At 38.4% G+C, this 71,413-nt stretch overlaps 3 protein-coding genes across 4 annotated transcripts; 2 read left to right on the top strand and 1 right to left on the bottom strand.

Annotated features, from left to right (window-relative positions):
- Nucleotides 1-6,687: 6,687 nt before the first annotated feature.
- Nucleotides 6,688-10,728, bottom strand: TMEM70 (transmembrane protein 70). Its single transcript, XM_042869180.1, has 3 exons — nucleotides 10,540-10,728; nucleotides 9,536-9,647; nucleotides 6,688-8,421 (listed from the first exon to the last, which is right to left on the bottom strand). The coding sequence occupies exons 1-3, from the start codon at nucleotides 10,711-10,713 to the stop codon at nucleotides 7,973-7,975; spliced, it is 735 nt and encodes a 244-aa protein (XP_042725114.1). The 5' UTR covers nucleotides 10,714-10,728; the 3' UTR covers nucleotides 6,688-7,972.
- A 660-nt stretch (nucleotides 10,729-11,388) lies between these two features.
- Nucleotides 11,389-23,118, top strand: ELOC (elongin C). The gene is made up of 4 exons (XM_042869740.1): nucleotides 11,389-11,482; nucleotides 18,715-18,774; nucleotides 20,491-20,634; nucleotides 22,688-23,118. The coding sequence occupies exons 2-4, from the start codon at nucleotides 18,771-18,773 to the stop codon at nucleotides 22,876-22,878; spliced, it is 339 nt and encodes a 112-aa protein (XP_042725674.1). The 5' UTR covers nucleotides 11,389-11,482; nucleotides 18,715-18,770; the 3' UTR covers nucleotides 22,879-23,118.
- Nucleotides 23,119-33,258: 10,140 nt separating this feature from the next.
- On the top strand, nucleotides 33,259-67,199 carry UBE2W (ubiquitin conjugating enzyme E2 W). Of its 2 annotated transcripts, none has more exons than XR_006178510.1 (6): nucleotides 33,259-33,327; nucleotides 49,942-50,033; nucleotides 56,350-56,452; nucleotides 58,800-58,955; nucleotides 60,667-60,761; nucleotides 64,253-67,199. XR_006178510.1 is itself a non-coding variant. In XM_042869676.1 (6 exons), exons 1-6 carry the CDS (start codon nucleotides 33,313-33,315, stop codon nucleotides 64,264-64,266), a joined length of 456 nt encoding a protein of 151 aa, XP_042725610.1. In that variant the 5' UTR covers nucleotides 33,259-33,312; the 3' UTR covers nucleotides 64,267-67,199. The 2 variants fall into 2 exon arrangements, 1 of the variants encoding a protein (XP_042725610.1); XM_042869676.1 differs by having other exon boundaries at nucleotides 60,686-60,761.
- Nucleotides 67,200-71,413: the final 4,214 nt, after the last annotated feature.

Genomic DNA, 71,413 nt, shown 5'->3' with positions numbered 1-71,413 from the left:
ACTGCATGAAATGAGGAAGTGAGAGAAACTAAAAATACGATTACCAGAAGAATATAGAAGGCAAGTGGGGCTGACTCAACAGAAGCAACTGTTGTTAAGGCTTGATTTCACATGCTCACAAAGGTTTCCTGTACATAATAAAGAGAAGTTGCAATCAAACGATGAAAACCTAGTCCACCTTTACTGGTGCATTAGTTAATAGTTCTCATATGTTTTCACAATGAATTTCTCACAAAGCTCATCATACCAGAGGAGAACTCAGATGTTATGGATAGGTCTAATCGGATGATATATTTCCGAAAGTCAGATGGAGATTAATGTGACCAGTTAACACGTTAATGATCAGAACAACTGAAGTTCTACTCAGTGTCAGCTATTACCTTCAAAGCTGCATCTATCACGGTTATACTTCTTAGCGACAACCTTAAAAATCTATAAAATTTCTACGAATGAACTCCATGCCCCTCCCCCTAGCTCTGTGACCTCTTCTCATGCTCTTCACTGCAATCTCTAGCAGAAAAGCTGCACCACGCAATTCATGCTGGAGCAATGAGTCCAAACATTGAACATTTTGTGAGTACAGTGCATGTTAGGGGGGTTGGAACCAGATGAACTATAAGGTCCTTTCCAACCCAACCCATTCTATGATTCTATGACTTCAGCGTTATACAATTTCCCTGACAGAGTACATACACCCCACACAGACTTCAACTGTTGTTTAACAAGACACTATAAAACATGCAAACCATTTGCAACCACAGTTGCAAATAAAAATAAATCAGGATGCTGTAATAGCTAGGATGCTGTAGTAGCTGGAAAAAGAAATAATGAGAATAATGAGACACTGAAGTGTAGCTACCTCATACCTGTGTCAAAAGAAAATATTTGTTTTAAATCACAAAACTCTGGCCATTGATCTGGAGTGAGTCTAATCAGTCAGAGAACAAGCCAGGACTGACAGAAGACTCAACAGATCCAGCAAAAGTCACAGGCCAGTTTTAAGTAGTTGGGAGACTGCACTGACTGTATGGCATTGACATGAGATGACCCCACTGGACGCGTGCCCCTCTGCTGTTAGACTGGTACTTGCTTCACTGCACAGCACGTTGGGTAACTGATGGACTCATTAGAAAGAACTCTGCAGATTTACAAGGTCATATATAAAAGCTCTCACAACTGAAATGAAGACAAACACTTCGTTGAATCCAGTGACTTTCCAGACCGGGTTCAAAGCTACATGTTTTCTCTCACAGTTACTGCCATAAATGAAATAGATGAGGAAGGAGTCCCCCCTGGTGGCATACACAAACACATGGGGAACCCCTGCATCCTCCACTATTCCTTGTTGCATTGTACTGCATGAGAGTATTTCAATACTTTAAAAAATATAGCATAACTATGCTTCGTTTTAAAAAGGATCTGGCTGTCTAATTAGAGAAATGTAACAATAAGTCCTACTGATATCAGGGTTAAAATTTCTCTTGTGACCATGACAATGAAGTCTGTAACCTTTACTATGATGTCTGGTCAAGTTGTACTTAATTCAAACTAACCTGTCCTTTTCAAATCTCCTCTCCAAATTCTGTTTTAGATGTATGAGTACTCTAATGATTGTATCAATGGCATTCACAGAACTGACCTTCTGTGGAACTCAATGGCCAAAGCCCTAAACTAGAACACTGTAGGTGTGCTTTTCTGCTTTCAGTTCAGTATGAAGGGCACTGGAAAGGAAGGATGTGTATATTTCTACATTTATTTTTTACTAGGTAATCTTCCTTTAATATTTTTCATTTATACTCATAACTACATTTCAAGTCTCACGTCCATTTAACAGAAAATAAAATAAATCCAAATATGGAGAATTTAGGAATTTTCATTTTGGCTACATCTGAGATGCTGAGAGTAAAATTTAACTCCAAACCTCCTAGCTGATTTGTGTCTAAAAACTGTAATGTTATAAATGTAATGTAACAAAATGTGTGAGACTTTTAGTGTTTTAGTACTTTTAGTTTTTAGTACTTTTATCTTCTTTCTCAATACACCCAAACAAGTGCCAAGATCTCTTTAAAATAATAACTTTGCATTTAGATTGTTGGCTGCAGATGAGTACTATGACCAGATGAGCATTTATAAGTCACTGAAATCTCCCTCAGGAAAAATTAACAATATACTTTAGCATAATATCCCATCACAAGAAAAAAAATAAAACAGCAAACAGCAACAACAGAACCCAGACCAACAGTATTCCAGGGCAGCAGAGGAAAGCACTCTGTTTCAAAGTGTTTGTCAGACAGAATGAAATATTATGGAATTGTGACATATTATGGAAGTGGGGTCATGACCAGGGATACTAGACAGAGCTGGAGAATTCAGATCCTCTATACACAGCTGACAGAGTGCTGAGAGTGCGCCAAGGCAGATGCATCCCAGAGCAGTGCACCACTGGTGACTTTGTGCCATTTGAGACAAGAGCAAGAGCAAGAGAATAACAGTGGAAATAAAGAAAGAAGTGATGTGTATTATCCAAATGTATTTTCTTTAATGCTATATGCACTTTGGCTTAATGATGTGATTTGGATATATCACGTTAAGCCATCAGAGGCTGTTAAAAGTGAAGTAAATGCAGACTAAGTGTTCTGTGGAAATAATTGTGTTGCAAATAACTTGTTACCAGTAAGCTTCAAGTTAATTCATTCCAAGCCAAGTGTAGGATCAAAGCTTACAGTTATACCCTAAAGTATACATTGAATCATTAAACTTTGCAGGAAGAAGAGAAAGCAGAGGATGAAGGGGAAAGAAAGGGCTGTGCCCTACCTGAAGCTGAACAGTCAGAAAGCATACCAAGCAACACTGCCTACCAGGGTAGTCAAAAAATTAAGAGAGCTGGACAAGTTTTCTGTTTGCTCTTATTCTCTGTTCTTCCCTGCTTTAAATAGCTGCTCATTTGAGCTTATTCTAAGCTACTCACTATGGCCTGTATAACTGTGCAATAATCTTATTACAGTGGATCCAACTCTTAGCCAGCTCACTTGTCCCATTTCTCAGGGGGGCTGCAGCAGGCTACGTGGTACATAGGGTCACGAGGACATTGATGTTATGACCACAGAACTCCACAGCAACCAAATTACAGCAGTTTAACAAGTTTCCACCTATGAAGTTACACTGAACAGCTGGAATAATTCATGTGCTCTAACTTTTCATAGTACAATTTCATTAAATTTCCATCACCTTAATTAGACTCTCACAGTACAGTTGAAAATACTCAGCACTTCCTCATCTTTGCCAATGAAATGACTATGGTGTGTAATAAAGTATGCTCCAGTGAAACTAGCTAATTTTAGGAAGTGTACTTAGGAGTGTGAAGCAACTCAGAGCTTTAAAGATTTCTCTTTGAAATCAAAAGGGGATCATTTTCTGATCAGAATATTTTACATATGCAAGAAAAGACTGAGGGTTGTGGGATAATTTAATTTAAAAAATAACATTAAGGAATGACAAGCATTGTACTTTGTAATTCAGACCAGATAGGTACTGATTAATAATACGGGTAAATAATATTGCAGACAAAGCCAAAGACTTTGAGAAAAAAGGAAAGGAACACTGGCAAGAGACTTCTACATAGCCAGAGACTGAAAAGAAGAATCTGCCTGTATCCTGTTTTCCCATGAAAATGGCAGACATCCACAACCTCCTGTGGAAATTCTTAATTCTTATCTGTAATTTACCTGGACCTGAGCAAGGCCTTTGACATGGTCCCCCACCACATCCTCATCTCCAAATTGGAGGGAAGTGGATTTGATGGGTGGACGACCCGATGGATAAGCAATTGGTTGAAAGGCCGCAGACAGAGGGTGGTGGTCAATGGCTCTATGTCCAGGTGGAGGCCGGTAACAAGTGGTGTCCCCCAAGGGTCTGTCTTGGGACCGGTGCTCTTTAACATCTTTATTAATGACATCGATGAGGGAATTGAGTGCACCCTCAGCAAGTTTGCTGACGACACCAAGCTGAGTGGTGCGGTTGATACGGTGGAAGGAAGGGATGCCATTCAGAGGGACCTCGACAGGCTGGAGGGCTGGGCTCGGGTGAACCTGATGAGGTTCAACACGGCAAAGTGCAAGGTTTTGCATTTGGGCCGGAAGAACCCCAGGCACCTGTACAGGCTGGGAGGAGCGGTCCTTGAGAGCAGCTCGGCAGAGAAGGACCTGGGGGTCCTGATGGACGAGAGACTGAATATGAGCCAGCAGTGCGCTCTGGCAGCTCGAAAGGCAAATGGGATCCTGGGCTCCATCAGGAGAGGGGTGGCCAGCAGGGACAGGGAGGTGATTGTCCCTCTCTACTCGGCTCTTGTGAGGCCCCATCTGGAATACTGTGTCCAGGTGTGGAGCCCTCAGTACAAGAAAGACATTGAGATTTTGGAAAGGGTCCAGAGGAGGGCAACTAAGATGATCAGGGGGCTGGAGCACCTCCCCTATGAGGACAGGCTGAGGGAGTTGGGCTTGTTCAGCCTGGAGAAGAGAAGGCTGCGGGGTGACCTCATTGCAGCCTATCAATACCTGAAGGGAACCTACACCCAGGAGGGGAGTAAACTCTTCAAAAGGGCTGATAACAGCAGGACTAGGGGAAATGGTTTTAAGTTGAAGGAGGGAAGATTTAGGTTGGATGTTAGGGGGAAGTTCTTTACTAGGAGAGTGGTTAGGCCCTGGAACGGGCTGCCCGGGGAGGTTGTGGATGCCCCGTCCTTGGACGTGTTTAAGGCCAGGTTGGACGGGGTCCTGGGCAACCTGATCTGAATGTGTATGTTTGGTGGCCCTGCTAGGCAGGGGGGTTGGAACTACATGATCCTTGGGGTCCCTTCCAACCCGGCTGATTCTGTGATTCTGTGATTCTGTGATTAAGGTCAGAAGGGGATAGGAGGGAAGCATCTAGGAAGGAGATTTGAGTCATTTCATATGTTCCTGTTCTTCACACCGCATTGAGAAAAATCAGTACTACAGTAAGATGCGAAACCCAGCTGCTTATAACAAGAAATGGGTTGGCACTGAAGGGCTGCAGGAGCTCGCAACTCCTACAGAAGGTATAGCCTTGCAAATAAGACAGCTTGTAGATAACATCTTTCAGAAGACTGAGCTTCTATATCTGTATTTCCTTCAGAATCTCTACTCACATGTATGTACACATTCATGTCTTACAATTTTTTTCCATGATGCAGGCAAGTCTGAACTGAAAAAAAAAACTGCCAAGAATGAAAACATTGGATTGTAGGAAACCCTCTGCAATTACACATACTTTTCACCAAAGGTGAAAAAACTGAAGAAAAATCAACAAGAAAATGGTAGTTCACAAAATTAAGGAACAGTGAATAAATTTAATAAATGAACAGGGAAGGATGTGGAGCTGATACAAATATATATATATATATATATATATATATATATATCATAGCATTAAGTCAGTTCTCCAACAGAATGTGTTAGTAACAGAAGGGGCTGTTTTGCTTTATGCACACTTTCAAGCTTAGAAGGACATCAATCATTTCATACTTTCTGACTCGAAAATGCACTCACTACACTATGGAATGCATCTGAACTTCAGTATCTGGAGAACTGGGTTGTGTGGTATGATAAAAGGATGCGTTCTGCAAGTGGGGTGTAATGACACAGTAAACTATCTGTATTGAGTCAGACCACTCTGGATGCAAAGTAAAACAGAAATGCATACAGAAGTCTTTTTGTATTTTTTTTTTTTTAATATATATATATATATATATATAAATATAAAAATAATTTTAACCTAAAGAATAAAATATCATTGCTTGAGTACTAAGTTCTGGTCTCAACAAGTTCCAAGGATCTAAACCAGACACCAATGTTCAAAAGAAACCAGATCTGAGAATCCTGGAATTACAAACAAGGACAGTCAAGTCCTAACAGTAATTGGGTCAAATGCATTCTTATTTGGTGACCATAACAATGTCTATGAAGATACACAGCTTCTTTCCTGAATTTAGAGTTTGCCAATTTAGGAGAAAATAAATTGTTGACTCAGTGGAAGACTGTACATCTCTAGTAAATTTGATCTTCCCCAACACTGGAAGGCAAAAACTGTTTTCACATTTTAATAAGATTGGACTTCTGTATTAAAGTACTGCTCAAATAAAGTAAAGTGATTACCATGATTTTCAAGGTACATGTTGGAAATATGAAATGCTTTTCTGAGATCACATCATGGCCACAATTATCAGCCTACTTCTGGCAAAAACCTGTTTTGTTTTTTTTGTTGTTGTCATTTTGTTTTTTAATTATCCATGTGTCAGAAAACCATTACTAACTTACCTTGTGTTTCACAGTCAGGAGATAAATTTTAAGTACCAGAGATAATTTTTCCTTGTCTGTTTTCTTTGGCTTTTGTTTTGTTTTGTGAAACATAACCACTTGGATGAAAATCTCTTATTATTGCTGCTTAAATTCTTATCCAGCAAAATTCCAAATTTCAACAGTAAAAATTCTTTGCATTCAGAAGAAAAGGTTGAAGATTTCTGAAGAAGCACATAAACAAAAGTTGGGGCCTTTCTTTTATTGACTCTTCCAACTACTTCCTGTTCTCTATGAATAGAATTTTGATGTCTCAAATAGACATTCAATGATGAAGTTAACTTTACGCACGAGCACAAAAGAGAATTAACACATCTGACATGAAAACAATGGACAAATGTTTAATTTGGTGTAAAACATGACTTCAACAAGTACCATAACCATGTGATTAGAGTTGCTTACTACTGGCCTCTTGCCTTCAGTATAATGCATTAAACATATAAAAATGTATCACTGTTTACTTACCCAGCGATACTGGCTTAGCAGAGATAGATCAGGCTGTTCAACATAAAGCTGCTAATATGAAAGAATCAAAATGATTTCTGCACCTATTCTTTTTTAATTCAGTAATTTTTTAAGCCTTAAAATATTCAGACCCTTCATTACTTGTATACAAGTATCTGTCAGTTTATGTGACAAACTTCCGCTTGGTTTAAAAACATTTTAATCCAATTTCCACATATTCAGAGTGCAGAACTAATTCAAACAACCTACTCATGAGATGATCTTATACTCAATACTCAAACTAAATGTGACTTTCTTTGTGGAGTTAAAAATCAAGAGGTATATTTTTAAAGGCACAAGCTCTGAACAGTACTCTGTAAGAGATTCCCTTTCGTTTCCCTGGCTTTCATAAATACCAAAAGAATCCATTTAAACCACTAGATGCTGGTATTTTAAATTGGTACAAATATTTGTCTTAGCAAGATTTTCACAGCACAGATCTTCCTTCTTTTCCATCTCTGGGAAAAGAGCTGCTTGGGAGTGTGATTCTATCTCAGAAAACTATTGAAGTAGCTGTGAATAGTTAGAGACTGCTGCAACCCAGCCATCCTTTCCATCTTTTCCAGAAACCCACAGACCTCTAAAAGAAGGCTACAAGGTGTCAGCTGTAATATCTGCCCCTGTCTTTTGAAGTGAAGGCCAACCCTACTCTCACGGGATGAAGAGTAGTATCCATTAAAAACAGCCCGACCTTTCTGTGTTAAGCACAGTTTCTCTCTAATCTTAAGAACTTAACAATGTGCTTGACAGGTAATGAACATTCCAGATCTTTTTTTTATATGAAAAGTTCCTTTTAAAGCAGTGACGATGAGTTTGCAGCACAGTCCATGCATGGTTCTCCTGGTTAGTTAAAAATAAAAAAAAAAAAAACAAGAACAAGCACAAGAAAAACAGAAGTATTTTAGTGTATTTTGTGTTGTTAACTCTGACGAAGCCCTACATATTATTTATAGGTTTAAGAAAAAAAATTCAGTACATTCCAAAATTTGAGAAATTCTACTGTTACCTGATACTTTTGAAACCGTAATATAGTTTAACATTCTTTCACATTTATAGCAGTGCACAATGAACAGTAAGTGACATTCCTTATCTCCACATTATTTACTTTCACCACCTTTCTCTTCTTCCTCAAAATCCAAACAAAAGGCTTTGTCATAGCCCATGAGACGGTTATAATCCTGAGGATCCGGGAAAAGCGTTGGATTAACAAGCATTGATTTAGTTTTAGCATAAAATGTTGTAAACATCTTGGTGATGTCTGGAATCTTTACATCTTTCTGATGGAAGACAGTTGCTTTTTCTGCCAAGATTGCATTGTACGTAATAGCTGTGTATGTGTCCATTTCCTCTTTATAGTAGAGTCGAATCACATAGCCCTTTGTAAGGATATGCAAAGTAACTGGAGTAACAAACGTAAAAAATCCTATCAACCCATAAAATGCAGCTTGTAGAAGCAAGCTGTCAAATCCAATGCCAGTTTTCAGCACGAGGTAGGGCATCATGAACAGGTTAAATATGCTGGTGGAGTAGGAGAAAAATCTCACACCTATATACAACAAAACAAAAAAACAAGATTAATACCTGTAAGTAAAACTGTCTCTGTAATTACCTATGTACCTTGTGCTACAAATTTTTGTCATTACTTCAACACCTAAAATTACTGAAAAGCCTTTTTTAAAACACTCTCCAATAAAATAAGCCGTTAACAAGTACCAGGAGGTACATTCCTTTCTTCCTGCCACTCTCAAGGTTTGTTTTATACTGGTTTTATACTTTATACTGTTTTATACTTTGTTTTATATATATATGCTGGGTTTAATCAAAGCTAGTAGCTGGTTTTATTTCTATGATGAACTCTGCTATCATGCAATTATGCAGATATACGTATTTTTCACTTCACAGACAGGAATAACAATTAAAGATATGGCTGGGCACTTCTCTCTTCATCAACAACCACATTAGACATTCAGTGTGCATTAAAGAAACAAGTTTGCTTGGTCCCCCACTGTGTATAATTTGAAAAATGTAGGTTATTGTACATTCACAAGCATTCTGCAGCCATCTTTGCACACAGCTTGAAAATCAGCAGCTGCTGCTATCAATCACCCACCATCCTTGAGACACAATGAGAACCAGTAGTCTAAAGATGCTGTGAAAACTGAATGTATCAGGGCATACTTCCCCCTTCAATTCAAGAATGTCCATCAGAAAACATCAGTGAACTACTTTTTGCTAAGCAAAAACATTAACTGGTCAAAGAGAGATTAACCAAAGTCTCATCACAGACAGCACTTCTGCCATTTTAGTGACATTCAAAAGCAAACAGAATGCAAATATTAGTTATAGTTGGTCAATGGTGGATAATCACTCGAAAGGCTGCAAGAGAAACAGAAGCAGGCTGAGGGATTACAGTTGCACTGTGTTTTCAGAACTCCCTGCAGACCTAAAATTAACTGAAACAGAAATTCTGTTAATATTAATCATTATACACCACAGAAGTATAAAATCAAGCATCACAGCAAGATATATATTCGTGTTCTGTACAGAGATTTGGGGTTTTAGCACAGTTGGAAAGAACATTTGCTTTCTTAATGTTGCATTTAAATATTTTAAATATTAAGGAAAAAAAAAATCAATAAAGATCCTTTCAAGTTACACACCTAACACTGCTTTTGCTAAGTTTCCTTTATAAACCAATCTTCCATGTTCTGGGTGGTCAGAAGGAGCAGATGTGCTGAGGCTGCGAACTGCTACCCCTTGAAAAGATGCAACCTGAAAGATGACAGCAAAATCAGTATCAGCACTTCAGAGAAACACAGAACAGAATAGTTAAGGCTGGAAAAGACCTCTAAGATCACCTAGTCCAACCACCAACCCGCCCTTCAACCATACCCACTAACCATGTCCCTCCGTGCCACATCTAAGCATTTCTTGAACACCTCCAAGGAATGATTTCACCACCTCCCTGGGCAGCTTATTCCAATATCTCACCACTCTTTTTGAGAAGCTTTTCCTAATATCCAGACTGAATCTCCTTTGGAACAACTTGAGGCCACTACGTGCACAGAAGATTCTCTGTGTCCTGAACCTATTCCCAGCAACCTGAAGTAGCCATTAAGATTGGGTTATTTGCTACAGGATCATTTAGACTGGAAAAGTCCTCTAAAGGTCATCACGCCTAATTGTTAACCTCACACTGCTACTAAAGCACTACATCTACTCCTTAAACACCTCCAGGGACAGTGACTGCTTCCCTACGCAGCCTGTTCCAATGCTTCACAACCCCTTCCGTGAAGAGTTCTTTCCCAGTGTCCAACCCAAGCCTCCCTGCACAACTGGATTATGCCGGCTATGTAATTTCCAATATGGGCTAGGATGCTGCTGGTTCTTCTTAGCCACCTGAGCACACTGCTGGCACAGTACAGCCCAGCTCACTGTATGACACACTGCTATAACCTGCAATACTTTCTGCACACAGCTTTGCAAGGAGGCAGTCACGACCTTTACCTCTTAGAACCCCAGTCAAAGACCACCATCCCGCAGCAAACTTCGCGCCCAGCGAAGCTGAGAAACCAAATATGCCTACCCAGCCTCTCTCCGTTACGTTCGTACTTCTCGAAAAGCAAAGCGCAGCCAACCCGAACCCCTTCCCCTCCCAGCGCACCTCGGGAAGCGCCCCGCAGCTGCTCCGCAGCCGCTGTCTCCCCGCGGGCAGAGGCTGGGGGAATCCCAGACGGCGACTGGCAAGCGGAAGCCCGCGGTGAGCCGCGCCCCGCAGCCAAACGGGGCCGGGCCGGGAGACGGCGGCACGCCAGCAGCCGGCGGCGCGGAACAGCATGGCAGCCACGGTCCCTCCAGCAGCAGCCGGCAGCGAGACGCGTGGGGAACGGAACGGAAACGGCGCGGTCCACTAGCGCAGCATCCGCCGCCGCCGCCGCGCATCCCCGACCTTTGGTTCCGCCGCAATTAGGCCCCCCCGGCTCTCACCCAGCGGTGTGACGGAGCCCGGGGCTGCCTCTGCGGTTATATCATGGGAATGTCCGGGCACCTGCGGGCTGAGGTGCCGGGAATGGCAAAATAGCGTAAAACAGGCTGAAAGCGCTGTGCTACGCCGGAACCCTTCACCGTAAAATGGCCGGGCTGTGCTTTACGGGGCTCCGCTCTGACCTAACGGACTGGCGGTGTTTTGAGGCCGAGAAGCAGATAAACGTGGCGCCACTGCCACGGCCGAGCGGCCGGAGTACGGAGTACAGGCTTCGTGGCTGAGGGCCGTTCTTCGGCCTGTGAGTGCCAGGGCGGCCTCACCGGCAGCTATCGGGCATGCTCAAGCCTCAGCCGTTCCAGCCGGCCGCGCGGCAAACCTTGCCCTCGCTCGTCGCCCACCTTAGGGACAACATGGCGGACAACACCTCCCCCTACATAAACTACAGCTCCCGGCATGCCCCGCTTCCACGGGGCAGCACGCCGGGAGCTGAGTGCTCGCACGCCTTCCAAGGGCAGTGTGCGGGGGGCCGGAAGTGCGCCGTGACCCAACGGAAGTGCTTGGAAGGCAGCTGGCCCGATACGGCGGGGGCCCTGCGAGCGGGGCGGAGGAGCGGCACCGACGGGTGAGTGGCTGGAGTAGGCCTCGCCACAGCCGCTTGGGAGGTGTCCACGGGGTCTGCCGCTGGGAGAGCGGCGAGCCTCGCTGCCGGGGGCGGGAGGCCCGGAGCGCCGAGCGGAGAGGCCTGGAAGAGCCGGGGGCGTGTGGGGAGGAGGCGGGGGTGCGTGCGTGCATAGTGCGGGAAGCTCGCTGCTAGGGGTTCACTGCTAGGCTGGGGTTCCCCTGCCGGGTGTGAGCTGGTAGCGTTTCTCCTCTCTGTAAAAGTCTCCCTGGATTCCACACGCCGCCGGGAAAGGGGCTTTCCAGAACGCTGCTGTAATTAAATATCGCTCTTAAACTTTTTCCGCTACGAATTATGTCTACCCTCTTCCCACGCCATGTCTTAAAGAAAGGGCAGTAACTAAGGCCAAAAGAATTTAGGATGTGTTCTCTGGCGTTGTTGTGCCAAGGTGCGAAGTGCTGGTTGAAGTGCTTTGGCTGTAATGGTCAGTGAATGTAAGCAAAAAAAGACTGATGAGGAAGAGCGATTGACTGCTCGTGCTACTTAAAGACAGGCTTTGTTCTTCTGTAGGTGACCACGAGCTTTGATAAGGTAATAATGGCTTTAGGTACATATGTGAAAAGTGTGACATTAGCAGGTAGCTCTGAGGGCCAGTGGTACCTATAAAGTGTGGTACAGTTTGAAAGAGCCTTAAAGATTAATATTGTAGATCGCAATGCGAGCATTGCGCTATAGGGAGATGTAGTTGTCGGTTTGCTGTTTACTTGGTTTTGCTCTGGTTTTGCTGTTTCAGAGCTTCAGTTTGAAATGTAGATATAAGCATCTCGGAGAACTTCGGGATAAAAAGAGCTTTGTACCTGTATTTATTCCCTTCTGTACTCAAGTTTCCTCTTTTTGCTATGCTAAGAACAAAAATATAATTGGGAGTGAAATATAATTTATTAATTGAAAGGGTCCTTACAAAGATATGTGTTTTTCTGTAATACATCTTGAGATCAGCTATCTAGTGTGTAAATACTTTTTTTTTTTTTTCACTAAGATTTACCTTCAGCACTGAGAAATTTAAGATAAGTGATCTTGAGAAGCTTTCATCACTTCTGGCATCTCTTTGTAATAGAGAAAAGTCATGTGAGATTTTTTTTCTTTTTAGTACTGAAATGGTGATGAAATAATGTACAAAATTTCTTGTATTCTTAATGTGAGGAGTTAATACTGGTTCACTGAGGAGATCCAGTTTTGTAAGGTACTGTCTTCTGTCTCTCACTTTTGTAAATTTTTCCTGATCCATTTGCCCCTTATGCTTTCTATATGGGAATAAATTAATATCTTTTGAAAGCTTGCTTAACTTCACCTGTTTTTGCTGTTTTTTGTTTTTTTTTTTTTTTGTTGTTGTTGGTTGTTTTTTTTTTTTCTTGGAATTCTCAGTGTATGCCCTACATTTTGTCCTAGAAATATTTTTTGAATCAGAGTAAAATTTTTTTATAGGATTTTTACAAGTTTTCTTGCATCTGAAAAGGCTCAGAATGTAGTTACCATTGTTGTGGGGTAGTTTGCATAATTGCGGTTTTTGATGAATGCTTTAATGAGAGAACAGAAATTGATACTGTATTAAAAATTTGGAATGTGCAAGCAGCTTTATTTCCTCTAACAGCTGGAGATATAAAGTAACCAGGGCTTTCCTTCTATATTAGAGAGAAAACTGTAACACTTGCTTTTTTTATTTTTCTCTTGGGAATTATTGGAAAATAAAGTTCCCTAAGAAAAAAGAGTACCTTAAATAAAGTGAGGCCTTTGATACTCCATGCGTGGCATCCTAACTCACCTGTTTGTCTGAACTAGCATTCACCTTTAGTGTACCTTCCTAGTAAACTGGCTGATCTGGCAATCTTGCTGTACCAGTTTTCACTCATGATTTTTCTAAATATGTTTCAATCCATATTTACATTATTTTTTTGTGTGCCCTAAACAGCGAATACTGAACTGAAGAGTGGTATTTTTAAACAAGCTACTATTTAGGATCTAGAGTAGGACTATAGTTTAGGATTAAACAGTAAGACACTGTTGATTTTGCATACAGTGGCCTTTCTTTGCTGAAGAACTCTTCCTGATTTACAAATGACACTCAGAAAATTCCACATTTGACTTCTCAACAAACCCAGGAATTGTGAAGGCATTTTTGTTATTTGCCCCACATTTTCCAAAAAGTTGATCTCACAGAATACAAAAATGTCACCAACTGAAGCGTACAAAAGACGTGTGTGTGCTTGTATTGCACAGCTAATGATTTGGAAGCCTTTCGAGTTACCCTGCACCAGAATCTGAGTTTCAAATATTTTTCTGTGGGAACAAAGAATCTGAATGCTTGCAAATGTTTGCATAGATTTAATTTTCTTGCGCTAACTGGACTAGAAGGATGACGTTCCTGCTGTGTACAGCAGTTGTGTGTGTTCAGTTAAATTAACGTCTGCCCATCAATTATATTTTAGTCTCCCAGGCTTAGAAGGTGTAGAAGGAAGTAATGTTCTGAAAATTCTGGGTGTGTTGGTTGACAAGCATGCAGTTTTGGGCGTAAGTTAGGAAAGTGGTCATGTGTTTTGGTTTTGTTTTTTTTCCTTACATTTAATGCTCAAGAGAAACAAAAAGAAAAAACTAAACTCACTATACCATATCTTTTCTTCTTGGGGTTGTGAGGAGATAAATGTATTCCAGCACGGAAACAGGAACACTTGAATTGTGTTGACAATTATGGTGGTTTATGATTCTTAGTTATATTCTACCTCAACATGTAAATCTGTTACTGCTTCCACTAACTCTTGTGTAAGCTTATGAACCAGGAAGGGAGTTGACTGAAGAAAACAGGCTGTGGCTCGTGCAGGATCATGTTAATAACATCTCAGATAACTTGGGTGTAGTTGTTGGAAAGAAGATGCTTTTCACAAAACAATCACGTAGAACTGAAATATGTTCAGATCTTCATAATGTATCATGACACACGTGCACTTCTTGAAGAGGAACCAGTACTTGCAAACAGTTTCTTAGTTTTGGTATAGCTTTTCCAAGTTTCCTATTTTCCTTTGCTTATTGCTTCTATTGTTGCATTGACCCTGTGATCCTTTTTTGCTCTTCACCGTCTGTATTTTGTCAGAAGAAAATCTATACTACCACTCTTAGTCATAATTATCACTTTTCATATTTTTTTGAAATTATATATTGTTATGTCAGAACAAATGGAGTGAAGTGGAACCAAGTTCTGTCCCATGCTTCCAAGGTGAATACAGTGGGATGTATGATGTTACTTGCTTAAAATTAGGTAGGTTTCCTGAGCCTTCTGCTTTTAGCAGTGGTATGTTGCTTTTGTTCTGTAGAATCATAGAATCACAAGGTTAGAAAGGACCTACAAGATCATGTATCCAACCATCCTCCCATTACCATTGCCACACAAGCACTAAACCACATCTCGCAGCTCCTCATCCAGACGCCTCTTGAACACTGCCAGGGACGGTGACTCCACCACCTCCCTGGGCAGCCATTCCAGTGCCTGACCACTCTCAGAGAAAAAGCTATTCTATAATTTCTATGTTATTCTTTTTTTTATTAGAAGTACAAATTTTATTATTTGTTAATCCTATTATGTTGTTTAGTTGGACTTAAAATAAGGCATGATCTTGGCATGCTTTTTCTTCTTTGCTTATCCATTTGATGAATTGTATTTGTCTTCATTTTGCTAAGCCAAACAAGCAAGGCTTTCTGATTTTTTCATTACATTGCAGGCTTTTTGGTCATGTCGGTAACTCCTTTCTGTAGTGTTTCCAATTTGAACTACTTCTGCCCAGGGAGCCAAGAAGATCAATGGCATCCTGGCTTGTATAAGAAAGTGCATAGCCAGCAGGAGCAGGGAGGTGATCATCCCACTGTACTCAGCTCTGGTGAGGCCACACTTCAACTACCATGTTGAGATTTGGTCCCCTCACTACAAGAAAGACATTGAGGCCCTGGAGAGTGCCCAGAGAAGGGCAGCAAAGCTGTGAGGGATCTGGAGCCCCATCCAGCCTGGCCTTGAATGCTTCTATGGAGGGGGTAACCACAACCTCACAGGGCAACCTGTTCCAGTGTGTCACCCCTCTCACAGTAAGGAATTTCTTCCTAGTCTAAATCTACCCTCTTCAAATTTTAAACCATTTCTCCTTGTCCTGTCACTACATGTCCTTATAAAAAGTCTCTCCCCAGCTTTCCTGTAGGCCCCTTCTGTTACTGGAAGGCCACTGTAAGGTCCCCCTGGAGCCTTCTCTTTGAAGAAGATAATGAAGTTTCATACAACTTCATTTCATGTGCTGTTTTTCAAGACCAGTGAATCACTTCTTTGTGTGATGCTCTGTTCCTCTTTTGTTGCAGTGCCTTCTACTTGTCTCATCTAAATCTGCCTGCTTTTTTTTTTTTTCCCCCAGCATTGTTAGAATAAACATGCTTAATGTCATTTTTGGAGGACCTAGTAGTCCTTTTCAGTCTAAGTGTTGCACATTTGCATCATCTTACTTTATTCTATTACACAATTTTTCTCATATGATTATCCTCTTCTCACATTTGTTTAACACCAGATGATTTGCCTTGTCCAGGTTCCATCTAGTTTCCTTTCCTTTCCTGTTATCGAGGAAATAACAGATTCACTTCTTAATGTTAGGTTACTTCAGCATGCTAATCCTTACCGTGTTTGTATCCTGTTTTCCTTTATATTTCATTCTGTTGGCTGCCTCTTCTGACCATGGTTTTTTTTTTTTTTCACACTCGCCGTGCTAATAGCTTATTTTTTTCCTCTTTCATCGTATGATAACACGTTTCATTTGACCTTATTAAAATGTTCACTGTGGGGTTTTTTTTGCAACAGCTCTAATATTTTGATGTAGACATTATTTCAGTTCCCCAGCTTTAACGTGTTAGCTCCCTTAGCTTATACAAGGTAGCCTTTTTGTTCCTGAGTAATCGATGCTCTCCAACAGGACAATTTCCATTTCCAAACTTGTTGGAACAGATGAAAGATGCTATCAGTTTTGTGCTGTTACTATTTCAGCGCATAAGTGTAATTTCCATGGAGGAGTTACAGGAATTATTGAATGGTTAAAGTTTGATATTATGGTATGGCAGTCTATACAAATTAAGATCATTATTGAACATGCCTAATGTTCAAGAAGTTTATACATGGAAGAAGATTTGAAGTACACCATTGAGAAAGGAAAAAAAACTAAGATATTTCTGTGAGGTTGGAATAATTTTCAAATGCAACAGCAAAGTAGGCAGGAGATGCTTTTTGCTCACTGTTCTGCAGACACTTCAAAACTAGTCATGAATGGCTAATTATACTGAAAGTGACTCCTTGTGAGAGCTTGAGAAACTATTGGTTTTATTTCATACTTCCTTGCCTGAAATGGTTATGAAGAAGGGGAGACAGAAGAAATCAACGCCGAGCACTGAAGTACTTTTGAGAAGTGAAGCTATCTGCAATAGCAAGGAGCTGCAGCTTCCAAAGATCTGAGTCTCTTGACTTTGGTTAGGAATCTCTGTAAAACTTCCTCCAAGTCCTTCAGCTCTCTCCTCAACTTGCTTACTATTTTATTTTAATTTTTTTTTTTTGGCCCCAGCTTTTACCACAAATAGAAGAGGGAGGAAATGTGGGGAGCAGTTTCTTCTGCTTTTTCACACCTTCTTGGGATCCTTCTCAGCAGTGAGTAATAGCAGTTCGTGCGTCTGCTTTTGCTCATTGCTTTTTGTAGCAATCTAATGAATTATCAGAATTCTTAGCAGATTTTTTGCTGCCCCAACCCCGGGTTTCTACTGAATAACTACCCAGAATCCCTGGTCGTGTTTTGCTGAACCTTTGAGTATGCAGCAGTACGTCATTGATTTGTACTGGGTTAATGTTTGTAGAGTAGCAGTAGACATGAAAGGAATTTTAGGACAGCAGGTGGGTGAAATTTCTCTTTCATAAGTTTTCTTTGCCACAGCAGAGATGCAGCTCAATACAGAGAAATACAAGTTGAATCTGAAAATACTGGATTTGTTATGCAAATAAGTGCTTTCATTTCTGTATTCTTTGGAATCATTTTCATGACAAATAACATTTGCAGCAAGCTGAGTGTCAGCTTGTAAGCTCTGGAATTCCTGGTTAACTTACCATGTGAATAACTACATTAAATATCTGGAGTAGATTATCTAAATGACATTGGTGTATGTGTCAGGAACTCTCAATCTTCTAGGAAGGACGGCTTGGAGGGCCAGGTATTTAATGCACACTGATCAGATTGTTTTGTTGAGCCTTCTCTTCTGCAGCCTGAATTCCCCAGCTCTGTCAGTCTTTCTGTGACTGACAGATGCTCCAATCTAGGATGCATTTCAGTGTATTTTGTACTGAGGAGCCCAGACCAGTACTCTATATATTCCACCAGGGCTAAGTAGAATGAAAGGATGCCTTTGCTCAGTGTGCTGGGCTGCTCTCCTCCTCGATCAGCCAGGCTTGGTCTTGCTCTTCCTTGCTGCAAGGGCACATTGCTGGTGTGTGTTCTTGCCATCCCACAGTTTGTCTACCAGCACCCTTTGACCGAGACACTGGTCAGACAAGTCAGTACTGGTGTAATTCTTCCAAAGGTGCATTTGCCATTGAACTTTGTAGAATTCCTGTTTGCCCTTCTCCAATTTGTTGAGGTGTCCAGGGAATACCAGGACACCCATGTGATGCAAGAGCCCCTCCTGTATTCACAGTGTACTGAACTGTTGCCTGACTTTTCTTCTGTAGACACACTGTTTATTCTCTTCAGTGCCTTCTGTGCTGTGGCAGAACTTGCTCTCTTTATCTCCCCACTACATGCATGGGTGCTGCATGGGTGGTGTCTGTAGTAGTAGAAGTGTAACAGGCTCCTGAGGTAACCGTGGCTTGATGATCAAGGGCTTTTAAAAACCTTAAAGAAATATTTTCTTTGCAAAGCAATGATTTGGAGATTCTAGAATATAGTAAGCTGGTGGGGATATATTTAGCAAAAAAAAAACCCCAAGTCAACAAACCAATAGCAACAAAAACCAACCCAAACCAGGAAACACCAGTTTCAAAACAGCGTTTAGTGTTCATGACATTGCAAGCTTTGTGTCATCATATTCTTTTTAATAGCCTTTTTAATAATGCAAATGTAACTAGTGCTGACTTAAGAAATTGCAATAGTGACTAAAAAAATTGCCTCGTGTATTTTCAGACGCTCCTATTGCAAAAGCTGCTGTTGAAAAGAAATAATTTTTTTATAAGAAGAGAATGGGTAAGTGTTGTTCTTAGATTTTTGTTGCTGTTTCTCATGTGAAACGTTTTAGCTCTTGTTAAGAGGGGTTGGACTATAAGACTCTAAATGTTGACCTTATAGCTTTTTTATGTGTGTTTTTTTTTTTTAACTGTAGCCTGAAAACTTTGTGGAACTTCCAGCTAATGTAGTTTTTAGAGGATTTTTTTGTGTGAATGTTGCTTATTGAGATGAGTATCTGTCTAACAGTAAAATATAATTAATATGCCAAATGATGAAAATGTACGTGCTAAAATAGGATGCCTTTAGGTTTTATAGCACAAAACTTTTAGATAGGGGACAAGAAAATTTCCCTGCTGAAATTCCGCATTATATTGTTTGCTAAGGTCAATCTGTTTAATTCGGGCTAAGAGGTCATAATAGGGACTGACTGTTAAATTACTGTATGTGTGTGAAACATGGCTAATTGAACTTTTCATATCTCTCTCACTACAAATGATGGTTAATGAAACAAGATTGGAAAGATTCTGGTGCTAGCAATACTTTTTCTGAAAGTATTTTAGCATCTTTGGCACCGATGGCAAGTTATTAAAATTGTCAGTAACTATATAGAGGATTACTTTTCTAGAAGGATATAAGTATTATCTGATTTTCCAAGCTGTCAGAACTTTAAAGACTTCCAGTTTTACCTTACTGCCAAAATTAATACTGTCCTGAATATTTAATCTTATATGCAGTATCAAACTCAAGTATTAATTTCTAATAGAAATGAAGCAGTACTTGGTGTAATGGGTCTGTACTCCTTTAGAAAATACAGTATTTGAAATACAACATTAACTTTCCAATTTGAATATGATAGAAATTGTGTATTTTTTGGGCCTTTCTTTGCACTTTAAACCTTCCTTCCCCTTCCTTCTCCTTTTGTTTAAAGTTATGATGATCTTTATTACAGTTTACAGGTGTGCATGAAGACCATCTCCAAAGTCATCTTGGTGCTGAGCATGATGTGGGTACAGAGTAGTCAGTGGTTCCTACCCCAAAGAGCATGTTGTCAAAGCAGATACATAGTAAGACAAAAGAGAGGAGAGAGACAGGAAAAGCATAGTCAAAACTTATGGGGAGACTTCACAAACTCATTGGGGTTTTTTTTGCTTTCTCACCAAAGTCACAACATGAGTATGCACTAATTTTCTTAGTCCAACTGGCAATGAGCAAGGAATTAACTCAATTTCAATTTTCCAGCACAAAAATACGTGCTTTGACTGCTTTCATTCCTACTGTGCTTCAAAAAGCATTTTTCTCTTACAGTCTGTATTTTGAAATATTGGATATGTGTTTAGATGACTTGTAAGTTATAAGTACCACTGTCCCAGACGTGACAATCATTTTGTGAATGGAACAAGTAGCATGTTCTTAAAATGAGTAAATTATTTTCACTTGAGAATTCATCTGGAGGAAATTTTTTTTCCTACACAGATTGCTGAAATCATGTCAGAATTTGGTGATGGAGAGAAGGGAGATGTTAATCAAAATAGTTGCATTTTTCTAAAAATTCCTCTTTTGAAATAGGTTACCACACTTTTCAGAAAAGTCTTGAAATATGCAAATATTTACCTTATTTTTGGTGGTCTTCAGTGGTTCTTCTGTCTGCAAACACAGTCACAGGAAAGACTGAAGCTTGCATTCTTGTAATTGGAATCAGTCATTGTCTACTGAAACTGTTGTTTTCCTTCACAGATGGAGAAGAGAAAACATATGGTGGGTGTGAGGGCCCAGATGCAATGTATGTGAAGTTAATATCTTCTGATGGCCATGAGTTCATTGTAAAAAGAGAGCATGCATTAACATCAGGAACAATAAAAGCTATGTTGAGTGGACCAGGTATGTATAACAGATGTAATACCCTCATGTCCTTCTCGTTCTCTGTTGGATTATTTGAATTTCTATCATATAGTGGGCAAAAGCTGGAGCAAATAATAACTTGTTCAGACCATTACTAATTCCATTTCCATTGGAACTGTCCACCTCTGTGGAGTATTGTATACCATATAATTGAACTCCATAAGTTTCTGGATGGCTAGTAATTTTATGATGTTATTACTACCGTTTTCCTCTGTTAAATGTAACTGAGGTCATTATATGAAGCTTGCAGCTGTCAAATTCAAGACAGGTGATTCCGTTGCTCCTCCATGGTAGAATTTGAAGTATTCACAAAGTCTTTATGGCAGGAGTACTTGAGCTTAATGGCACAAGTTAGTGTAAGTTTGAAGAAGAGATAAATTGACTGAAGGAAAACCCTTCACGTGTTACTAGGTATGTGAGACTACTTCTGTTTTAAGAAGTGTTTGAACTAATTGTTGAACCATGAAAGGGTGGAGAGGAGAATGAGAAATTGACTTGCATGTTTTCCTTCTTCTCTGCCCTTGTCCCATACAATTACTTTTGGCCAGTCGAGTAGCAGTAGGCTGTATCGACCTCTGATCAAATATGGTCAATTCTTTTTGATTCTGATGAATGGAATTGCTGGCAACATCTATTTGCTGAATATACTTTCAAATTATTCAATAATAGTTGGGCAAATTAATTAATTAAAATTCTCAGATAAAATATGAACATGAAAATACATTGCAGATCCGTTGTCTAATTCACTCTGTATCTGCCTCTGAGGTGTGCAAGAAGAGTAGTTACAAAACGGGATTGTTCCAAATTTGTCCTGCGATCTGTAACAATATGAAGAAATAAAAGGCAAAGAGGGCTAAAAAAGAGACTCTGTAAAGGAGTCAGCACTTAAGCATGTTTTACATAAACATTTGTAAGATAAACAAGTTTGGAAGTAAAATTATTCTTACTGTCTACAGGCCGTAGTTTCACTGATGTGTAAGCGTTCTCTATTTCAGTATTGTGACGTTGTCAATATGCTAACAGTTGTGTTGCTTCCTACTGTTTCCATTATAGCTTTAAGGCAGATTGGCTTCAGTATGTGTGTTCAGATATTTCTACATAAATACATGGAGACATTAGTAAATAGCTCTGCTTTGTGGTTATTATGAAAGGGATCCCTACAGAGATATCCCTATAGAGATAACTACATAACTGCTACGTCACCTATAAATATGGAGTATATGTTAGTGGGCTTTGTATTGTCTTTCAGCTTAATAAGCTTAAAGTTGAGAGATAAAAACAGTGACAAATCTAACATTAGAGGAAGGCTGTGGGACTAACGACAGGATTTCGTATCCTCTGTTTCATGCTTAGAGGGCACAGAAAAAAGGTTCAAATATACTTGTGTTTTGAGATTTGAGCTTTGGATAAAATGTTCAAATCTAACAGGGATAAACTCTCACAGCATGCAACGTTTCCTGCAGTACAACTAGGGTTTTCCTCTTGCTCCTGCATGCCTTTTTTTTTTCCACAGCTTATCAAGTTAGTGTATCTTTAAGGCTTTAACCCTCTGTCAAATCTGCCAGAATCCATCCAAGAAATTCAGTGATAGTGGGAGGAGACAGAACTGATGAGTGTGCATATGCAAATATGGAACATATGTAAAACATTTTCTTTTCTTGAGAAAGCTAGCTAAAAATTTGGATGTATACCTCTTTTTCTAAATGGTAGTGTGAGCTTTTAGTGCTGAGCACGCTACAGTTTTAGAGAACCTCTTGAAAGCAAACATCAGAATTACACCTATATTTCTGGTGCAGTGGTTCAGAATATTAACATGTTGCAGCCTAAATGAACAAACATTTTCTAATGCAAGGGATCCTCTTATTTGTGAGGATTATGAATGTGAAACATGCTGCTTTGCACTGAAGAATGTAGCAGCTAGGAATATGGAACCTAGCAAGTCTGTTTGGAAAATACTGTATTATTGTAGTAAAGTGTTTCATTTTGTGGTGAATTGAGATTCTGATTTTTTTGTTTGTTTGTTTTCCCACAGGACAGTTTGCAGAAAATGAAACAAACGAGGTGAATTTTAGAGAGATCCCATCCCATGTCCTATCCAAAGTATGCATGTATTTCACCTACAAGGTCCGCTATACTAACAGCTCTACGGAGATTCCTGAATTCCCAATTGCACCTGAAATTGCACTGGAACTTCTGATGGCTGCAAACTTCTTAGATTGTTAAATAAAATAAATTATAATAAAAATGTAAAACTTTTTTCAGTATTTAATACATGTAGTTAAGTTAGTAACTTTTTTCAGATAGCATGTTGCGTGTGTGCTGTTTTGGAACTGTTAAGTTCACTGCAGAGGCAATTGTCTTCAGTCCTTTTGCATATAGCAATCATTCAGTTGAGATTTGTTTTGCTGCTTACACAATAAGGACCTTTTCACAACTGAGACAAATAAACAAATATGCCAATTAGTAGATGGCTATGCCTTATCCTTTAGGTGTGGTAGAATTTTCTTTTAAGACAATGACTGTGTAAAATACTGGAGTTTAGCCTAATGCTCTCTACAAGGTAATTATAGTTAAATATAAGTAGCTGTTTAGGGTTTCTAACTTTCTCTTGTTGTTAAAGTTTCTAAACATCTGAACTTAATCTCCTTTATAAGGTGGCTGTTCTTTAGAATACTTATACTAACTAGATTAGAAGTGACCTCTCTATAAGGTTTGTATACTGACAGCAATATTCCATTTAAGTTGGAAGCAGAGTGTAGGAAAATGTTTAAGGCTTTTAATTTAATCATCATTTAGACAAGTGAAGAAGTGTACTTGATGCATTTTTCCTTTCTAACCTGAATTTTCTCCTTCAGTAATTACAACTATTCAAGTCACTAGTCGGTACAGTAACACTGTGATCGTACTGACAGTGGCTTTTAATCTCTGTATATTCTGTGTAACATATAAAGTTGTTCTTAATGTTCTGTCACTTGACCTGATATGGATTCTATATAGTTTCAGTTATGCTTTATTTCCATTGTTGTGGTGGATTACGTACTGTATTTAATCTTTAGATTAGCAGTCATTCCAGTTTTCTAAAATAGCAACTGAAATGATAGCAGTTATCCTATTCTTTACCTCTTCCCTGACCTCTCCCTTAAATCCACAGAAAAAAAACCCTAAATGTGGAGGCCTTGTATTGGATGGAAAGGGCATTAAGGAGATGTTTAAGGAGCTTTTTTAAATAAATGTAATATAGTTACTTCCAATGTTTTTACAAATATTTTAGAGGAAAAGGATTGGCAAGCCACTCACAAACTAGAGTGAAGCACATTAGCTCTTATTAATTCCTGCTTCTAATTGCCTATACAGATTATTCTTAGTTTTAAACAAATTTCCATGAAGCAAAAAAGGAGAAAAAAAAATGAAAAATTAAACTGAGATGAAGTTGCTTCTTGTTCAGTCACGGCCTGAAGAACCCTTCTGCCAAAGTAAAATGTAAATGAGCATGTGTCATGAAGAGCAATGCAAGAACAATGTAGTTAGCATTTCCATCAGCTGTGTCTGATTCACACTTTTGATTAAGAAATGATTGTGGTCTTTTATGGAAAAGTCCCACTAACAGATGCCGGGATCTCTTCTTTAATATGTTAACTAAGGGTGAAACTCTTGTCTAAGCCTGATTGCCAACATAAATACAACCTTTGAGGTTTTCCAGACAAAAAATGGTAACTTGCATAGACTATGCAATCTGCCTATGGAGGAGTTCAGTTCTAATACATCAACTTACTCTGGACTTGAGCAATGCTTGATAGACAAGCTGACATACGTCAGCATGTTGATAGATGAGCTGGCGTTAATTCACATCACATACTTCAGCACAATTTATCGTGTTTAGTGTGGGGATGTTTATGATTAGATTGGTTTTGCATGATAAAGCTGAAGTGTGTTGCAAGGTGATTGTCTGAAATCCTATGTCTGAGCACTATGGTCAGTGCTATTAGTAACTCATTTGCAAGAGCACTAAAAAGAACACAAAACAGAAACATCTTGTTATGCTGTTTTTGTTAGCACCGGTAGGAATATACCCTAGAAGCTGAAGAAGTACTGACATAGATGTTTAAATTCCAACTACATTGTAGGCTGAGAATCTTAAGTTCTTCAGCCATTTTTAATAGTCCTGAAGTCAGTAACTTGAAGCTCAGACTGTTTAGTTCAAAGTGGAAGTAAAAATAATGTCATTAAAAAATAATAATAATTTGTTTTAAGCATTCCAAAACGACCTCCTCTTGAAAATACATTGCATTTTATGATTCCATGCTTCAGCAGCAAGATAAAATACCTGTTTTATTTTTGAATTATAATTTCATTGTTTTTCCTTCAGCTTGACGTATCATACAGTAGCTTTGAACACTCAGGAAATGCAGTAGTGTCCTAGAACACACTATTTGCAAAACCACTGGCTGTTAAGAAAACTAACCTGCAGATTTCTAATGGGGAGGGGGGGCAGAGGGAATTAGTGCAATTTATTTGGTAGCAACATGGGTATGCTATTAACAGACATTGGAAAATTACCACACTTAACCCCTGAGTTCTAAATAAATTTCAAAATTGAAAATTTTTAAAACTGTGTTTTTGTGGATTTGTGACTTACGTAGAATTATAATTTTCATGAATGTGTGATGAATAAGTTGTTAGTATTCGTGCTAGCATTTGAGTTACAGGTTTTGAAACGTATAATAATAATAATTTTTTTCTCCTAGTTCTGAAGAGTTTTGTTGATTTAGTCAGTGTTTAGATACCTTCGTGCTCCTAACTGCAACAACTCACAGTTCTTAAAAGAAAAGGCCTAATGCTGAGAGAGGATGGCATTTGTTATTGCCTTAAGAGGATATTTTAAGGTTCCATGTCCTATCATACTGAATTCCCTTTTGCTTAGTCTGATAGTATCTGATTTTTTTTGTGATTTTATCAGATTTGTATCTGATTCAAATTTTAAACATTGGCCATGAAAAGTTATAAATTCTGTATCAAATGCTGGATTATGATTTTTTTTTTTGAGGTACGCGGTACTGAAGAAGTCTCTGATGGCCTCCACCATGAAATGGCTTGTTTATCTGGAGCAATCTGAAGTATGTTTTACAATACAGGAAATTCCCTTTTGGTTCTGAGGTTTAAAAATAGAGAAGCTGTCATCAAGACTCACTAGGCCATTATATTCAACAATGTATTCAACACATTCTTTAAAAGGAATTGCTTAAATAGTAGTAATGTGTAGTTGCTTCTGGCTGTGTTTTTATTGGTATGTATGTGGTCATTTGTAGTCATGATCTATTGAAGTGGCTATTTCCCCTCCTACCTTCCTACCCCTTCCCTCCTTTGTTTTTTTTTGCAGTGCCTTTGAAGGAATTTCCCAACACTTATCTAAATCTTGTTGATTTGTATGATAAACAACAAGGAAATTATAGGCATAGTAAATTTTTTCAGTCCATGTTTTATGACAACTTATATTTGTTTTTAAATTTTGTCTCAAATGTTGCATTGTAATTTAAGAGTACCAGCTACTGCAGGGTCGACAAAATCACAGTAGTGTATAGGAATCAATGAGAAACAGCTAATTTGTCCTAGCTGAAACTCAAAGTGGAGACTGAGGTGCAAGCTTAGTTTCAATCTGAACAACCGAAAAAATAGCAGGAAGACTTTTTTTTTAAGGTTGGGTAGATTTAGATGTTAAACTATAATGCTGTTTTTAAAGTACTGATAGTCCAAAGCTTTGAAATCAGAAGAAAAAGCATATAGTGTTGGTTTTTTTCCCCATAGAAAATGTTCAACCTCTAAGGTTTTGTTTGTTTGTTTGTTTTTACAATAACCTGAAACTGGATTTCTTTTTAAATATAGCTTATTAAGTGGTGATGTGATGGAACGTATCAACAGTGTGACCTTGATGTGTTGCACAACAATTGGAAGAGCCGAACAAGCACACAGTAGATGTGGTGATTATTAGTCATTTATGAAGCTCTTTTTTGAGCGTTGGCAGTAGGGCAGCACTGAGAGAACGGTGACTTTTTATAAGTTCAAGTTTTTAAAAGTGTTATATGCCATGAAATAAAGTTTTGAGCATGTTACTTCTACAAACGTAGGTTATGGTGCAATCTCTTCTCTATGGGAGGTCACTGAGATTAAAAAAACAAAAAAACATTCTGTCATTGCCATGTTACTGTTTTATGTTTACAGAAAAGAGGATTTTCCTCCCACACTATATGGGTGGAGAGCCTAGGACATAGGAAAGGTCAAAATTACTCTGACAAATGGAGTACTTCACCCCTTTCTCCTCCTGAACATGACATTAGTCATGTAATGATTTGTAGCCTCGCTTGTGGAGTGTAGAATTGGAAAATTAAAATTGCCCTTAAAGTATGTGCAGCGTTTTAGACTGGCGAAAGTAACAACTTAACGAGTTTCCGGATAATAAACTAAAATCCTGATGAAGAAGTTGCTGGTTCTTGGGATGGTGCTGTGCAATGAGTTTTGGGGGAACATAGACAGTTTTGGTGATTTAATGGTACTCCATATTTATTGCCTTTTTTTTTTTTAAGTTATAAATACAATGAATTCTTTCAGTATTAATTTTTAATTAAAAACTGACTTTTTAGATAAGAATTCACAGCTAAGCTTTTTCTTCCCATTAAAAAAATACAACAGATACCCAATTACACTTAATAATAGAAAATAGTAGAAAATCTTCAAAATGTCTGCTACTTGAAGCAATAAGTTATCTATGTTTTTTTGTCTTTGGTTGCTATAAATTCTTGTTATTTTGCTTGGTAGAAAAAAAAGTATTTGTTAGGCTGTTTATTTCTCTTGCATAAATAGTTCTTGGCTTTTTTCGTATCACTGAGACTGAAAAATACCTGGGATTTATTTGCATTTGGCATAAAGGACTTCATTTAGCTTTTTATATAGGGGAAAGCTTTTTTGCATTACTGTAGTAGACTGCATGTATAATGTTTTTCAGAAGTGAGACTCCATGTCAGTCAGAATTATTTCTAGTCAATTACTTGAAACGTATAAATGATCTCTCCATTATACACTATCATTTAAACTCTTCAGGTAGTCACAGAGCACTTCAATTATGAAAACTACTTATTTTAGGAGAACTGTTTGAAGGTATTTAGCTGAAATAGTCAAGTAACTACTCATCCATTTTATTTTCTTAACATAGGTAATACTTTGTTTCAGGGCAGACGTACCATGTAAGAAGTCTTGTCTTAAGGGTGTTAAAAAGCAAACAGAAAGAACCTCTAACCAACAGGCTGTGTCAGTGATGTCTCACTGTACAAGCCTGCAAACAGAATTTTGTAAGCTGTGGTGGCCAGCAAAGATAGTGCTCAGTTTGATGTGCACACCTGGAGGGTTCGTTTTTCATCTTTGAGAAGATGTGATGGCTTACTGCACAGCTATGTAAGTCACCTGAGAAGTCACTTCAGCAGTTTTATCCTGGTTCTAGATTTGCATGACCAAACAGCAACATAGATTGAAAATCCCTTATCAGTATTTATCTTCTTCATTGATGTTAAGTATGAGTCACTTCTGTTTATAACAAAATCTATTCAAATACCCCTTGGGCTTACCTGGGAAGCTTTCAATTCACAGCCTTAATAAAGATAAAAATAACAATAAAATAACACAAAAACCTAAGCAATATTTATATTTAAATCTTAAATGTATTTCTTATCACTGAGTAGAGTCTGAGCTCATGTACGTGATAGATGCAGTAATCATTCTGCTTACAAGAGCTCTGGAAAATGATGCTTTTATGTGGAAGAACATTTAATAATTACATCATGTCACACTATTTAATCTGTTTATCTGTTTAATCGATTATGGATCCTATGCTGTCCTCGTTATTTAAGTTTCATAGCTATGTGTATTTTAAAATATATAAGTATACAGGATTTCTAAGATTCAGAAGAGTACTGGTGCCAAAAGCATGATTTGACAATTAAGTGTTAATTACAGAATACTGCTGAAACAGTTCCCCTCCTTTCCCAGGCCTTGTGTCCTTCCCTTGCAGTAATTACAACAACTGTGTGTTCTCAGAATAGGACAGATTCTTTTTCTGATCTGATGGAAAATGATTATGTGTGATGAAGCCTTGCTCTCCTGGAAGTGGCTGAACATCTGCACGACAGTGGGAATTAGGAATGAATTCCTGATTTAGCTTTGCTTGTGCATGCAGCTTTTGCTTTACCTATTAAATCACCTTTCTGATTGTCTTCCACATCCCATTGAGCGGAAGTGAGCGAGTAGCTGTGCAGCACTTATCTGCCTGTCATAACAGGAGTTCAGTCTTCCAGTGGTTAAGCTGAAAGGTACAGATAGTCCAGTAGCTGCAAAATGGCTAAATCCTACACAGTAGAAGAAAAGGAAACATGACATCTTAGAACAGGCTCATCCTCTTCTGAAGATGCTGCATTTGCAGCAAGTTAGGAATAAGGTAAAAACTTTCCCTTTGCCTGCATTTGCTCCTTTGAAAGACCTGAGACAGAAGTGGTAAATGTGCCCCTTAGTATTCTCAGCTAAGATAAAAATGGAAGAAGCAATTGATGAAAATAAGTAAAGAATAAAACAGCAATATGATTTCAAAGGTAAAAGACATCTTGAAAATAGCTAAAAAAAAAAAAAAAAAAAAATTTTAGCTATGTATGCAGTTCATTTGTATTCTTGATATACTTTTGTTTTGGTTTGATTCTACAGCTTTTGCTAGTATGACACAGACAGTGCTTTCTGCAGGTGCGTCAAGCTTGTGTTTATCAGAAGATCTCTGTTCCAGAGGCGTTTTAAGCTCAGTGCCCATGAGCTTGGCAGTGGAAGAAGTTGGCACGATTCCTCCGAGGTATGTAGTCCTCTGTGCTCCTGAGATGTAGTCGCCTGGCACCGCAGATTATGGTTGCTATGTCACTGGAGCTACAAAGGGAGGTTGATGTCAATGCGCAGCTAACTTCTGTGGGAGAAAGAGATAAGATGGAAGGCTAAAACGTACAGTGCGCTCAGACAAAAGAAACCAAGTATGTGTTGTTATAGTGGAGGAAGAATGATATAGGGAAAAGGGGAAAGCAGAGGAAAAAATATCGGTAACAATAATGGAGGGAATGGAATGTAAAGAACTCTGATCAATAAAAATAGCTAACCTTTGTAAAACTGGTTAGATAGGTCAGAAAATTACCTGAGAAATGAGGACTGAATATCGATTGCCATTTTTTTTTTCTGTGAACACAAGGTAATGCAAACTACATAGAAAAGTGGATTTTTAAATCCAATTCATGAATATTTTCAGATGTATTTGTAGTAGGAGGTATAGTTGCAATTTTCATGATTTGCACTACATATATTACTTGTGTGAGTCACCATCATGCATTTGATGAGACCAGAGCAAAATACATCCTGAAATAATGAATATCGCATTAAACTCCTCTTACCTCTACAGGTTTTTGTGTTTGTGATCTAGGATCACAATACAGGAAGCTTCTGGCAAAAAACAAAGTTGGCTGATGCAGGATGAGGCTGCACTAGACCTAATACTTTCTTTAACACAACCAACCACAAATCTTTCAGTTCCTGCATTGACTATCTCTGCAGTTGCAACAGATTACGGGTTAACTGCACAAGTGTTTTCTCTCATATTTTGTATAAGTAAGGGTCAACAACAAAATGAACAGTAAATTACACTATAACCAACACCATGTGAAATCTACCCACATTAGGATTTAGGGCTTTTTGGTGTTTAGATTACTGAGTAACTTTGAACAAAGAATTATATGAGCCATCACAAAGCTGGGGACAAAACTGAAAGGAAGAAAATACTTGTATTCATTAAACTTTTCCTGAAAGTCTGCTAATAATATTTTTTTTCTTGCTGTGCTCAAATTCCTATAGCATTATGCACTGTACAAACATTTATTAATAATACTGCATCCAATTCAGGTTACTGATGTATTGGCAGGGGATAATTCTCCAGCTGCCCCTATTGCAGTGATGATGAAGTAAGGAGATTGCACAAATGTATCAGTCAATCGCATGACACTTGGAAAAAAACAAAGATGGGTAGTGTAAAATAGACCTTTTGTGTAAGAGCAAACTAGAAGATTATGGATGATGTTTGGATTCTTCTAGTCTATTGGAGTCTTCTAGTTTCAGTTGTAGAGTAACTGTATGGTTTCATAAGCATTTGGTTAAGATAGGGTGGGAAATAGCCCATCTCTGCTTTATAATTTCTGTGAAGGGCAGATCCTGAACCTTGCTTCTCATTTTTGTTATCCTGAGGAACGAGATTTGCTGCTAGATTAAATAACTTCAGTAAACAATATTTTAGCCTAAAATGTAGGAGGTGTCTTTATTTTTAACATCAAAAAGCTTTGGTGATTTAAAAAAAAACAAACAAAACAAACAAAAAAAAAAAAACAACACAAAACTTTGAACTTAAGGATGGTTAAAAGGTCTGATCTTTTGCTAAAGCCACTTCTTGCTCAGAGATTATTTATCTTTATTACAAGCTGAAGACATATTTCTATTGATTACAGTTGTTACATACACTTTTATGCCTCTTCATAACTTCTGTCCTTGATCAGTGTTTTCTAGAACAAGATTAAGAAAATGAATATAATAGATTCAAATCAGTTTTGTCTCCCTGTGATTATATGAACAAGAATAGTCAATATGTCAATGTTTATAGCTGAACACATGTCCATTGCTTAAACTTGATGCTCTTGCTATCTTTGTAGCATATGGCATTAAGAAATGTATTTTAGGATAAACATATGCTTGAATCATGCAAAAATAACAACATCTAGTAAAACATTTTCAGCAACAGCAATGTTCTACTTAATATTGTTACTGCCCAAGACAGTTATGAAGAACTGTGAGGGAAAAAAAAACCTTCTGTGTCTACTGAACGCAATAAATTCTCTGCAATCTAAAACGTATCAAGAGATCACATCAGCACATATCAGCAGTAGCTTCTAAGAAAGCACGATGCTGTGTTTTTTGACACTTCAATGTCACTTAAATGAAGGCAGTAGAGCAATGCCAGCTTGCAGGGCTTCAGGTGCCTACTGTGTATGACTAAGAATTGAGGTTGGATTTAGAGGGCAAAACGTATAGGATTCAGCTGACATCGCAATACTACTTCTATCCTTACTTCCATTGGGATGGTTCCATTTCCTACTCAAATCCACATATATTCATTTCTGTCATCAGCAAATTCCTCCAAAGCCCATAGGCTCATTCCTTTCTACAGCTAGCTCATGGAGCAATGATACTCCTCCTGCCTTCTGTTGGCCCTTTTATGCAGAACACTGGAGTTTGCACGCTTGCTTTACCAACGGTAACACTGCTGACACTGAAACAATTTGGAATCTGATGCCACATTGTGCTGAGCTTCTGTTTTTCTCCAGATAGCCATTCTCCAAGTTGAGGAGACATAAAAACATGCCAGAAGGTAACACGTGCAGGTGGAAGCAACACTTTGGGTCACATCAAATAATGTGATTACAGAAAGTAAGCAGGCTCTCATATGTCTCAGATCCATCTTTAGTCCTAAACTTAAAGTAGTAAATTTCAAAGGCAAATATAAACAGAGAACTATTGTTCAGCCATTTAATTGGATCTGCACCCATTTGGCCACTTTCGAAAGGAAAATCAGGTGCTGCCTGTGGTGGAGGGGTGCCCCAAGAGGGTTCTTTGCATCATCACAAAGTACAGATCTGAGTGGACTCAGCCTCTGGAACATACAGCTAGGTTAGCAGGGAGACAGAGGCTGTAGCTATAAAGCCAGCATCTCTACTAAGTCTTTATGTTTGTGTGCTAACATTAGGAATTCCACGGGGTTGTCTTCAAAAGAAGGACTGTGTATGTTTATTTTGAGAACCAGATAGGTCTGAAACACTCAGGTGGAAGTAATGGCTACAGAAGGTGTTTCCACAGAGTGCTTGCTTTTTGGGCTGCGCCCAGGTTGACTGCGGTGCTTGTTTGTTTTCACCTACACAGCCACCGCAAAGGCACCCGGTGCAAAAGGGACAACAGTCCACTCCAGGAAATGAAAACAATCCAGAAATGCTCCCACGTGAAATACGCCCTTGCTAGTTCGGGCACGTCTATCCCTGCAACGTCAGGGGAAGAAAGAAAAAAGCAAACAAACAAAGGCGGTAGTGCCGCACGGCAGCTAAAGAGCAGCTTCTTCCTTCGTTAGGAACAACGTCAGCACAACAGCACAAGCGGAGCGGCGCCCGGCGTTAACGCGATCCCACCGGCCGTTTGCTGCTAACCCGCCTCAGGCGGAAGCGCTACCTGCAGCCGCGCGTCCCCGCTCAACCGGCGTTTCCCAACGGCCCCGCACAGCGCGGCAGCCCGACGGGACCCTGCTGGACGGGCCAGCCGGCTGCAAGCGGGGCGCGCCGGCTCTTCACCCCTCCCACGCGGTGAGGGCAACAAGACCAAGGACAAAACCCGCCCGCCCGCCTCGCCACTCAGCCTTGGCGTCCGCCCGCACCGCCTCCCCCCGGCGCATGCGCGGCTCTGCGGCCACGTGACCGCCGAGGGCGGGGAGGGAGACGGGCGCGCGGCGCTGCGTCTGTGAGGTTGCGGGCTGGCGGCGCGGTGGGAGGGGGAGGATCCAACATGGCGTCCATGCAGGTGAGCAGCCTGCGGCGAGGCCGGCTGTGGGTCCGGGAGCCGGGGCGAGCCGTTCTTCGAGCGGCGGGAGCGTTCCCGGGGGAGTCGTGCGGGCGGTCGAGGGGAGCGGCCGGTCCGACGGGATCACTGGAGGAGCAAGAGGAGTCCGGCAGGGCTGGGGCGAGCTGAGGGGCGAGGCTGGGCCCCGGCTGTGGAGAGAGGAGTAAAGCGGGAGGGCAGCGGCCTTGTGGGGGAGGTGAGGGGAGCAGGGCTTAGGAGTGAGCTGCGTTGGCCCAGCGGGCATGGCCTCGACCCCGAAAGTTCTCGGAGGGGAGGGGAGAGGATAGAGGGGAGGCCCCGGCACTGCTCCTGTCCCTTGGTGGGGTTTGGGGAGCCGGGCGGTTTGCTGGGCGCGAGGGGGATGCACGGGAGTCCCATGGAGACCCCGTGAGGTCGGTGGCAAGGACGTGGGCAGTGGCTCCGTCTGTCTGGGGCTGTAACTGTCGCCGATGGGGGCCGCGACAGGCGGGCTCGAACCCGCGTGGCCCCGTTGCCCTCTCTGTGTAAAACGAGATCGTGATGCAGCTTCGGTCCTGCGGGCGGCCGGCGTCTGGTTTAGCTTAGCTGGATGGATGGGGCTGCTGGAGGTACGGTGGCGTGAAACACCCTGCTGCTTGACAGGTCTTTCCAGCTGAATTATTTATTCGTACCTGCTCCGAAGGAGTGAGTCTTAAATAGTAGCTGCAGGAATTGCTCTGCGAGAATGGATCGCTTTCACTGTATGCTGTTCAGAGTGGATGGGGATTTATTGTGACGTGCCCAGGACAAAGGATCGCTGGGTTTGGTGGCTGTACTCTCTGTCTTTTCTTACCTCACCTGTAACTGCTCTGCTTTACCTTATTTTTTTCCATGTTGTTTTTAAATGAAGATGATTAAGTACTTCTGTTTTCTGTCTCCAGTTGGTGTTTCTTTTCTTGTTTTCATTCTGGTTTTTTTTTTTTGTTTTTTTTTTTTGTCGTTACTAACAACCATGGAGTGTAGAAATAATCAGATTAATTGTCCTGATAGCCCAGCTTTAACATTAGCGAGAGTTAAAATGTCAGAACAGTGAACCTTTTGGGGTAAAAATTCTACTGGTGATGTTTAGTGCCATAAAAATAACTGTGTGTCTTTCTGAGTTATTGAAATGAAATGGGATCAAGAGCTCAAACGCACTTGAACATACTGTACAGAATGTTCTTGATTTAGCAGTACTTTAGGCAGATAGTCTGATGCGTCTTTGATTTATCAGCTTAGTCTGGCAGATGCGTTTTTGTAATGCTTTTTTTAATGGTCGAACTTCACAAGCTCAAGTGAAGAATTGAGGCAGTCATTCATGAAGCAGAACCTTTCATGAAGCGATGTGGGGTGAAAAACAGCATAAGGAAGTGACAGTTCTGAAACACGAAGAGGGAGGCACTCTATGGGCCTCTGTAAGCCTGGGCTGTGCTGCTGTGTTTGGCTTATAAAATGACCTTCTCCAGCTTGCCTCACCCTTGTTCCTGTTGATCCCTTTAGAAAAAGAGAAATAGTGATTACAAAAAGTGAGGCTGTTTAGGATACAGGAATGACAAATATTGTCTCAAAGATCGGTTGTGTAGAAGTTGTACTCTCCTCCTGTAAACATGGCTATAGTAGGTCTAATGTTGTAATTACTTGCATTTTGGATATAGTTGCTGTAAGATTATACTTTACATTTTGTTCTTTTGTCTTTTGATGAGATAAATTTACAGAGTCCTTTTTGTTTGTTTACATCCTACTATTTGTGTAGCATTCTGAAATAATGACTTTTTTTTTTTTCTGAATTTTAGCCATTCACTTCTGCTTTATTAAAAATCTAGAGGAATGGAAAAGAAATTCGTTAGGAACTGTTGTTTTGAGTAAGTGGGAAACCTAAACCCATGTACTGTAAAGATGTAAGTTTCCCAATTTTGGACGCTTATATTGGTGAACAAGATATGAAGGCTCTGAATTCTTCTAATGAAGAACATTTTACAAACAACAGAAGCTGTTGCTTGTAATTCAGAGTGATTTTTCCATTCAGCATTATTGAATTAATCAGTGCTAACATTTAATAAGGTCTGTCTCCATAGTGTTATGGCAGTGTCACTGGTGTTTTTGGTAAGGATGATCTGTTGGTACTTGAAAGACATTTCAGACTTAATTTAAGCTGCCATGATTTTGTACAACAATGTAATGCCCTTGATCATTGTTTTTAGGTATTCACTGAAATTTCTGTGTTTAGCTTAAAGCAACATAGCCATCCTAGAAGGAAAGCTTTGAAACTGTGTCAAATCACTGCTTTCTGCCATGGTCAGTGAAGTAGTTACTCAACCTGAGTAGCTACTGTGGCTCAGTTGATGAGTTGCAACTCATACTCGCAAGTTTTATGAGTCATTGTGTGCATATTGAAGTTCTATGATTTGTTTATGCTGGACACCTGTTGTGGTAGGTTACTGTAAGGTTTCTGCTAGAATAATGGAAGTCAGTGCTGTTGAGATCCTCTCTTTTGCTTTATAACCCCTCTGTCATCCAGAGCGTTGTCTAATGTGCTGTTGGATTGGTTTAAACCTCAGTTAGGCAAATGGTGGTGTTTTTTGTTTTTTTTTTTTTTGTTTTTTTTTTTTCCCAAGAATTTCTCATAAAAGTCCAAGCTTGTGCAATTTCTTCCTGGGAAAAAAAAACAAAACAAAACAAAAAAAAAAAAACAACAAAACAGAAAAATCGTGATTACTGTAGAGCAAGTGAATGGAATGAACTTGCTTAAGAGAATTTGGCATTGTATCTTTAGTCTTAAAGCTAGAGATGATGTAAAATGTATAATTTCTGTGCTAAGTATTGCGTAGTCAGTGCCTTTTCCCAAGCCCACAAGTATCAACTGTTTGCACTAAACCTTGGAAGATCACTGTATCTGGAATGCTGAGGTCTTAACTATTCCTGTTTTACTTCTCTTCATTCTTAATGCTGAATTCCTTGAAGCTTTGAGTTATGGCAGGATGCATTTAAGTGGCTTTCATGAACACATCTACGGGAACAGCTTTAGCTGTGTATTTTATCACCTCTTTTCATTACTTTAAGCACATGAGGCTTGTACCTGTAGGTATTTAAAACTGATTAAATTCAAAGCTAATGTAATTAATGACACAAGCAACTTTACTAAAGATTGTAGATTGTTGGCCTTCAGCGCACATTTGTCTTATCAGGGCTTTGGTTTTTTGCCCTTGAAAGCTGCCTGCTGTGAGGCCACCATCAAGATACATGCACACATCAAAATCAAAGTGCTACTGTAAAAGCAACAGGCTGCTTGTTTTCCGAATGTAAGAAAACGTAACATCTGGAATATGCCCACATTCTTTTTAACTTCATTGTTTCTGTTCATTACCAGCTCTTGTAGTCTCAGTGGAAGTTTCTGTTTCCGGCTGATCTCAGAAAAATTGCTTATTGCTCAGTAGTTCTTTGGTATTGACAGTGGTTTTATTTAATAATTTGGAAATGATTATGTTTTTATCTGTTTGACAGCCTTGTTGGGAACAAAAAAATCTAAAATATATTCAATAGAAGTTAAAAAAAAAAAAAAAGGTGGGAAGGAGAGAAGGGAAGGGGGCAAGAAAAGAGTAAGAACTTAGATGGGAAAGACTTAAATTCAAGTGGAACTTCAGTGCTGTTGCACATGTTCTGTGCTGTTGGAGGTCTCTGCACAGGACGTTATTTCTGTTATTTTAAATTAAGTATTTTAAAAATGAGAATAAAGTAAGTAGATGCTATAGCTATCTACCAATTCTGAGATGTAAGCACAGTGGGACTACTGGTAGTAACAATGTGAAAAAGTAGTGCCTTTGGTGAGATACTGTTGAAGATTTAAATAATAGTAATAATAAAATATTAAAACTAGAAGATGCAGATGCCACAATTGAGACCAGAATGAGTAGAGAGTAAAAAGCATTTCTGCTGTCCACTGAGTGGTTGCCAGTCCTTTGTGTAACCTTCAGTTATCAGTCTGTATGCTATGGAGCATATTAGTTTGGGCTTGCAGCCAATATGGAGTGAGATAAATGTAAAACTTGTATTTGTTTTACCAAAATGAGTTTGTTTAATCTGTTTTTTCTTTTTTTTTTAATTAACTACTTAAATGGTTGAAAGTCCATTGAATATTCACAGCTATTAGTTCAGTAAAAATAAAACAAAAATTCTTTTAGGCCCTAAGTAGTCTCACATGCTTTTTTTTGTATCTACACCTGTATAAAATGCTTTGGGAAATATTTAGCTGTGCAGCAGCTGCAGAATTTGTGGATTAGAATAGAATTCCCGTTATAAATAGAAGGCAATGGCAGACTTCAGTTTACTAGAAGCTAATATACCTGGCTAGCAGCAGATTTGCCTCCTAAATAGGCCAACTGCATGGCAGGAGCATGGAAAACTATGAAAGCTTTCAACCTGCTATTTTGAACATTGATGTGGCATCAATGTGTGTATTATTTAAACTAGTAAAATAAGGCCATGAAGATATTTACTGTGAAGAGCGTTTATCCCAGTTGATTGTAGACATTTTTTTGTTTGTTCTCATAGTGCTCTATTCCTGCTCTTAGGCTTGAGAAGGAGAAAAGAGAAGACAGTAGGTTTGCAAAAGCCAGGTAATGTTGTCTTGTTTAGCTTGGAAAGCTCTCCGTTTCTAAATAATAAGCAAAAGCAGCTTAATTTAGCTGAAATAATGAGCAAAAGGTCATTAGGTCAAGCACTTCATTTGTTTGATCAAATTCCATTGAGCAAAGAATTCCAGACTAAATGCTCTTCACTATGAAGGTAGGGGCTGCTCTGGTGATACTGCAGGATAATTTAAGTGGTTAAATTACCCCTCTAATGTGAAAGAGGCAAGGCACAAGTTCCATGAACCCTGCTCGTTGTTACAGATGTGCACAGATAGATTTGCTATAATGATCCTATCTCTTCTGTAGCCTTGTTTCACATTCAGAAGAGGAGCTTCCAAGGAGTTTGCAAGCTGAGGTTGGTGGTGGTGAGGATGAAGGACTTTTACTCCAAAAGATTTCTGCATCTTTGTGAAGTAGCAAAGGACTGACAGCTGTGTACTTCGGGTTGTGTTTTGCCCTTTGTATGGGCGGAAGAAGCAATGTTATAAGTTAAAAGCAAACTGAAAGAGTAATTTTAAAGTGGTTGGCTTTTTTTCCTTCTACAGAGACAGTAAATAACTTTGTGCAGTAGAACGCAGGTCAAGTAACCTGCCTTCTGCCTGCTTATAATAATTGAGGGCTTTCAAAAGGTGCTCCGAAATTTTGCAGGTTGTTTGCTTCCTTGGTCACCCGCCTCTCTCCATCTGAGGTCACCTTTCTCACTGGAATTAAAGCAGAGTATTAATGTAGGGGACAGAAAGAAGGGGAGGGAACACCACCATTCAGTGTTCAGTGAGAAAGAACAGAAGGGAACGGTGGCAGAACATGATTTACTGAGACTTATTTTGGTGGAGATTGTTGATATGACTGAGAATGCTGTTTGGCCTTTTGTGCACAGTTTTAACAAGAGCTTTTACTCTTCGTTAACAAAACCAAAGTTGTCATATTTTTATTCAACTTATAAAATTAAAAGTACTGCTTTATTAGCCTCGTGGAAAAGGGCCTGTATATTTGTTGATGTGTTAAGGTTACCAGAGTATATCAAGTATTGTCTCTAAAATAATGGAATAAAAATCTTTGTGGAATTCTGTCCTACTTGTAAAGATGGGAGTATTTCTTCTTGATTGAAAATAGCAGCCAATAAAGAGAAGGGACAAAGAAACTGAATGGATTGAGACTTCCCAAATTTCCTCCCTGTCCTATTTTAGTGATATGGATTAGAAGAGCATTTAAATCTCATTATAGTTTGCTGTTTCCAACTCCTGTTCTTCTTTTATGAAAAGGCTTTTTTTTTTTTTTTTTTTTTTTTTTTTTTTTTTTTTTTTTTTGTTCCTTTTTCTCAGAATCCAGCCTTATATCATGACTATTCTTCATAAGAAATTCCCTGGTTTTCCTCATTATGCCAACCCATGCCAGTATGGTAAATTCATTGCTTTGACTGAAGTAGGCTAAATGATGTCCTTTGAAGACTGAATTATTTGCTGGGACTTGTTAGTGCCGTGTGGGGCTTTCCTGGGCATTGGTGTGTTTGCAGAATCGATTCAAAAAGCAGATGATTAGCTGTCAGTTTTATCCTTTGTTGATGGATTTCATTTAATTAGCTTTAAAATGAGAAATTTAGCATCAAAAATGGGATTAGCTGGCAAAAAGCATTTCAGGCTGCGGTGTGCAGGGTGGCTTTGTGTGTGGTTATTGGTTTCTATTTAATTGTTTTGTAGTTCTCACTTAAGGCTAATGTTGTCTCTTAGCCACTAAGTCAATTGTACTATTTATTCCGTTTAGAAGAGGAATAAATTATTCCTCTGACCTCCTGGTCAAATATTGAGAAATCCACAGCATGCAGTGTTTCTTGCTTTGTTTTAGAATATCTTGGTAGACATGTGAAGAAAATATCCTGTTTACTGAGCTGAGAGGTCAGCAGCACCACTCGTCCATCCCTCCCCAGCCCTAGTGGGGTCTTAAAATGTTCAGAATAACAAAGTGTTATAGGTGGAAACTTCTTTGTGCTCTGCTTTTAGGTTCCCCTAAGAAGAGAGCAGTGCACAAAATGCCTGGTGTCCGGGACTTGAATTATGGATTGGTCTGGGAGAATAGCGTGGAACTGGGCTGCCAGATGTTAACATGTTTTATTAGAAATAAGGAGGGGACTAATCTGCTTCTGCATCCGAGTACAGATTGAAAACCTGATATTTGGCCAAAAATAGATCAAACTGAAAAGCAATTCTTAAAAGTCAAATCCTGCTTTATTTTGTTATGGGCGTATTATTTTGTGAAGCAGCTTTGCGGAGCGGAGCTGCGGCTCTAATTGGGCACATCAGACAATTCATCTTTTTTTCCTTCCTCCTCTGGGCCTTGATTAAAACTTACCACAAGAACTTTGATTAGAAAGAATTCTCCCAGGATTGTGATAGTCAAGTGACTGGGTGGCTTGTGGGTTTGGGAGTCTGGACCAAATGATTTCACCTGAATAATGGGATATGTACTCTGCTGGGGCTTTCTTGACTGATCCAGTTGTTAGGAAACAAGATTTCTAGTTTGCAGTAGCTGTCTCTTGCATCTTTTCCATTGACTGCTTGATTTTTAGTTAAAAAAGTATTAGCTGTGTCTGTTTTTAATCTTGTTTCTCTTCTGAGAGCTTTCAGTATTTAAATTTGGATGTCTAACCTAGAGTAACCTGGAAGTAGTTGTAGCAGTAAGCTGCTGCTAATAATGTTAGCAGCACTTTTATAACACTGTTAATAATGTGTATTTGTTTCTGTTGTTGTTGTTTGTTTTTTTCTTTTTTTTTGCTTTTTCTTCCTATAGAAGTTTTGTTTCACAAGCAGAGTTATTTTTCCAATGCTTTGAACTTCATATCCCTCAAGATCCTTTGAGATGCTTTTCGGTAAGAAATACGTGAATGGAAGAACCAAAATACTGAAAGTAGGGTTGTTACTGCTCTTGTTGTTTCCAGCTAGTGGGTTGTGCCAGCAGACTTGTAACAGCTCTGCTTATGAAACAGCGTGGTGATGTTGTCACAACAGAGTTGTTACAGCCTAGTGACAGCTATTCTGGTACGTGGTTACCATTTGCCTTCATTCAAGGCAGGAGCACATCTCTTGCATGCTAAAACTTCTCCTATTCAAAAAGGGTGTTTTCATGAAATATTTTGTAACTTGAATGAGGGAGGAGGTGAAAGCCTGTAAAGCCAAATGTAAGGTGGTTGGTTTTTTTTTTTTTTTTTTTTTTTTTTTTCTTCCCAAAATTCATTATGGGATGCTTTTGTGCTGGCAGTCTTAAGTCTTTAGATGTGCAAGATAATAGTTTGCAGTTACTGGAGAAATATTGTTGGGTCCCCTTGAGATGCAGTGCATTGTAACATAAAGCAGAAGACTGGAGCACTTAGGGGATTAATTTTTAACTTCTATTTATGAGTTAGCTTTTCTTCCTTGCAGATCTCAAAACTAGATTAAGATTTGCATTTACAGTATATGACTGTGTGGCCTTGGAGAGCTACTCCTTTCATGTATCATCACAATAAAGAAAGGGGATTTCTAATGCTTGGAAATAGATTTCTAACAAAAAGTGACTTGCAGATTTTTTTGAGATTCCTATCCTTTCTGGTGTGTCGTATTTCAAAGTTCCTGTTAGATTTCTCAGTTTAGTTCTTTCATTTCCTTATGATAGCACTTAACTGACTACGGCTGCTGAGTTCTCTACCTCTCAAGGTGAAAAGGCTGCCACATTGCAGTTAGTTGCCCATCCCTGTTTATGTTAGAGAAAAAGAAGGTGTGACAGTGGAACACTCCCTCCAGCAGAAATGACAGGAAGCTGGATACTCATTTTCCACTGAAGTTTTCTGTTCTGCTAGAGAGAACTGTTCTAGCTGCCCTTACAATGTCCTCTCATCTACTGAAACTCCTCTTGGATTAGTCAGCTCAGATTTTCTCTCTTCCAGAAATTTCAAGTCAATTTGAAAGATTGCTCACAGAGTATTTGTCTAAGCTCATTATTTAGTTTCCAGTTTACCCATTTAAAGAATTGCACATCTTATGTGACATTTCTTGAAATACTGGAAGGTAGAATGTTCAAGAATTGCAGAGATTTGAATGTATGCAGTGAGCTTTCTGCAGCTTTATTTCTTCTGTATCACTTACCTTTGTGAAGTATTCACAATATATTCAGCTCTTAGAAGGCAAGTCAGGAGTACAGGCACGCTATTGAATTTGGTTGCATTATGGCATTAATATTTTACTGTGAATATAACAGTGTATGTGTATTTTGCCCACTCCATTTATGAGGTCCAGTACCTTAATTGAAACAGTATTAATTGGCTGCCGTAATAGCTCTCAACAGCATGTGTATTAATAGTTGGTCGTGACCCTTATTGCTAAGGGTACCTTACTTTCTTACATTCTTTTTTTCTTATAGCTTTGTGGAGAGACTTCTAACTCTCTCTAGTGTCCAGTTTTGTGAAGGAGGGGTGGAACTGTTGTGTTAATGGGCTTAGAACTTAGAAATAGACACCTGATACTATGATACTGGTACTGTGATATATAACATCTGGCTTAATGGTGCACAGTAATCAAACTCGCTGATTCTAGGAGCTGGATTCTGAAACCCCGTCGTTGCCAACTTCTTAGTCTCTTCCTGTCTTAAGCTACCACTCTGTTCCTATTTCCATATTTATCTCTATATCGTTCTGCTTTGCCTTTGCTTCTTTATGTGATTCTTCAGGAATCAACAGAACTGAGAAATTTAGCTGTGGTATTTGAGATGCTGCTGAGCTGCTTCTAGAGTTGGCAAAGGAAGACATTTGCCATGTTGGAGATAGAAGAATGTATGTTTTTGCCTTGCAAAGGATGCTAGAAGCTACTGGCTTCGGAGATAAATTTAAACCTGAACTGTGACAGACAGTGGCTGCCATCTTTCTGGATTGAAATGATAAAGTTTGTTGTCAGCTGTCTAAGAAGCTGGCAGGAATTCTATTGCACCCAGTTAATTTTATTCTTGGCTCCATATGCTTTGAGAAGTCTTACGAGTTTGACACATGAGAAAATCTGTGGAGGATAACAGAAAGGGTTGCACAAATCCTATTCGACAGAATTAGCAGTAGAATACAAGCCGTTGCTATCTAAGGCAACTTTAATTACTTGAATAAGCTTCATTTTGGAATTGATGTTTGGGCTGATGTTAAGCTATGATCTTTGTTTTCATCCTTGAATTGCTTTTTCCTGTAGAGGTAGGTGAATCAAGTAATCTTGGTTTCAAAGGCTTCCACTATGTACTCATGTGGAATGCTGGCTGTGCTGTTACTCTTTGCCATTTGCAGCTGGTTATTCCTTTAACTAAAAGATTGATGTTATCTACTCTCGGGTTTCTGATCTTCCAGCTCTTTTCCTCCCTTTTTCTCTAGGTAGTGAATGTTTTATCGATATGATCCTTTTTAGTTTTGTTTAATTGGAAGTTGTATTAAAAAACGCTTAAGCATAAAATTCTCTCAAAAATAAGGAAGCTATCAATTTCAGATTGCCTGTGCGTCTTTCATTCATTCCCCTTTTATGTAGGTAACTCCTTGACTGCAATCAGATTTATTTTTTTTCTCCTCAGGTGTATTAAAACAAAAGTGGCCAAGCAGGATGGGAATGTCTGTATGACATGATGGATTAGCACAAGCATTGGAATGATGAATTTATGATGTGAAAAAGAACGGTACAGCAAGCATAAATCCCAAGAGTGCATAAATGTATAGAAATCATCTGAGTGAGTGATGGAGGTTGTGGTGGGAGTGAGTAGCTGCACTAGCTCTGTTTTGACTGAGAGGAGCTGGTTGAGATGCTGAAAGCATCTCAGTATGTGCTAAAAAGAATGATATACTTGGTTTGTGGTACAAAAAAGAAGCAAAAATAATAATGATATTTACTTTAGATTTTACAGCACAGCTGGAGACCTGCAATTGAGGAAGGACTGCTGAGTGTCCAAGTGCTGCAAGTTCATAGCTTTCCACTGTAAATTAGTATTTTCTTCTGTCTCCATATGGAAAAAAAAAATGTAGCAAGTGTAATGAAAGTCACTATAAAAGAAAGGGTGAAATCTACCCACGGTGCGTTGTTTTTATTGGTGGATTTGAAAATATTTTTGTTCATCACATAAAAGGAAGATGAACAAAGGAGTGAACCTGTTAATGGAAAGGAAGAGCGAAGAACAGATGACATGGATGCTTGATGACAATGAGGCAGTAAATAATGCCAAAGATAGGACAGATTGGATAGCTTTTTGGTGTTGGATATTTTGTCAGCCACTAGGATTCAACTGTTAGGAATGGTGGTTTTTTTTGTTGTTGTTTAAGTGTTTAAGCATCTGATTCTGATAATTTTTGGGGGAATTATTTTGAGTGAGTTTTCAGGTAATGAATACTTCTTTTTTTAATCTGCTTTCATCTAGAAGGATGACTTCTGGAAGTCACTGAACCAAATGGTCTCTGATATCAAGGCTGTTCTGAAAGTAATGCCTCCTAATTTATTATGCTGGCTTGTGATGTCAGAAGTGAATGTCAAGGGACACAGCAGATGCTGAACCTTCCCACCAGTCTTCTATTACATGTTGTTGTGCAACAGATGGCAGCAGAGGGGCAGTCTGACAAAATGGTGTCTGACGTGGAAGTGTGGGTGAAGCAAAGGTGTGCAGTGGAGTTCTTCCATATGGGGGGAAAAAGACACCCACTGACATTCACCAATGCTTGCTGAACATTTATGGAAACTGCACACTGAGGTGGTGGGTGCTGCTTTTCAGTGGCAGCAAGAATTGGATCAATTCCTCTGGTGCGGGTTCTTATGAGCTGGTGAAAATGCATTAGTAATGGTGATGACAGGTTGAAAAACAGTCTTTTGTGGCTGGGTATGTGCTCTATCAAACAGTATTTTTGTATTCTAAATCTAATGCCTAATTCTAAATCTATATTAATATCTGTTGTTGTTTCCATGGGAATAAACAGGGGCATTACTTTTGGAGTGACTTATGTAAAAAAGTTATACGTAGCTAGGGCATCCATTTTGGCTGTTTTTAAGAACAAATCATATAGAATCATAGAATTAAGGTTGGAAAAGACCTCTAAGATCATCTAGTCCAGCCATCAACCTGTGCCTTTGACAGCTCTGGACCATGTCAGTCAGTGTGGCATCTCCCCTTTTCCTGAGCACATCCAGGAATAACAATTCCACCACCTCCCTGGGCAGCCTGTTCCAGTACCTCACTGCTCTTTCTGAGGAGATGAGGTGGATGAAGCAGGGCCTGCCTTTCAAGAACCCACCATGCTGGTTGGGATTGATCCCCTGGTTGTCTCACATGCAGCACGATTACAGTCAAGACAATCTGCTCCATGACTTTCGCCAATACTGAAGTCAGGCAGACCTGTAGTTCCCCATCTTGTTGAATTGGTGTGATTTCCATTCTTTTTATGTGTAGTAGCTATTCTGAAAGTGGGACAGTAAGTTTTTTTTGATGATGCAAATATTTTTTGATTCATGTTACTGTAACTTTTGAATGAGTCAGCAAGAAAAATGTGATATAAATTAATGGGTTCTTTCTTTGTGCCCTTCTAACTGCAGAAATATCTAAAGGTATTATAGCTGTAGTTTGGTTGAAGTGAAATTACTCTGTTTCAAATGAGTGTCTGATTGAGGGAGTTTTGTTCTGTCAAGCTGACAGGACCTGTTAAAAGGTATTTTGAAGGCAGTCTGTGTTATCGACCATGCTTTCTGTTATCAGCTGGAAATGATTGGGATTTTAAGAAAATACAGAAGTGACAACGAATGGAGAAGCTACAGTTGAAAAAAGGATTAAAATCAACAAAATAGGATTCAGCAGAGAAAGCTATGATGTATTTAACTGTAAGGACCAGTGTTCCTTTGGTGAGGCTCCAGACAATGAATGCTGCTGTGGGTTAACCACACAGAACAGATAGCTAGATCCCATGCAGCTGCTCGCTCAAACTGTCGTGTGATGGGGATAAGGATTGGAAAGGTAGAATGAGAACTTGTGGGTGAGGCCAACACAGTGCACATGAAGCTTTCGCTTCATTTAAGGAAAGCAAATAAGGAATCCAGTTGCAACTCTGCATTGGCAGATAAACACTTAGGTATTTGCAGGAAACCACAGTTACGTCATGCATAGGGGTCACTTGGGAAAACATAAACCAGGGCAGAATGCAGACTGAATGCAAGTAAAAAGCATTGTGCTGCTACAAGGAGAAGGCAAATATGTGGCACACAAGCACAGAAATACTGCGAGTAAACATTCTTTTCAACTGTGCAGCTGTGAGGCTTCAGCAAAGTGGCTGATTTTGAATGTTGAGTTTCTGTATATATGTGTGTATCACATATTAAATAAGTTGGCAGCAAAAATGAAATACTTGGAAAAAAATGAGAATTTAAAGAATAGTCTGTTTAGTAAAGATTGTTAAAGTAAGCTGGAAACAGGATTCTGTACCTGTAAGAAGAGTAGGAGGAATGATTTGGTGTAATTTATTTCACTCGCATTTCTTACTGTGAAGAAAATTATTCCAATTGCAAAAGCAGCAGAACTAGCAGAGGTAAGGTAATGTGGGAAATAGTAAAGGCTTGTAACTTCAGTGATATGTAATAGTATATTTGATCCATACTTATGGTAGGAAGATGAAGAGGTGACTTCCTTTAGTAATGATCAAGCTTTTAGTTTGTGAGATTGTACAAATGAGAAGGCTAAGAGTTGAGAAGGTGTTAATCCGATATCCTTTGTCCTGCTGTGTATGCCACTGCTAATGGCAGTTTTGTTGCTGAAAAGCAGTAGCTACATTCATGGCTTTCAGACACGAGGAAGGCTTTTTTTCTCCGTGAAACAGCCCCTTTTCCAGTGTTTAATTTCAGAAACTTTAGGGAGTGTTTTCAAAGTCGTCTGATTATCTTTAGCTGCATTCTGGGCTTAGTGTGCAAGAATGAAGAGTAGGCAGCAGCTCGAAGAATATGGTTCTCCTCCTTTCTGGCATTTGAGATGACATTTGGTGTAATGTCCTTAAGGAGCCCTGCTAGAAGGACACTGATGTACTGAAGTGAGTTCAGCAGATGGCTACCAAGATGATGAGGGGTTGAACTGCATGGTGTACAAGAGGTTATTCATTCTGAAGAAGAGAAAACAGAGAGGAGTTCGCACTGATGTCTTTGCTGGCCGGATGGGTGGGTGAGGGATAGCAAGCCATGACTCCTCATAGCTAGAAGCCAAGGGGGAACAGACAGATTGGAATGGGTGATGTTTCAGTAAGATGTAAAAAGAACACTTTGTACTGTGAGAGTAGTCAAAGGGTGGAATGGAGTGACCAAAGTGGCCAATTAAAAGATTATTTTCTGAATGCTAGTTAGCTCCCTCTTTTTCAGTATTTGAATAGATTCTGGTTAGTAGATCATCATTACCTCTATGAATTTTGGTCTGGTTTCTGTAGGGTACTGGATAGCATCTTCCAGAGAAGCTCTGTAGAAATCTATTAGTCTGCAGAAGTAGCTGAGTTTGATGCTTGTTAGAACAAATTTTGAAAACTTCTGGTGAAAGAGTATTGAGTCCTAGTATGTTTTTCAGTTAATCTATGAAAGATTTGTATGGCATGGTTGATAAAGTGTTAAAGAACAGTAGAATTGTATATTTTACTTTTCCAAGTTGGAAAAAAAATGATACACCGGAGCTTCAAGTCTTAACTGTTTATCACTTTGTCCAGTAAAAGGCATTCTCTTTGTGTAAAGACTGCCTTGCTTCTATCTTTAGACTGTAGTGGCTAGAATAACACTTATGAAACCTTAGAAGTACTTATTTCACCTTGAGCTGTCTGACGCCTCCATGATTTGTCATGGTGGGGACTGGAGAAACCTAGAAATTGATTATGAAATGGTATTTTTGTCCTTTCGTTTCAAAAGAAGTTATCTTAAGATGATAGATATAGCTGAAGTTGCATCTTTCTCTGATAGAGAACCTTGAAAAAATGATGAGCTTCTCTGATGGCAGCTGTTGGTCTCCTGTCCTATTTCTTGCTGCTTTGAGCTGGGGTCCTTTAATCCTCCAGTAATAAATGGTGCTCTTGCGGGGGGGGGGGGGGGGGGGGAAATCACAAAAAATCTCCCATTCAAAACCAAGTGAAGAACGAGTGCTAGAGGACGAGTCCAGGTTTCTTGGTTGATGGCACCCCTGCTGGCATTTCCACAGGAGCTATGCCTGGAAACATCCTGTTAGTCAGGTGTGCGCTGGAGTTTTCCATGTGCGATAGGAAGTGATAGTCAGCTTTTCTTTGTGGTTTCCCTTGCTTCAAAGCAGTAAGATTCTTTGCTGAAACTTGTTTTCGTTTCTTGCTCAGTAGTAATGTTAGAGGTTTGCTTTTCTGGAGAGGCTTGTTTTATTTTGGCTTTTGTCTGAGTATTCAGTTTAATTCATGTTAGCAGTGTTAAATACAGTTGGTGTTACCACCTGAAGCTTCTTTCTCTACCATTTGGGGAGAAGAAAAATGAACACAAAGTCTTATATTACTAGATTATGTAGGCTTCTTATGAAAGAGTTGTTAATTGCGTTTTCAGCAATTTAGTTGGTGTGCAGTAAAAGCAATAGCCTTAAATTAAAGTAGCCTTTAATTAAAATTCTTTTCTGACATAATGTGTCACTTCAAAACAAAATGATTTAATTTCTTACATACAGGGCACTCAAAATGTGTATTCATCAGAAACTTTTGTACTGCAGGCACAAAGCAAGTTTTCAGGGCTGCTTAATAGTAAGTTATTTCAAAATGTAAACTGTGAAGGTGCCAGGGCTTTTTCTTCAGGATTTGCCTGAATTTATTGTAAACCTATTTCAAACATATTAATGAGATATTGAATCACTTCTACATTGTGATTCAGCATCGGGAACAGTGGTTTGAGAATTAGTTTAGGAAAACCAACAACCCAAAGTTACAAATTTGTTTTAAACCTACATTTAAAAAAGAAGAAAAGTGTATGCTGAATGAAAATTAGGTACTGAACTCCAAAAGGAAATGTATTTTGTAATCCTTAGTGCTAGGTAAGCTTTAAATCTCATGTAAGGACATTTAGAATAGTAAGGATGATGGAAATGGACTGGTAAGCTGTAAACAAGAAAGTGTTGGCAGGAAAAGGGAGAATAAGATATGAGAGAGCCTTGACTTTTCCCGTTATGCGGACGGCTTGGAAATGACAAAACATATTGCATAATGTTTTATGGAGAGAAAAAAATACTCTTTGAAAGCATTGCCAATGGTAACACTTCAGTGAGGTCCCGTATTGCTCGCTCCGTACAACAGCTCTTAGTTTGTACAGAAAATAGTTGGTTGCAGCTACTGACTTCACCCTGTAAAAATAGGTGAGAATTACCTGACCTACTGGTACGGTACTTCTGTAAATATTACTCTGTAAGTTTTAAGATGCAGTTGTTTAAAAGTTATAAAGTGGTTTATTTTCTGCAGAATCACATAATCCAGTTTAGCTTTGTCTTCTGTCCCTTTGGGATGACCTAGGACAAGGAAAATGCTTGCACCAGTGCCACATAGAATTATCTTAAACAATGAAGAGAAGGAAGAATTGTACTCTTAAAGTCTTGGAAAATTAACTGCAAATCTGATGCTATCTGGGGATTATGGAACAGTTACTGTTAAGAACAGAGGCATGATTTTCATCTTTATTGTATCACAAAATCCGGGATACTCCTCTGTATTTTGTAATGCTTTGCTTACTGCTGTTGTAAATGTTGGAAAATGTTAGAAAGCTCCTAGCATGAGGCCTGTGAATTTGCAGTTTGATTTCTTGCAGATGACTTTCTTCTTTCTCTACTTTTAATTACACTTTGTACTTAACATTAGATTCATTTAAACATGTCTACTTTCAGTAATTGATTAACATTTACTTAAATGCATGTGCTCATTGTTGAACTTAATGTAATATTCCAAATATTCCCTACAATTCCTTTTTAGAAAAGATTACAAAAGGAGCTATTGGCATTGCAAAATGATCCACCTCCCGGAATGACTCTAAATGAAAAGAGTGTACAAAACTCCATTACACAGTAAGTATATGGTATATATACTATATATATATATATATATGTATACATTGTTTAGTTTTTGTTATCAAGCTGAAAAATGTAAGCAATCAAAATCCCATCATACATTTTCCACTAATCATTCCAGGTAACATTCTGAACTTCTGTTTTTTATCTAGGGAATAAAACATTTTTCTAATTAATGGGTGTATTACCCAGCACAATGCAGAAATCTCGGGAACCAGCATAGTGAATTCATGAAATTCATATTAGGTATGTTACTGTTTAACAACATGGCAATTGGTATAAACTCTTCTTGGCTTGGAATAAAGCAATGTAAGAAACTCTTGCAGCTGCTAGCCTGTGAGACTCCTCTAAGTTTCATCAAAGAACGGAACTGATGTAGATTTTTTTTTTTACAGTATTTAGATAGTTTCATAGTTATTAACTTCCATCCATGTTTTCTAAAAGAAGTGGAGAAAGGTTTTTAAAAAAGCAAAGTTGCTGAAGTTCACTTTTTGCACTGTTTTCTTTGCTGTGGTTTTATTTGGGATTAGTAAAACAGGTCAGTTAAGTATTCTCTGCGTTTCATTGAAGTCAGCGGGTGTTTTCATTGTATTAAAATGCTTTCAATTGACTGACATTCAAAGACTTAGACTCTTTTAACGTTTTTGGATAATTTTGTCAAAGTTTTTCTTAGCTTAATTTTAGGGAAGTGTTAGATTTTTGCATCTACTAAGGTTTTCTATGAGTGTGAATTTCAGGCTGTTTTCTGTGATATGTGTGCCATTGACTGATGGATCCATTTAAAAACCTAACATGGAGCTGCCCAGTTGAAGTCGCTTCACATCTGAATTTCTGGTGATGGCACACAGGCTGTGCTACGTGAAGTTTTACACAACTGTTGCTTTTAATGTTTTTTAATGCTTTTTGTGATACTTGATGCAGATGAATATTACTGAAACAAATTGAAACGGTGCTTTGTGGAATTTGTTACTAATAACAAACTGCTGTGCAATTCATGAATCGCAAGTTTTGTTTCTTGCTTTACTTTGTCATTTTCTTCAGGAAAAAAAGGTAAACATTTTATTTCTCAGAGAAAACTCAAAAAATTTCTTTTCAACTTCTCTAAAGAGAGATAGTGACTAAAGTTATTTTACAGAAAATAAAGAGTTGTAAAAAGAAAAGCTTGTTTTTTTTTATGCTCATAGTTTTCCATTATTCTAAGGATATCTTTGTTAGCAGAGTGCTGCTACGTTGTGGTTGCTTTTTTTTTTTTTTTTTTTTTTGCTACATGCAATTTTTATACTTTTCAATACGTTCCAAATAGAAACTTCCTGTTTACAGTTGTGCTAGTTTTTTTTTTTTTCCAAATTGTTGCTGAGTAAAAAACTTCCTGCCATTATAAATATTTTTTTTTTTTTTTTTTTTTTTTTTCCCTTTAAGGGCTTTCAATGCCAAGTAGAATGTTCTGAGATAATTAAATTGTGGTTAGAGCTGGTACAGTATAGATTTGTACTCACTTGGGTTTGAAAGGAATTGAATCAATTAATTGAAGCCCATAGTGTAACTGGGTCATTTTAAACCCAGTTTAATCAGTTTCTTTTTAATACACATTAATTAGAAGTTTTGGCTTAAGCAAAACAAACCAAAAAGAAAAAAGTCAGTAATACCTCAATTATAAAAAAAAAAAAGCAGTGTTTGGAAAGAATTATCTTCTACTTTCTAAGTAAAACTAGTTCAAAAACTGGAAAGTGGAGATTCTGGGTCGCAAAGACCAGTAAAGCTGCATAGCTTTAAAGATGCAGCACGTCTATAAATGTAAAGCCAAATGTATAGCAAGAGATAAGTAGTCTCAATTGCATCTAGAATAAATCATTACAGAATATCCTGAGTTGGAAGGGACCCATGAGACTCATCGAGTCCATCTCCTGGATCTAGGCAAGACCATCCAAAATTAAAACTGTCTAAGAGTACTGTCCAAGTGCTTCTTGAAGGCCATGGCCATTGCCCTGAGGAGCCAAATCCAGGACCTGACCACCCTCTGGGGAAGAACCTTTCCCTACTACTCAATCTGATGCGGCTTCATGCCATTCTCTTGTGTACAGTGACTGCCACCAGAGTGCAGACATCACCACCAGTCCCTTTGCTCCCCTCGTGAGAAGCTGTAGGCTGTCATGATGCTTCCCTTCAGCTTCCTCTTCTCTGGGCTAAACAGACTCAGTGGCCTCAGCCACTCCTGGCATCTTTTGCCTTCTAGGTTCTTTGCCATCTTCATAATCCTCCTTTGGATGCAGTATAATACCTTTATGTCCTTACATTGTGACACCAAAACTGCACACTGTGTTTAAGGTGAGGCCACACCAGTGCAGAGCAGGGCAGTCCTTTCCCTCGATGTTCTAACAGTGCTAGGCCTGGTGCACTGCAGGGTATGGTTGGTCCCTTTGGCTGCCAGAGCATACTGCTAATTTTGATTCAACTTGATGACAACCAAATGGCTTCCTACAAAGCCAGTCTCTTGTCCTCTGAGTCTCTACGTATATATGGAGTTACCCATCACAAGTGCAGAATTCAGCACTTGTTCTTTTTAAACTCCATGTGATCATCGAGTTTGCTGATTTGCCAAGATCTCCCTGCAAGGCCTTTTTACCTCCATGGGAGTCAACTTTTAGTGTCATTAACATTTAGTGTCATTAACAAACTTACCTAGTGTCCTTAGAATCCTGCATTCAGATCAGTTACAAAAACACTGAAGAGAACAGGCTCTAAAATTGAGCCATGTGTAACCCCAGTAGTAACTGCCAGCCTGGAGTAACCCCATTTACTATAGCCATTTGAGCCTGACCTGTGAACCAATTGTTTACTTGTCATACTGTGAACTTCTCTAGCTGGATGCTGACCATTTTGCCCTGAAGGCTACTGTAAGTGTTAAAAACTTTTCTGAAATTAAAAAAAAAAAAAAAAAGCAAAAAACCCTACATGTACTAGTTTCTCTTGATCAGCTATATGGACAACCTTGGTGTAAATGGCAATTAACTTAGTGAAGGAGGACTTTCACATAATTATCTAATGACTTAATTATTTCAAGTGTTTTTCAGTAACTTCCAGAATAATTTTTTATATTGTTTACAAGGCACTAAAGTGAGAATGACTGTCCTGTCATTACCAGGACATATTTGTTGACCTTTTTGGCAATTAAAACATTTGCTAACTTCCAGCCAGCTGAAACCTCTCCAGATTTCTAAAACCATTGAAAAATAATTGAAAGAGATCTTCTGGTGAGCTCTATAAATCCTCTCACACTCCACATATTTTCATATATCCAACTGGAACGGCAGATCCTGCAGAAATTCAGAGTTGGCTGGAAGTTTGTTTCCTCTAGCTCACCTCTGGTCCCCTTGTGGAGTTCTATCTTCAGTACTGCAGAGGCAAAAAAGGCATTATATGTTTCTCCTTCATGAACATCCCTGTTTGTGAGGTGACTTAACTTGTCAAATAATAAGCCAGTGTTCTCTGGTGCTCCTTTTGCTGTTTAAAAAAAGCCTTGATTCTAATGTCAGTACATTTTCTTTTTCCCCCTGAGGTTGTGAAGAAGATCCCTGCTCAGCCAGGCCAGCCTTAATCTCCTCTTGCTTGATTTCTGATGCATTGAAATTCCCTTGCTCCTTTGCTCTTAAGATATGACTCTTAAAAGTGGCCAGCACTGATGGATGCGAATTTCTTCAAAAACAGATTCTTGCAGCATCTTACAAAGTAGTTCCCTGAGTAGCCTGAAGTCTGCTTTTCCCATATCCAGTGCTGAAGTTTTGATGGCTGTTTTCCTGTCGCTGAAGATTTGAAACTCAGCTACTTTGTGGTCACTGTGGCCAAAGATGGCTGCTAATTGCCACTTCCCTGCAAGACTCTCTCTGTTTACAAGTAACAAATCTAGGAGGGCACCTTTCCTAGTAAGCTCCCTTAGTAATCTCCTGAGCCTATTTATATCAGTTATATGATATTCCCAGTTAAAGCTGGGAAGTAGAAATCATCTGTAAGGACAAGGGCAGCTGTTCTAGAAATATCCCTTAATTCATTGTAAAGTCATTCATCGGTGTTGTCATCCTGGTTGGGTGATCTGTGGTAGGTTCCTGCAACAATATCCGTTTCATTTGCTTTCCACCTAATCCTTAGTCAGAGGCACTCAACATGTAATTGCCAAGTGTAAGTGCCATACAATCCAACTCTGTTACATACAGTGACACCCCTTACTTAATCTGCAATTAAAGGGCTCTTCCCCATTACAGCCATTACCATATTCCTTCTGAGGAGGATGACAGCAGTTCTGTAGAGGAGCAATTTTTCTAAAAATAAAATTATTTTAATGCAGTAGAGAAGAAGATGAGGGATTGATGCTGGAAGTAATACTGTTTAATGTCTTTATAGGTAGGTAACAGGGACAGTGGGATTGAGTGCATCCTCAGAAAATTTTCAGATGACTCCAAGCTGAGTGGTGCAATTGACATGCTAGAGGGAAGGGATGCCATCCAGAGGGACCTGGACATGCTTGAGAGTTGAGTCCATGCCAACTTCATGAAGTTCTACAAGGCCAAGTGTGAAGTCCTGCACTTGGATCAGGGCAATTCCAAACACAAATACAGGCTGGGCAGATGTTTTGAGAGCAGCGTTCAGGAAAAAGATTTGAGGGTGTTGAGTCATGAAAGTCTTAAAATGAACCAACAAAATGCACTTGCATGCCCAGGAGGCCAACCATATCCAGGTTACATCAAGAAATGTGTGATCAATAGGTCGAAGGAGGTGATTCTGCCCCTCTACTCTGCTCTTGCAAGACCCCACTTGGAGAATTGTGTTCAGTTCTGGACCCCTCAACACAAGAAAGGCATTGAGCAGTTGGAGTGGGTCCAGAGGAGGGTCACAGAGCTGATCAGAGGGCTGGAGGACCTCCCCTCCAAGGTTAGTCTGAGAGAGTTAGGGCTCTTCAGCCTAGAGAAGAGAAGGCTTAGGGGGAACCCTGTAGTAGCCTTCCAGTACCTGAAGGGAGTCTGCAGGAAAGCTGAGGAGGTCCTTTTTATAAAGGCATGTAGCAACAGGATGGGGAGAGATAGCTTTAAACTGGAAGAGGGTAGATGTAGATTAGATGTTAGGAAAAATTTCTTTATTGTGAGGGTGGTGAGACACTGGAACAGTGAGGTGGCAGATGCCCCTGTCCTGGAGGCATTCCAGCCCAGTCTGGTTGTAGCTTTGAGCAGCCTGGTCTAGAGGGAGGCGTCCCTGTCTATAGCACTGGGTTGGAACTAGATGATCTTAAATCTCTCTTCCAACTCAACCCATTCTGTGATTAGCGTGCACCACTTAAATACGGGGATGGCAGCATGGAGAGAGGTTGGGAGTAGTATCGTCGGAACTTTCAGCTGAGATAGACCTTGTTCTTTGAATGGTTTTCTGTTCTGAAAAATCTCATTTGCCTCACTTGCAACTGATGTAAACGATCTTATCTGAGAGTTTTTGTAGTCTCTTGCTAAATCTTTATGTTACTTTGTCCCTCAGACGGGTGAAATTCTGTCAGTGAAAGACAGAAATGGGGAAGCAGTTCTACAAAGGATAGTACTAAATGATCAACAGAACTCTGAAGCGATGGAATTGACAGAGCAAGATGTTGCTATTTGTCATGAACACTGCACAGAATCATATTTTTGCCTAAATCAAAACAAAACATGTCACTTTATTCCATGTTGTGATGGAAGGATCAGGTGCAGAAGAGAAGTACATCTTAATTACAGTTGCAAATCATCCATTTTCTATTTTTAATTTTCTATGACCTTTTCATTTTTATGCTGTTAACCTTTACAGTTTTATGGTTTCCTTGTGTGTCAGATTATGTAGCATTTCATTTCTAACTTCTTCACAGATGCACAGGAGCATCATTCCTTCTCACCCTGGGGATGCAGATTTTATTTTAATAAACTGTATTGATGATTTCCTTGACAGAAAGAAACAACATGGAAGGAGAATGCCTGCTACTCTGTTATATTCCAAGCCTGTTTTTATGTAGGAATAGTCTCTGGAAGTCTTCTATGTCAACTGTGGCTCATGTAATAGGGAATTGATGAGTCTGATGAGTTCAAGTCATCGTAGTTTGCAGTGCTATGGCAGTGTCTGTATATGAAATACCAAACTTGATCCTTTCAAATGTGGGCTTGAGGCATTATTCACTTCTGTAACGGCTATACTAATGGAGAGTTTGGAAGATTGGCTGTGTGGTAGTTGATTTTATTTGTCCTGTGCTCCAGGAGTAAAATAATAGTTCGTTAGTCCGTAATACTATTTTTTTCTCCATTCTTAGGTGGATTGTGGACATGGAAGGTGCTCCAGGAACGCTATACGAAGGGGAGAAATTTCAGCTTCTATTTAAGTTCAGTAGCCGATATCCTTTTGATTCGCCTCAGGTGTCTGCTTTCTTCCTTCCTACTTAATTCTACCTCTTAGCAATAGTTGTGTGGCACATGCTGAATATTAATGCTGTTTGTATATCCTAATGTGAGGTTTGGTTGTTTCTAGAAAAAAAAAAAAAACACATCTGCACAATATATTTAACATAAATTGAAACAAATCTTCAATGAAGTGTAGTGTCTACTGCAGTCCACTTGGTTTCATGGAAGATGGAAGAACAATGTACACTTGAGCTTTATTTATGTACTGTGAAAGAGCAACACAATAGTAGGAAGGTTCCTTTTGCTGCAGCACAGGCCTGAACGACAATTCTTTTGTCTCCTCTTTAGCTTCTAGTTCCTTTTTAAACCTCCTTCACCTACTGCCATTGTTAATATGGCTATCAAAATACTGTTAATGTGGTAGGAATTCTCATAAATACCTGGCATCTCTGGCAGGTCTGCAAATCTAGTGATTATAATTGAAGTGTGCGCTACTGCTTTCATGATAACATTAAGTACTGGAGGGGCAGCATTACTGCTTGGGTGCAGAATGAGCTCTGTACATCCATCTGTTCATTACCTGAGAGGAATGTTACAAACCATGGCTTGTAGGAGGAAAGTAGATGTTCAGTTATCACTTTGGCTCTCCTGAGAATGAAAGAAGAAACAAGAGTGCTTTAGTTCTGGCCCTGTTTCAGCTCGAAGTTTGAAGAGTCATCTCTGCTTTACTCGTGGTTGTTGAAGCTCCAGCAAGGAGCTGCACCAGTCACTTAAAATGTAAAAATACGTATCTTTAAGTATTAAGGTAAAAACTATTAAGGTAAAAACTAAGAAATGCTGACTCTTTAGTCTCAGGTTTTAAGGAATAAATTGGCACATTCCATTCCCATCTGCATTTTGTTAGGTTTGCAGTAAGCTACTCATAAGCGATCCACACGACCCACTTTGTTTTGATTCCAAGCAGGTACTGTTTGTACTCAGTATCCAACATGTAAAAAAATTATTGTAAAAAAGCAATCTAGATCAGTACACATAGACAAATGTAGCTATTTCTTTGTAAGCATAAAAGACAATTAAGAATTTAAGTGCTGCATATTTAGTTGTAATGGCTAGAATTTCCATCGTGCTGCTGTACAATAATTTCATTCTGTTTTAAAGCTCTTGATTTATAATTCTTTCTCCTGTAAATCTACATTCTTTGAATTGGCAATTCATGTTTCTGCTGTTTAATCACTTAATTGTTTTCTGCCTTAATTGAATGTTGTCTGTTATAGTGTGCATGCTTTTACTTACTAGTATGCCTAGTCCTTATTTTCCTGTAAAATGGAAACGTTAGTTAGATATTAAATACGTTACTAAGTTACAAAGGTAAGCTTTTCAGTGCATAAAATGTACCAGATAAAAATCATTCTGCATCCACTTTTTTCTGCTGTCGTAAAGAAAAATGCATGCCATTTGGCAAATAGGTTGAGCTTTCTCACCTCAGGTTCATTTGTGATTAAGGTGAAACTTCTTTCTGGTAGTCAGTAGTGCGATGGGGTGTGTGAACATGCACATGAACTTAGAAAATCTTAAGAAGATGTTGTGGTTTGAGTGGTATAGAGTTATTATGTCATTTTGTAAAAGATTGCAGTGCTTATGTTGGATAAGGAGCTCAGGAGGATAATGCTGCTGTGAGGATTTTGATTTTTTTACTCCCTTTTCATTGGTCCTGAGCTGACCTCATGTTTTTGTCAAACTTACTGTAAGAGCAGTAATTGTCAAAATTGATTTTCTAACCTTTATTATCCTTAAATGGAGGGGAGGTTCTCAGTGCTGTTCTCTGTTGTTTGCTTCTGTTAAATGAAAGTAATTCCCACTTAAAAAACAATCTAAAATATTTCCTATGTGATAATGTATTATGGTTGTAAAGAGTCCTTTATGTTATAGCTAATAGGATTAGTGTGTTTAACTCTTCTTGAGTTGTCCAGAATTACATCCTATTGTGTCCATAGAAATACTAATTTGTGAATCTAACCTTCTGGATGTGCGTCTGGATTCCTTAGGATGTAAAAGACTGAGGTTTCAAGATTTAAAATCTTCAGTTAGATATATTTGTTGCTTTTATATTCTTTTTGTTTTGTAGCTATTCATAGGAATAAACTGCATTTCGCCATTTATGCAACTTCACTTTCACTAGCTAACAAGGCTTCTGTCATTTCATTTTACATTTTGACTAACAGCTCAAAAAATGAATGAATATAATATGGTATGTTGTATTATTTATTGTAAATGAAAATGTCAGAGCCCACTTTATTTTACAAAAACTGTGTAGTTTTATTTGAAAGTTGGATGTTAAACATGTGTGTTGTTTTTTTTTTAGGTCATGTTTACTGGTGACAATATTCCTGTTCATCCACATGTTTATAGCAATGGTCATATCTGTTTGTCCATTCTAACAGAAGACTGGTCTCCAGCTCTCTCAGTGCAATCTGTTTGTCTTAGCATTATTAGCATGCTTTCCAGCTGCAAAGAAAAGGTATGAAGTTTTTTTGTCATAGAGTCACTGGCTTGGGTTGGAAGGGACCTTAAAGGTCATGTAGTTCCAGTCACCTTGTGATGGGCAGGGTTGCCACCGCCTGCTGATTTCAGCACCGTTGGAGTAGAATAAGTGAAAATTATTAGTTTTCTGTTTTGCAAAGTAAGATTTTTTTGTTTCTGAAATTCTAAAATAGGCAAACTTGCTACATCTAAATTTCTGTTATTCGAAAGTATTAAGTTAGAACTGCAAACTAAATAGTACAGTAAGTACTTCGTAACTTTGTTTGATGGTAATCTGTTTGCATGGCTTTATTGGAGAAGAAGCGTAAATAGCATGCTTCTGTTTGTACCAATTCATTACATTATATTAACACAAAGTTAAATTCTTGCAATTCTGTTAAAATTGTTTGTCTCTAAAGGCAACTCAAAACAACTGACGAAATGCGAAATGTCTTTTTTGCAGATGTCTAAGTTGTACCATTTTATTGACCTTGATCACTTTTATTTCAGAAAAGTAAATGATCCTAAGCTGCTTTTTGATCATAAATGAGTGATGCTCAGACTTTTCTTAGAAAAGAAGTTGCTCTTTTACTTTTGACCATTAGTTTTGGAGTGGAATTTCTGTGGAGGTTAATTTGGTCAGAGCTTGTACATATAGAATCATAGAATCACTCAGGTTGGAAAAGACCTTAAAGATCATAGAGTCCAACTATGAGCTAACCATACTACCCTAACAACCCTCTGCTAAATCATGTCCCTGAGCACCACATCCAAATGGTTTTTAAACACATCCAGGGATGGTGACTCAACCCATTCCAGTCCTTAACAACCCTTTCTGTAAAGTTGTTTTTCCTGATATCCAACCTAAACTTACCCTGGCACAACTTGAGGCCATTTCCCCTCGTCCTGTCACCTGTCACCGGTGAGAAGAGACCAACCCCACTCTCGCTGTAAGCACCTTTCAGGTATTGGAAGAGAGCAGTAAGGTCTCCCCTCAGCCTCCTTTTCCCCATACTGAACAGCCCCAGTTCCTTCAGTCTCTCCTCATAGGCCATATTCTCCAAACCCTTCACAAGCCTTGTTGCCCTTTTTTGGACCTGCTCCAGCACCTCAGTGTCCTTTCTGTACTGAGGTGTCCCAAACTGAACACAGTACTCGAGGTGAGGCCTCACCAGAGCTGAGTACAGGGGCAGATATGTGCTTTCCCAACATGCATATTTAACATATCCCAGTTGGTCCTACGCATGTGATTTTGGTAGGAAAATACCTCTCAAATTGCTTTGTTATATCCTCTGCCTCTGAGTTTGCCCAACGAAACCAAATGAACCAAAGTTCATTTTTCACCCATTCTAAGCTGGGATTTATCGGTGTGAACTGGACCTAATATGTAGCAATTAGATTAAAAAAAAATGGAAAGGAATTTCTCTCTTTTTTTTTTAATCAAAAATTGTTCCTTTCTCATGGGGTCTGCTCTTTGCTTATTCTTCCTAATACCCACATATTCCTACCCCAGTCTTTCTCTAGGCTATTTGGAATTTATCATGGGATCTTAGCTTGGATTATCTGCAATAAAAGCCATTACCTAGTTTTTTCTTCTAAGGTGACTTTCCCTGTTTGCTGCTTTACTTTCACTATATTCACATAACCTTTCACAAACTTCTTAAATAGTTCATGTATTTACTATATGGGGATTGTTTGATTATTTGTAGGTCTTTTCTTCTGTTGCAGAGGCGACCTCCAGATAACTCATTTTATGTAAGAACATGTAACAAGAATCCAAAGAAAACAAAATGGTGGTATCATGGTAAGTATTTCTCTAAGACCAGGAATTTTGAAGACAATTGAAATGTGGGAATGAAGGATAAATGCGCTGAAAGTCTTAAACTCATTAATTTCAAAAGTTTATGAAATGCTGTTTCTTGGATACTTGATGTGAATTTCTGTACATCTTATTTTAATAGCTCCCAAGTGAAATTTAGATAGCACAGATTCTATGTTTTGAATTGTTGGGCTAAATTGGAATAATAGCTCTTGTAAATTGTCTCAATCCATGAGAGGTCTTAAGTTTGAGGTGTAGAAAATCCTTAATTAAAGTAAGTGTAGCTCTTTTTTCTCTTATTGCCAGTAATGCTTTTAAGGGCTTTTAAGGCTTTCACTGCAGTAGAAACACATTTACATGTTTCTAACAGTCACATATTTTCAGTTAATTCCACCATCTGTCAGAATTTTCTGTGTAGACAGTTGGATGACTTAAAGACTCCTAGGAACTTATAGTTAGAAGTGTAGTAATAAGAGTTTACGTGTACATGATAAATATTTATGTACTAGAATTGCTTTTTATAATACTACAGTGTCTGTAGTGCTAGTGCTGTTTTCTTGTTTTTTTCCTTGTCATCTGATCTTTATCTGACTTTATGCTGTGTGGTTTCTTTCTTCTGCTTCAGCATTTGTCATCTTCTTCCCAGAGCTAGGTTTGGCTGTATGTGCTAGTTGTGTCTGGTCCCTAAAAGAAAGTAAGACAGGATGGGAGGGACAGAGGCTATGCTTTCCTTTTCTCTTGCTGGCTCTATGTTCTTGGCTTTCGCTGGGAAAATACTGTCAAATAGTCATTGGGAAAGAGCAGAAAATGCTGTATGCTTAGATGATGCAGGGAGGAGCTGGTCTTACCTTTAAGTGAAGCATCCATCGTAAGACATGTATTTTTCTGCTGTCTCCCTACACCAGGGAATGTTCTGTTTTGTATGTGAAGTGAGGTCAGGTAGTTTGAGATAGCAGGACTGGAGAGACGATGCTGCTTTCGTGCATAAATGCTCAAAAACCCAGAGATGCCTTAATAGTAAATGTTTGAGTTCCATAATATTTGCGGATGCCCATGGTTTTTTGACAAATGGAAGTGGAACAGAATGAAACTGTGCTACTCGTGATAGTCTAAAACAAGTTGATGTCAATCGCAGTAAGGCCAGTGCTGTATGTCGTAGGGTGTAAGTATTTAAGAAACTTAAGGCTGCTTATCATGTGGTTGTAAATAATGCTGTTTATGAAATTGACTCCAATAATAATTATACTCTTTCTCTGCAAGGATAATATAATAGGCTGGATTTTTCATCTTCACTAGATTATTCAGTACTCACTTTTTTTTGTTTTTCACTCTTGCAGTATCTTTGCTGCTTAATTATTTTGAGTTTGCTTTATCTTTATTGGCAATTTTGGAATTTTTTTTATTTACTATTTTAATTTTGTTTTTACTTGCTAGTTAATTCTAAAGGGAAATGAAATTAAATTTCATTTATTGGCTTTATGTTGTAGTTAAAATAAGTCCTGCTTACTTTGCATTGGTACTACAGCCATCTCCTTTTGTTAGGGAGTTGTGTCTCTCAAGTAGAACAGATAATACTTTCATTTTTTATTCATGAAATTTGAGTTAAGTAAGCAAAAGATCAAATAAGTACAGAAAAAAAAAGTGGCTATTTGACTCTGAAAGTTACTATATAATTGTGACCCAGAAAGAAAATCAAGCTGCTTGTATTCCGTTGAACAAATCATTTAGTTACCTCAAAGCAGTTATTCAGCAGTTGTTTTCTGAAAGTCGGAGAACCTACTAAGTCAGAGTAACCTGGAAAAGCAACTGAAGAGATGAGAAAACGAGTCAGTTCATTTAAATAACTTATTGTTTTGCTTCATAATATTTTCATTTGTTTTTACTTCCTTTTTAGCTACTAATTACAATTACAACTAATTAAACTATTACTGTGCTTCCAATCCTTTTAAATTCTTAAATTAAAAAAGTAAAATCTTCAAATATTAGATAAAAATTGTCATTTCCTCCCTGACTCAACAAAGCAACTTATTCTGTAAACAGTTATAGACCCTTGTTTGTTACAAACTCAGCATCCTCAGAAGTCCTCTTTTAAAACCTGCTTTGTCTTACTAATGGTGTCTTTGACTACCATACTCAACACCTCCTTCAACTGTACATTGAATTTCACATTGACTTTCTCAGAGTTGGTTGTGCTGTGCCAAAGACAAAGGAGGATCTTCCAGATAAGGTTTTCTTAGCCATGTTAGGCTGAAATTGGTTTCATAAAGCTGTTGTCTATTCCTTTGTGTTGTTAAGAGGTAGAATTTTATGGGGAGAAAGAGTATGTGGCAGTGGTGATTTTTTTCAGCCAGCAATTCCTTACTGCTTTTGGCTTTTGATTTTATTTTTTAAGAGGTGTTTTCCCTGATACTTCTAAACTTTTACTATGCTGTTCAAACACCTCATCATCTCTCTTGCGTTCTTACCGTTTTTTTTTCCTTACATCTACAACTTTGTTCCTTACCCTCTTAATAAAACAAAGGCTCTTTTCTTTTTTTTCCCTGATATGTAGTAGTACTGAGCACATAGTGTTTTCCCAGTGAGAATGTAGAACTGTTTGCTGTGACTTCTATTTTTACTGTTCATGGATTTAGTAATGTGTGCTGTTTGTATGGCTACCTTTTCTGTGTGTGCAAGATTACAAGTTAGTGCACTAATGACTGGACAGTAAGTTTGTTTTCTGTTTACAAGCTTAATATCTCCTGTTACCAGTTGCAAATATTCTACATGTTGATATGTGGAGTGAAAGGTTTAAATGGGTAAGTTTCCTCAGGCAAATATTTACATTTAAATATTAAAGTGTAGAACAGACACATCTGGCGCAGTATTCTCTTTTTTAATAGGTCCAGTCACAGTACTTAAAATTCAGTGAATATAAATATTTTCACATTTAAAGTCTTAGTGTTACAGGAGTGATGTATTGCCTTTGCATGGTTCGATCAGATGTAGTTTGTGTTGATTCTTGAGAAATATAAAAAAGTGTTAAGATCGGAGGCATCTGGATAAACCAACTCTGCTGACACATACTGATATATATTCCTGATGGAAAGATTTCTCAGTTTCAAAAATGGATGTAGGCCTGCTTTTACTTCAAGGGGGGCAAAATATTTAGTGTATTTGGCATTTCCTTTTCCTAGTGTTTGACTTTCTAAATATTGAATGTACTAATTATTGTCCTTTTGATTGACTGCTTGCCAATACTAATGCACTTAAGAATGTGTGGATAGTAGTTTGGCAATTTTATATTTTATACTCTCATCTCTTTTTCTTGAGTCATTATTGAACAAAATTGTCAACTTACTCATTTGGTGTGTTTCCACTGCGCCTTAATTTCTGTGCCAGGAGTTGCTCATGCATACATCTCCTTGGTAATTCGGACTTAGTATTTGTAGTAAATATATAAACATTCTCTTTTTTTTTTTTATCTTATTTTAAAGATGACACATGTTGATGCCACCATTTTGTGATCCTCGTAGCAGAAGATAGTCCTACTGAGAAAACGAGCACTTTGATCATTCAGTCTTTGAACTTTAACCTTTGACTGGAAGTGACCTATAGGCAAAGAAGACTACTTCCTTTGACTGCATTTTTACTAGTGTGCATTCTGGGCGCATGTTGATCGCTGGTTCAGTCCATGCAACTGACATGCTTTTATTAGTCATACAGTATTAATGCAGGTGTCCAGAAATGTCAGAATAATTCCATTATTTTTATTTTAAGCTTTTGGAGAATTCCAGGTCTTCATATATTGTGCAATAACACTGAACTCCTTTGCGGTTTTGGTGCATCCATTGCCGGCAATGGACATTGTACCAGGGAAAGGTTTTTTGCTCCTGCCACAAAAAGATTGATGCGTAATAGAGCTGGGGAAAGTTTCAGATATTTGAATTATAAGCAAGGGATCTACCTGTACCTTAAAAGCCACCCCATTCTTTTGTATTTGGATTCTATGCACTGTGATCTCAAAACTAGCAGCATGAGGTAACATGCTTAGCTGAAGGACTGTAATAAGATCATTGCATATTTATTAAATTGTTTGTCTGCTGTCAAATTGTTTTGACATGGAAGGTTTTTCAAGTGACATTGGCAGGGAGGTACAATGTTATCCCTATGGTGAAATAAAACTACTTTTTGTATATAGTTATTCATATCTCTGAAGCAAAGGTATGAGTAATTTAGGGTATGAATGATTTAATCAAGAATTTATTTTGGAGATAAGAGAGGATGGCAGTGATATAACTGAACTTGCTGCAGTCCATAATTGGGCTTGTAATTTGTACTTTAGAGCTTTTTCCAAATAGATTGCACACTGTTATTTCCTGCTAGCCATCAGCATGAGCCCTACTGCCTACACCAATATTTCATTTATTTATGTGTTTGAAAGAAATCATATAACATTTTTGTTGCATTCACTGTTTCTTTTGTTGTTGTATGTCACGTTTGAATGTTATGAAATATTTTGATTGAAAAGCTGAAAAGTCTGAAGTTATTTTCATGTAAATTATTTCTTTACCTTGTAAGCATCATCTTGTCTTTTAATCCTGTACTATAAAAAGAAAAAAAAAATACATTTTTGACAGAGGCTTAATGTTTTGACAAAAAAGTGTGGACCTTCTTATTTAAGTTTAGACTAAAGTATATTTTCTTAACTTACTTGTCCCTCACAACCATTATGTTTTGTTTGTTTTGTTTTTCCTCCAGGCTTTTACTTCACCCTTTCCCCGCTCCCCTCCCTCACCTTCTTCCCCCCCCCCCCCCAAAAAAAAAGATGAAAAAGCCTAAAACCAGATTGATGTATTTTCTATGGAGCAACATTTTATTGAAATAATAGATAGTTGTTCTCACCACTCTGTAATATTTTGATACTGCTATTAGGTTATCTTTTTAGGAAGCACTTTTATAAACTTAATACCTTTACACGTATGCAAAATTTCTATGACTTTTATTTTTACTGTTGCCTTACTGTTGCGATCAAAAATAAAGAACCAAGTGGTCAATATGTGAATGTTCAGATGAAGCGACTACTTGATTAAAAAAACAAACAGAAAATCAACAGTGACACAACCCAAACTGAATAACTACAAAAACAAAATTGGCTGATAGTACTGAGTTTTTTAACTGCTGTATAATAACTGACAAATTTTATAGCCTTGTACATACTTCTCTGTTATCTAATGTTGAAAACATTTTTAAAAATGAAGAAGCATAACTCAGGGTGGATAGAGTTCAAATGGATTTGCTTTGGAGAAGTATTTTGTACAGCAATTATTGATACTGTCAGTAAAGTGAGGCTACAATATACTTCAGGAACTACTATTTTTTCTACTGTATTGAAAATATCTCTTGGCCTTTAAAACGCAATGGTAAAATCTAGTTTTGAATATAAATTTGGTGTGTATATATACTTTCACAAAGAGCCTTTAAAATCTAGAATTCAGATTCTTTTAAGAGCCAAAAATAATCATTTTAAGCAAATGAAGTAGTTGTGCTCCTAATTTCTTATTTAGATAAATTTTATTGCTTTAAGTTAATTAAATCTGTTATTTTTGGAAATGTTTCATATGAATGAGCAGTGATCTGAATATTTAATCTGTATATTCTTGTTAACTGCTCTCTATCATTGATTGAAAGGATTGTCACATCTTTGAGAATTCATGTATTTCCATACAACTGGTTCACATAATGGATCCTTTCAGATAGTCCACAGTGAAGAGACCTTATTTTGATACAAGGTAATGTGTCTGAAGAAATGGTTAAAGTGCATCTTCTCAGATACTTAACTCTTTTCATATGTTGGATTGCTGTTCTACAATACATGATTTCAAAGAAGCTTTATGACACACTGCATGTATTTTGTTGGAGTTGTGCGATGTAATGCAAAGCATTATGTTTTTTTTTTTTATCTATGCTATCACATGGACTACAATGAAGTTAACTAAATTTATGCTGCTCTTCAATGAAATCCTCTGTAATAAAAGAAAAAGAAATCCAAGGTAGATTAGAATTTACCTCAAGTCTTTTAGTTTACAGTAGAAATGCATTCATTGGTTCTCTTGTAGATTTATTGGTAAGTTCTCCTATATATAGAGGGCAAGGACAAGGCTTACATACCACTCGAGCCCTCAAATTAATGCAACTATTCTGACAATACAGTGGTGCCCTGAAAGGGGGTTTAAATTAGATGAAGGTGGTGCCATCCTTTCCATAGGGTGAGCCTGTGTATGTAACTTTCTTTTGCTCGGAGTTTCTAACATGAAATGGTTACAGAATTGGCTTGAAATGATCTTGCTTTTATTTTGTGTCAATGTTAATGTTGTTAAAGACTTTGTTTTTGTGTTTAGTGTCTTTATACTATAACACAATAAATTCTTGTTTTAAAATAGATTACTACCCTTGAATATAAGTACGTGTGGACCTTTTCGTGGTGGAGTGCAGGAACATTGTTCATTACACTCAGCTCCTCTTGAGACAAAACTGTCCGTACTACTTAAAAGCTGTGATGGATATCCAGGAAGGGATTTCTGTAGTACTAAGATGTCTCCTCTTTCCTCCAGACAACATCTGTTGCAAAGCTGAAGAAAATTATATCTTTAGGAAACAAAACAAAGACTTAAGATACAATAAATAAAAGAGCTGTGAGATTACTTTTCATTTCTCATAGATTTTTAAATAGTTCCATACTGTTGTTCTTCGTTGTTTGACAAATGCTTTGTATATCATTGGGCAGTGGGAGTTCAGATGTTTGTTTACATCTAGGGGAAAGAGAGTATCTGTTACTTGATTAGCATACGTCAGGGTAGTGCAATGAAACTCACAATTGCTTTTGGTCTGGATTAGTTTAAGATGTGGAGGCTTCTGTTTTGGAAAAAGTAAGACACTTTTGTGATATCTGAAAGAAATATTCTTGTGAAAAGTTCAGTTTTTAATCTAGGTATCATATGTTATGAAGAGTGTCCCATCTGTTTGATTTTTAGTTCTCATTTTATTTGAAATTCTGGCCAGTGTTAACAACATCTAAGGTTTTAGAGGTAAGGAGTAAGGAAACCATACGATTTCTGTGTCAGTAACTTCTGAAGAGCAGATTAGACAAACACTTGCCATAAAGAATTTATATAAAATGAATATTAAGGCTTTTTGATGGTTTTTTTGCCTTTGTTGTTGTTAATGTAGACATTTGTTAATTAATTTTTTTAAGGAAAGAACCACCTGTGGCATCATGTTTTTTAAATATGCCTTGTTACTTTGTGATAGCGGAGTTGCATATTATCTACCTTTGTTGGGGAAAGCTGGTGTAATTTTTTGCCTCTGTGGTAAAGAGTTCAGCATTATGTTGTGCTGTACACTTAGAGTGAAGCCTCGTGAATCCCAATCATTCTAAAAAGACAGCTGAATAGCTGAGTGTTGAACTGAATGACCACTGTAATATTCCATTTTCAGCTGCAGCTGCACAGGAGACTGAAAAAGTTCATTTGGGATTTCATTTGTAATGCAAGTTCTTGCTGGCCTATTGTTTCCAGGACCTCTAGAAACTTAGGAGACCATCAGGATCATAAATACCTTAAAATAACTGGAGGAGTAAAAAAAAAAATAATAATAATTAAAAAAAAAAATCCTTTCTTTTACTGTATTAAAACATAATTCAGAAATACAGATTTGAAAATATTTAGCTACTGCTATTTATTTTTACTTATATTTATAATTTTTATTTATATACTTATTATTTTATCAGCAGTGAGGGTTATTTTATTCACTTGCCGTGTTTTGTCTTCCAGGTTTTAACTACTTAAAAAAGAAGCGTTTGGTGCCTTTTAATCAGTTTTGTAATACTGACTCCCCTTGTACTGCTCTGTTTTCTGGTATTTAAAATCTCCGCAATAAGACCTTTAAACTCCTGTCTCGTCTTCAGCAGTAGAGGAACCTATTCTGTTTGATCAGTTACGAGTGGATTCTGCCAAGATCAAGGTTAAGTCTTTTCAGATGAATATTCTGAGCCTTTTCTCTTCCTAGGACTACAATATAATCTGGATAGTGTTTTTGCACTCCTCCAGTGCACAGCGTTACATCTTTAGAGAAGGGATGAACAGAGCAGGTTTCCAGCTATTTAGTATTCTAGTTAACTGTCACTCAAAAGGAAGAGCTTGTTCTCTTCCCAACCTCATGCTTCACGTTCAGCCTTGCATCTAGCTTTCTCCCAGTCTGCACTGAGATGATTTGGTATGTTAAACAAGTAGGAAACGAGCCAAGAAGAAAACGTGGACATTCTTCTTCTCTGTTAGCAAACTGAATCAGTTTGCTTCCATGATCAAGAGTTTTGAAGCTTGTACAAGAAGGGTGAAAGGATTGAGCAGCTGGGAATTGGTAGATGATGGCTGAAACTTGATTCATATATTTAGGATTTTCTGTATGTTGTAAACTACTAGAAACATTGTTTTACAGGAACTGAGTTATATACAGTGAGAATTCTAAGACCTGAAAGTCTGAACTGCCTATGGCCATCTGTGGTGGAAGATACTCTTTCTGTATGCTTCAGCTCTGTTTTCCAGTAAAAGTCCTAATGGTCCAAAGCCTTCAGGTAGTCCATTACATCTCGGTTTAGATGCCTCAAGTATCTCTGCCCAGGACTGTTATTTTGTGTCCCTTTGCTCCCCCCCCCCTTCCACTTTTAAGAATTATTTTTAAATATTGAGGCTGCAGGCACTTAGTGGTGTGGATGTTTTTGTGTATTGTTTTTTGTTGGAATTGTTATTTTTTTGTTGTTCTTAAATTTGCTTTGTAGTCTGCTGCTGCAGATCTATTTCAGAATGCTTGAAAGCTCATGTTTTGTCTTGTGATTGTCTCATCCCTTGATCTGTGATTTGCATCTTTGCACTTCCTATTATTTCTGACGTAGTTTTTAGAAAGAGAGTGCATCGTTGTTTTCAGCTTGTCACTGCTTAGGTAGAACAACTGGATAAAAGGATTGAAATAGCTATTGCTGTGGTGCATTATTAACGGGATCACAGAATTGTAGAGTTGGGAAAGGACCTCTGAAAATCAACCAATCCAAATCCCTGCTAAAACAGGTTCCCTACAGTAGATTATACAGAAAATCATCCGGGAAGATTTGGAATATCTCCAGAGCAGGAGACTCCACAGCCTCTCTGAGCTGCCTGTTCTAATGCTCTGTCACTGTCAAAGTAGGGTGTTTTTTGTTTGTTTGTTTGTTTGTTTTTTGTTTTTTTCCAATTTTGTGTAGAACTTCTTATTCAGTTCAGCATCAGTTCATGCTTGGTGCCTCTCTTCAGCAGTGCTCAATGACAAGAGCCTGGCCCTATCCATTTGATCCCTCTTTTCAGGTATGTATAAGCATACATAAGATCCTCCCCTCCTCCTCCCCAGTCTTCTGTTCCCAGGCTGAGCAGTCCCAGGTCTCTCAGCCTTTCCTCATAAAGGAGGTGCTGCAGGCCCCTAATTATCTCTGTAGCCCTCCACTGGGCTCTGTAGAAGTTTCCTGTCTTTCTTGAACTGAGGAACCCAGAGTGGGACACAGTACTTTGTGGTTAGCAGCTAGCCAGTTTTTTCCTGGTGGACTGGACTCTATCACTGAGATTGGAGGTTTTTAAGAGAAATTCACACCATTTGTCATCTCACCCCTTTCTCTGAAGATCTTTTCAAGAAGGCAGATTAAATGTGATGGTTTTGCTATCTATTTATATTGAGTCAGCAAAGAATGGCAGCTGTCATTCTGACAGTGAATTATTGCAGAGAATCAGCCTTCTCTCTTACTCTCTGAACTGTTCATGTCTACAGAAAAATATTGGTAGCTGTTTCACGTGTATGAGATAAAGTACACTTTTTAAAATTGAATGTAGACAATTTATTGATGGTTAGTACCTAAAAAGTATTAGTATTGGAAGTATGTATCACTAGGCAAACGATTTGCAAATACCTGTAAAAAATGCTCATTATCCATATGATTTAGAGTATATCTAGCCTGAAGTCTTGGTTTGCAACAGTATTTGAGTTTTCAGGGAAAGAAGAAATTGGGGGCATCAGCCTGCACTGATGTGCTGTATATCACCCTGAGTCTATTGTGCTTTTCAGTCTTTTAATGCATCTGTGCATTACCACGTGCCCCAAGCAGCAATTTCCATTTAAGCATCATGCTGGGGTAATGGATGACTTTGGTCTCCTTAATAGGCCGGACAATCCCGTGCTGTGAGTGTTTTTCCAGATAGTCCTGTGAATTGTGTTGACTGACAGGCGACGCCATATGGAGATAAGCTATGCTTACAAAGAGGGCTTGGAGGGATTAATGAGAGTTTGAAGATCAATTTTGATAGATTTCTGTGATTCTTAGAATATTGGTGGTGACTGACGTTAGTGTAGGAAGGTTTTTTGGAGAGAGCAGCAGTGATTGCACTAAGCGGCATGTTTTACATTATGAATCTCTTGAAGAAAGGTGGATGAGGGCAAATGCAAAGGAACCGTGACAATCATGCAGCTGATGGAAAGGCCAGAGTTTTTTCATTTTTGGTCAAGATTAAAAAAAAAAAAAAAAGTATTGGAAAACTTGTATCAATTTGCCAGAATGTGCTAAATAAAGAAAAAGCACTGGC

This window comes from Lagopus leucura, unplaced genomic scaffold (assembly GCF_019238085.1).
Source record: "Lagopus leucura isolate 7727_CA_CO unplaced genomic scaffold, USGS_WTPT01 Super-Scaffold_100002, whole genome shotgun sequence".
Classification (NCBI taxonomy): Eukaryota; Metazoa; Chordata; class Aves; order Galliformes; family Phasianidae; genus Lagopus; species Lagopus leucura.
The sequence above is the reverse complement of the archived record's forward strand: the minus strand, read 5'-3'. Positions and strand labels throughout refer to the sequence as shown.

Coding starts and splice junctions, on each gene's coding strand:
- ELOC (XM_042869740.1), top strand. Junction 20,635..22,687: donor AGCTATGTTGAGTGGACCAG/GTATGTATAACA, acceptor GTTTTCCCACAG/GACAGTTTGCAGAAAATGAA.
- TMEM70 (XM_042869180.1), bottom strand. CDS start 10,713: ATGCTGTTCCGCGCCGCCGGCTGCTGGCGTGCCGCCGTCTCCCGGCCC. Junction 9,648..10,539: donor GCTGCGGGGCGCTTCCCGAG/GTGCGCTGGGAG, acceptor GTCATCTTTCAG/GTTGCATCTTTTCAAGGGGT. Junction 8,422..9,535: donor CTTAGCAAAAGCAGTGTTAG/GTGTGTAACTTG, acceptor TGTTGTATATAG/GTGTGAGATTTTTCTCCTAC.
- UBE2W (XM_042869676.1), top strand. Junction 56,453..58,799: donor ATCCTTTTGATTCGCCTCAG/GTGTCTGCTTTC, acceptor TTTTTTTTTTAG/GTCATGTTTACTGGTGACAA. Junction 58,956..60,685: donor TTTCCAGCTGCAAAGAAAAG/GTATGAAGTTTT, acceptor CTTCTGTTGCAG/AGGCGACCTCCAGATAACTC.